Below are 71,844 nucleotides of genomic sequence, written 5' to 3'. Positions count from 1 at the left end.
ACCCTCTGCATAGAGTCCATGCTGTGTTATACAAGAAAATTAGATGTTTCTTTTTGAGAGTTTGGGGGTAGAATTTGTCCCAATTCTTTAAAATACAGCCTAGAGGTGAGTTTGCAGGAAGGATGGGGTTTGTCCCATGGTGGGACTAGAAAACACGCCGCTCGGGGCAATGTCAATCAGGGGCATGAACTGCACTTTTCTTGGGGGGCATCTCACTGAGATGAACAGAGGATTCCACTTGTATCCACAGAGGGACTCGGGTGCACTTTCCAAAAGGGGCATCCCATCTATGAGAAAAGACCTCTTGGCCCCTTGGGGGCCTCAGGTTGGATGGCCAGTCCAGGCACTCACTTATGCTGGGTGATCAGCCTAGGTATGAGGAAAAAGAAGGGTAAAGGAAGGTCTCTACCTGGTGCTGGCCCAGGAGACGGGGCGGGTAAGAGAAGACTCACTGTTCTGAGGCTGTCTGACATCACCTGGTTTAGCAAGGCCCAGAACAGGATGGCTGCCTGACTCCACAGGAGAATTTAGAGTGAGAAAGAGAGGGTTTGAGTTACCTAAAATGTGTGAATTTACCCCGAACAAGCTTCTGCTGTCAATTTTGTCACACACAGGGACGAGGGACTTGTGATCAGAGAAGATAGGAAAGAGCCTTTCTCCCGTGTGGCAGAGCAGGTAGCCCCATTCACCCTGGGCCTTCAAGCAACACTGGAGAGTGGCCCTGGCCAGTTACCTTCGATTGCCAGAGAGATACTAGAAGCTGGCTGCTGAAAGACTGAAAAAAGAAAAAACTCAGGTCCCTCACCCAAACCAGGCGATGGTGATCAGACGCTTCCACGTGGACCGACACCTTTCCGTCCCACTGGAGTGTAGCTCTGGCCAGAGACATGCAGTTATCTTTGTGCTTAGATGCTGTCCTTCGAGTGTCCCGAGTTGGAACAGGGAAAGGAGAGAGAGTCCCTGTGTGGAGAGGGAGAGTTCCCTGTATGGGCCGCCAAAATGTTGCAGGGGAGCAACAACTGTCTGGGCTGGTGGCCCAGGGGTAACAGAATTCACCAAGTCAGTTGTAGGTAGAGAAATGCAGATCTAACAGAGAAAGTAGAAAAACACATTTCCAGGGGACAATAGGCAGGCCAGCAGAAGAGCAGCTGACTGCAAGGAAACAAAGGCTTGCTGAGGATTTTGTAGGATGGCTCTTAGGCTGTAGAGTGTTGTGCGCAGTACTTACTGATGATGACAGGGTAGCAGGGAGGTAACTTGCATTTTTTTTTTGTCAGCTGGGATGTTTGATAAATTGAGGTGTTTGATGGTAAGCAGAAGTTTGTGAGTTAGGTGCATTATCTGAGCAGGAGGGCCATATGTCCTGAGCCATTTGCCTCATTCCTTTGATTTCCCCTGGTCCCACCAGCCTCACTCTTTTTTCCTAATTTTTACTCTGCAGTGAGTGCTGTCACACGCTGGGCATTGTGCTATGTGCTCCAAGTGGAGTAACTCACTCACTGCCCCCCGCCCCCAAGACCACCCTGTGACACGGGCATTCTTATCCTCATTTTGACTGACTAACTGGGCACAGAGAGGCTACGTTATGCAGCCCAATTGCAGAGCTAGGCAGCGGCAAACCCACTTTCACATGGTGCCAGCTGCCTGGCTCTGGGATCAGCCTGCGATCACTCTCCATTCTGCTCCCTGGGACCTGCTTCTCCCGGGAAGACTCTCACAGAGGCAGAATTTTGTCTTAGCAACCTGCTTCAAGTTTATGAAATCTTTTATACAGATGACCTCATTCCAGTCTTGCAATAATAGCTTCTGTGAGGTATTATTATTCATAGCTTTTAAAAAGCCAGTTGAAGGAAATCCAGTGATTTGTCAAAGGTCAGAAGTTAGGTGGCCACGCTCCTACTCAGACTTACGTTTTCTTGGAGTCCAGTGCTTCAGTCTCACGTTATCCATCAGCTGACCCTGCGGCCAGCCTCATACTCAACACATCACAGGGTTTGAAGGCCAGGCCACCTGCCACTACTACTCAGCTGCCTTCTCTCTAGGAAAATGCTTTTCTGGATTGAGGGAGACAGTCATAGACAAATGTGTTGTTGGCATCAATTTCCTATGGTTGGGCAATGGCTTCCGCCATCTGGACCAGGTGACGTCAGCTGTCTGGACTTCTGCCAGCATTCTCCAGCCCAGGAAAGAGACTTCCGGCTGTCTGGGCTCTGAGCCATCTTCAGCCTCCTGGGTGAGTGGGTCTCATAATTTGCAAAGTGAGGAACTAAAAAATCAGCTATAAGGGAAGATTTCACTGAATAAAGTCAGGTAAAAATGGGGAAGAGGCATTCAGGGGACACGGGGTCAGAGAGACAGGGAGCCCTTCTATCTGAGTCTAGGCCTTTCCCAGATGAGAGGGGAGGATCTAGTGATCAGACAGGGAGGTTGAAGATCTTTGTGACTAAGACTCAAGTTAATTGGGGGTGGATGAGGAGTAAGGTAAGCAAAGCTAAAAAAATCTGGGGAAAGATACACATAAAGATACAAACACGGAAGGTCAAATATTGGCCAAGGATAGAATGTTGATCCCAAAGCTCACACACTTTTCTGTGGACACTAAGACTTGAACAAATCAATAACTTGAGAATATAAGCAGCCCACCGTGTCTATATTTTGTTGAGTTATAAAAGTATAACAGTTGGGGAAACCTAAACAATAGGTAAATATATTAAGGTAGAAAGTTAAATCGTCCCTCCACCCCTCCCTCTCCCATTCCCAACCCTGCTCTCCAGGACAGGCTCATAAATGTTGTTACTCATTTTAGCCATTCCTTCAGCCAACATTCATCTCCTTCATCCTCACAATCACTCTATGAGGTAAGAGCTATTATTATGCCTTTATTTTTAAAATTGTAGTAAAATAAAAATTTTAACCATTTTTAAACACACAGTTCAGTGGCATTAAGTACATTCACATTATTATTATTATTATTATTTTGAGATGGAGTTTCACGCTTGTTGCCTAGGCTGGAGTACAATGGCATGATCTCAGCTCACTGCAACCTCTGCCTCCTGGGTTGAAGAGATTCTTCTGCCTCAACCTCCTGAGTAGCTGGGATTACAGACATAAGCCACCATGCCTGGTTAATTTTTTTTTTTTTTTTTTTGAGACGGAGTTTCGCTCCTGTTACCCAGGCTGGAGTGCAATGCCGCGATCTCGGCTCACCGCAACCTCCACCTCCTGGGTTCAGGCAATTCTCCTGCCTCAGCCTCCCTAGTAGCTGGGACTACAGGCGTGCGCCACCATGCCCAGCTAATTTTTGTATTTTTTAGTAGAGACGGGGTTTCACCTTGTTGACCAAGATGGTCTCAATCTCTTGACCTCGTGATCCACCCACCTCGGCCTCCCAAAGTGCTGGGATTACAGGCGTGAGCCACCGCGCCCGGCCCACGCCTGGTTAATTTTTATATTTTTATTTATTTTTATTTTTTGAGATGGAATCTCACTCTGTCACCCAGGCTTGAGTGCAATGGCGCGGGTCTTGGCTCATTACAACCTCCGCCCCTGTCACTACAACCTCAAGTGATTCTCCTGCCTCAGCCTCCCAAGTAGCTGGGATTATAGGCGTGCACCACCACACCCGGCTAATTTTTGTAATTTTACTAGAGATAGGGTTTAACTATGTTGGCCAGGCTTGTCTCAAACTGCTGACCCCGTGATCCGCCTGCCTTGGCCTCCCAAAGTGCGGGATTACAGGAGTGAACCACCATGGCTGGCCAATTTTTGTGTTTTTAGTAGAGACAGGGTCTCTCCATGTTGGTCAGGCTGATCTCGAACTCCCAACCTCAGGTGATCCACCCACCTTGGCCTCCCAAAGTGCTGGATTAACAGGCGTGAACCACCACACCCAGCCAAATACACCCACATTACTGTTCAACCATTACCATCAGCCACATTCAGAACTTTTTCATTTTCCTCCACTGAAACTCTACTCAGTAAACAATATCTTCCTATTTCCCCCTTTCCTGAGCCCTGGCAACCACCATTCTACCTTCTGTATAGTATAACCACTTTAGGTGCCTTTTATCATAGGCTGGGCATGGTAGCTCAGGCCTGTAATCCCAGCACTTTTGGAGGCTGAGTCCGGCGGATCACTTGAGGTCAGGAGTTCGAGACCAGTCTGTCCAATGTGGCAAAACCCCATCTCTACTAAAAACACAAAAATTAGCTGGACATGGTGGCATGTGCCTGTATTCTCAGTTATTCAGGAGGCTGAGGCACAAGAATCGCTTGAACTCAGGAGGCAGAGGTGCAGTGAGCACCACTGCACTCCAGCAAGACTCTATCTTAAAAAAAGTGGAATCATAAAAGATTTTTCCTCTTGTGATTGGCTTTTATTTCACTTAGCATAATGTCTTCAAGGTATATCCACATTATAGCTCATATCAGAATTTTCTTTCTTAAAAAATATTCCATTATATGTATATACCACTTTTTTTTTTTTTTTTTTTTCGTGGAGACAGAGTCTCCCTGTTGCCCAGGCTGGAATGTAGTAGTGCGATCTCAGCCCACTGCAGCCTCAGTCTCCCTGGCTCAAGCTATCCTCCCACCACCTTAGCCTCCTGAGTAGCCAGGACTACTGGTATACACCACCATGCCTGGCTAATTTTTGTATTTTTGGTAGAGATGAGGTCCCACCAAGTTGCCCAGGCTGGTCTCAAACTCCTAGGCTCAAGCAAACCTCCCACCTCAGCCTCCCAAAGTGCTGGGATTACAGGTGTGAGCTACCACGCCCAGCTACATTTTGCTTATTCATTCATCTATTGATGGACACTTGGATGGCTTCTACCTTTTGGCTATTGTGAATGATGCTGCTATGAATGTGGGTATACAAATATCTGCTCAAGTTATGCCTTTATTTTTAATAACAGCTATATTAAGCTATATATAATTCACATACTATATAATTCGCCCTGTGAGAGGTGGAGGTTGCAGTGCTGTGAGCTGAGATTGTGCACTTCAGCCTGGGGGACAGAGTGAGACACCATCTCAAAAAAAAAAAAAAAAAATTCACCCTTTAAAAATGTACAATGAAATGGTTTTTAGTATATTCACAGAGTTATGCAACCATTACCACAATTTTAGAACATTTTCATCACACTCAAAAGACACGCCATGCTCATTAGCAGTCATTTCCGGTTTTACCCCCAATCTCTCCCCTTCCCAGTCTTAGGCAACCGCTAATCTACTTTTTATCTCTATAGATTTGCCTATTCTGAACATTTCTGATCATACGATATGTGGCATTTTGTGTCTGGCTTCTTTCACTCAGCATAGTGTTTTCGATGTTGTAGAATGTATCAGTACTTTCTTTTTATTGTTGGGTACTATTTCATTCTGTGGATATACCACATTTTATTTATACATTCGTCAGTTGATGGACATTTATACTGTTTCCAAATTTTAGCTGTTATGAGTAATGCTAGTGTGAACATCCATGTGTAAGATTTTGTATGGACATCCGTTTTCTCTTTGGTATACACTTAGAAGTGGAATTTCGAGGTCATATAGTAATTTTATGTTCAACTTTTGAGAACTGTTTTCCAATGCTGCTGAGCCACTGGACATTTGCACCAGCAGTGTATGAAGGTTCCAGTTTCTCCACTCTGTCTTTTTGACTCTAGCCATCTTAGTGGGTATGAAGTGATATTTCATGGTGATTTAGATTTGCATTTTTGCAAACATCTTTTTTTTTTTTTGAGACAGAGTCTCGCTCTGTCACCCTAGCTAGAATGCAATGGCGTCCTATCAGCTCACTGCAACCTCTGCCTCCTGGGTTCAAGTGATTCTCCTGCCTCAGCCTCCTGAGTAGCTGGGATCACAGGCGTGCACCACCACACCTGGTTAATTTTTTTGTCTTTTTAGTAGAGATGGGTTTCAGCATGTTGACCAGGCTGTCTCAAACTCCTGACCTCAAGCGATTCGCCCACCTCGGCCTCCCAAAGAGCTGGGATTACAGGCGTGAGTCACCATGCCCAGACTGAACATCTTTTCATGTGCTTGTTGCCCATTTGTATACTTTTGGAGAAATGTTTATTCAGATCCTTGGCCTATTTTTATATTGGGTTGTCTTTTTATTGTTGAGTTGTAAGAGTTTGTTACAAATTCTAAATATAAGTCTTTTAACTGATACATGATTTACAAATATTTTATTCCATCCTGTGGGTCTTCGGGTCTTCCTTACTTTCTTTCTTCTTCTTTTTTTTTTTTTTTTTGAGACAGAGTCTCGATCTTGTCCCACAGGCTGGAGTGCTGTGGTGTGATCTTGGCTCACTGCAACCTCTGCCGCCCAGGTTCAAGCAATTCTTCTGCCTCAGCCTCCCCAGTAGTTGGGATTACAGGTGCCTGCCACTGCACCTGGCTAATTTTTGTAGTTTTAGTAGAGACAAGGTTTCACCGTCTTGGCCAGGCTGGTCTTGAACTCTTGACCTTGTGATCCACCTTCCTTGGCCTCCCAAAGTGCTAGGATTACAGGGGTGAGCCACTGCACCTGGCCTTTTTTATTTTATTTATTTTTATTTTTATTTATTTATTTTTTTAAAGATGGGGTTTCACCATGTTGGTCCGGCTGGTCTTGAACTCCTGATGTCAGGTGATCCACCTGCCTTGGCCTCCCAAGTGCTTGGATTACAGGTGTGAGCCACTACACCCGGCCTTTTTTTTTTTTTTTTTTTTAAATAGAGATGGGGTCTCGCTTTGTTGCCTAGGCTGATCTTGAACTCTTGGGCTCAAGCAATCCTCCTGGCTCAGACTCCCAGAGTGCTAGGATTACAGGCATGGGCCACCATGCCCAACCTATTTTTTTTTAAGGTCCTTTGAACCCCTAAAGTTTAAAATTTTGAAGTCCAGTTTATCTAATTTTTTTTTCTGCTTGTGCACTGTGTCATAGCTAAGAAACCACTCCCTAATCTAGGGTCACAAAGATTTACATCTATGTTTTCTTCTAAGAACTTAATAGTTTTATCTCTTATATATAGGATTTTGATCCATTTTGAGTAAAGTTTTGTCTATGGTGTGAGATAAGGGTCCAACTTCATCCTTTTGCATGTGCATATCCAGTTGTCTCAGCTTTAGTATGGCTTGTTACAGATGAATAAATTTTCAACTCCATTGAAAAAAGGGCCATGGGCCTGGCAAGGTTGCTTATGCCTGTAATCCCAGTACTTTGGGAGGCCAAGGTGAGAGGATCACTTGAGCCCTGGAGTTCGAGACCAGCCTGGGCATTAGAGTGACACCCTGTCTCTACTTAGAAAAGGAAAGAAAAGAAAAAGGACTGTGCCTGGTTTTGCTCACCATCATCTTCCCAGGATTATCTTAGCCCCATGCAAGACACATGCAAGATCCTCAATAAATCCAGCCTTTGTGAATGAGCATATGAGTGACCGAGACTCAGAGTAGTTAAGTCACTTGCATAGGTCAGTCAGTTAGAAAGTGGCCAGACATGGCTCAAACCCAAATCTTCTTATCTAATTCTAATTAAGAGTTTTTGTAGGCCGGGCATGGTGGCTCACGCCTGTAATCCCAGCACTTTGGGAGGCTGAGGTGGGTGGATCACCTGAGATCAGGAGTTTGAGACCAGCCTGGCCAACATGGCAAAACCCCCTCTCTACTAAAAATACAAAAATTAGCTGGGTGTGGTGGTGGGCTTCTATAACCCCAGCTACTGGGGAGGCTGAGACAGGAGAACAGCTTGAACCCGGGAGGCCGAGGTTGCAGTGAGCCGAGATAGCACCACTGCACTGCAGCCTGGGCAACAAGAGTGAGACTCCATCTCAAAAAAAAAAAAGAGTTATTTGTATAATACTTCAAAGTTTCTGAAACGTTCCTAAGTTACCAAAAGCTCTTTGCCACAAGGAACCATATTTCTCAGGCCGGGGGTGGTCGCTCACACCTATAATCCTAGCACTTTGGGTGGTTGAGGTGGGTGGATTATCTGAAGGTGGGAGTTTGAGACCAGCCTGGCCAACATGGCAAAACTTCGTCTCTAGTATAAGTAAAAAAATTAGCCAGGTGTGGTGGTGGGCACCTGTAACCCCAGCTACTTGGAAGGCTGAGGCAAGGAATCCCTTGAACCTGGGGGCGGAGATTGCAGTGAGCTGAGATCATGCCACTTCACTCCAGCCTGGGTGAAAGAGCAAGACTCCGTCTCAAAATAAATAAAACTAAATAAAAATGAAAAATAAAAAGAAACCACATTTCTCTAAAGTTTCACTTGCTGCCTTTGCTGTATGATCCCAATCATTTCACTGTTTGTGAGAAGCAAAACTTCTCAAATCTAGGAAGACTCGTGACCCTTCTGCTTCTGACTCCTCCCTCACTCCAGCCACAGAGTCAAAGATTCCACTTCCTCCAAGGGTGGTTTTATAGTTGGAAAGTTCTTCTAAATCTCTGACCACAGGCTCCTGCTACACAATCATACCATAAATTCCCATGAGTGTTTGCTGTAACCGTTGATTATGGGACCTGGTTTGATGTGGGGAGGCAATCGGGGCATGTGGAAAGCTTTATGTGCTCTGCCCTATACAAAGGGCAGACTTGGTGCAACCGATGCCCTTGCTCTGGCCCTGACATGCTGCTCCCTTCTTGGGAGTGTGGTTTCTGATGCTGGGTACAGCTTACCATATCAGAGGAGAATGAAGGCAGGTGGCATGAACCCCAGAAAATTTTGATGAACTCACCTCTTGGAATGAAGACAAAGGAGAGTCTTGAAGCAGAAAAGAGCTATGCTCCATGAAGGGATCCAAAGTTAAAGCTAACGCTGGGGTGGAGTGGGTAGACTTGCCTCTTCCCTCTTTGTCAGTGTTGCATTTGGGCTTTTCCTATTGCATCCTTTGGAAATAATCCTTTAAACTACAAGAAAATTAGGACAGGTGGGGGCAAAGAAAAATATATATTGAGAGCTTGCTCCATGTATTTGTTAGGCATTTAATCTAGGTATCTCATTTTATCTTCAAAGTAATCCTGTGGGTTGGTTTTATCAATCCTATTTTGCAGATTTGGACGCTGAAACTTGCAGTCACACAAAGACTTGAACTCAGAGCTTTTCTAAAGTCTATACTCTTTCCAGTGCTCTGAGCCAGGGGAGCCAGCGGGCAGAAATGACGCATGAGGTCCCCCCTCTCCCTTCACTTCCATGGGATCATTTTGTCAAGACATCTTGGGTCCCAGGGAAGCTCCAGTGATTCCCCTGAACCAGTGCTGTGCTGAAGCCAGCTCGGACCTGCTAGTGAGAGTGTTAAATATTCAGGAAATTTGCAAGCTGGTTGTTAAACAGTTAGTGGTTGGAAATTGGTCATGGGAGGAAGTATCTACACCACGGAAACTGATAACTGCTACAAACCGGGATCTCCATCTCCTCCATAAGCTGGTTTACCAGCATATCATTGTCTTTTTTTTTTTTTTTTGAGATGGAATCTCACTCTGTCACCCAGGCTGGAGTATAGTGGCATGATCTCAGTTCACTGCAACTTCCGCCTCCCAGATTCGCTATTCTCCTGCCTTAGTTTCCTGAGTAGCTGGGACTACAGGTATGTGCCACCGCACCTGGCTAATTTTTGTATTTTTCGTATAGATGGGATTTCACGATGTTGGCCAAGCTGGTCCTGAACTCCTGACCTCAGGGTGATCTGCCGGACTTCACCTCCCAAAGTTCTGGGATTACAGATGTGAGCCACCACGCCCAGCACAGAGCACTAACCTTGAGACCCCCAGTGAGAGCTGAAGAGAACAGGACCTGCCCCAGTGGTCACAGACTTTCAGCTGCAGACTGAGGAAAGACAGATATTATCTATTGGAAAGTGAGAAAGTATGTGCACAAAGGAGACAGAAAAGAGTCTAGAGAATATCGATTATTCACACATGAACAAAGTACCAATGTTATTAATCCCAGGGATTTTGCAGGGAGGAGTTCTGGCTTGTTATTAGGGTCCTTTTCTTTCAGAGTAAGGAAAGGGAGATCTAATTCATGAAGAAACTAGAAAAGTGCCCTGGATTGTTGGGGGTGCAGTGGGGGGTGGAGCACTGCACAACACAGAAGAGGGGAACTTTGACTTTGAGCCTGAGGTCGTGGGCTGAAGAGCAGTTTGTGGACCAGATTCCTGAAATGACAATAGGAACCCCTTTGCCTGCCAGGTGGTGACCTTCCTCTGGCAAGGTCCCCAGATTCCTAAGGCTTAAGCAATCCTCCCACCTCAGCCTCCCAAGTAGATGGGACTACAGGTGCTCATCAACATGCCTGGCTATTTTTTTTTTTTTTTTGAGACAGAGTTTCACTCTTGTTACCCAGGCTGGAGTGCAGTGGTGTGATCTCGGCTCACCACAACCTCCGCCTCCTGGGTTCAGGCAATTCTCCTGCCTCAGCCTCCTGAGTAGCTGGGATTACAGGCATGCGCCACCATGCCCAGCTAATTTTTTTTATTTTTAGTAGAGACGGGGTTTCACCATGTTGACCAGGATGGTCTCGATCTCTTGACCTCGTGATCCACCCGCCTCGGCCTCCCAAAGTGCTGGGATTACAGGCGTGAGCCATCGCGTCCGGCCCAATTTTTATATTTTTTGTAGAGATGGGTTATGCCATGTGGCCTAGGCTGGGGTCTGTGAAGAGTGGAACAGCTCTAAGCCCCGAGGAAAAATCTGCATTGCTGAGTGTCATGCCACGTTGGAGCACCCCATCTGAGGCCTGGAATCAGAGAGGCCTTCCTCAGCTTGTGTAGATGCTGCAAAGAGGCCGAGCATGGTGGCTTATACCTGTAATCCCAGCACTGTGGGAGGCTGAGGCAGGTGGATTACTTGAGCCTAGGAGTTTGAGACCAGCCTGGTGTAACATAGTGTAACCCTATCTCTACAAAAAATCAAAAATTAGCCAGGCATGTTGGTTAGCACCTATAGTCCTGGCTACTTGAGAGGCTGAGGTGGGAGGATTGCTCTGGGGGTTTGAGGCTGCAGTGAGCCATGATCATGCCACTGTACTCCAGCTTGGGCAACAGAATGAGATCCTGCCTCAGTAAATAAATAAATAAATAAACCAAAAAGATGCTGCAAAGAACCAGCAGCCTCCTGTAATAAAACAAGTGGTACATCTTTTGTGATGGGAGCATCTCCCTGAGGAGTGGAAGCTGGATGTTGGAGCTCTGCCGTGTCCCAGAGATTTTTCTGTCCCTTTATGTCTACAAACAAGTACAGCTGAGCCGTCAGCACTGCAGACACCTGGAATGGTCTTGTTGAAACAGGACTTCCCTAAAGGTCAGGGGCTAAGAAAGGAGTGTGGAGGATTGGGCCGCAGGTAACTGGAATCCGAGTCATCGAAGGCAGCCGCAGGAATTGCTCCTTCCTGACTCCTGGCTTGCTGCCTTCCTCCCATGGTGACTCCCTGAGTCTGAGTAGAGAAGATTAGAGACGCATGGAGGTTCCCACCCCTCCTGTGAAAGCCTCCCCTTCTGAGTTCCAGGTCCCTATCTGATGACCCACCTCACTGATGCCTGCCTAATGCCTGAATGGCCATCTGTTACAGAGACCACCTCTATTCCCTGGTGTGTGGCCTCCTCCTATAGAGCACAGTGGGGTACAGTGGGAAAACCACCGTCTCCATGTAACCCCAACACAGGGAGGGGTGGAGCTGGGAATGTGGTCATTCGTTCCAGGTTTTGTTGACTCTCTTGAGGTTCAACCCAGGGCTAGAGATTGTGATTAAAGAGATACCTAAATTAGGTGTGCATGCCAAGGGCAAGAGCTTTGAGACCATGTGACATTTAGGATTAATTAGTCCCCTCCACAGGGCAGGCTGCCACTCGCTGGTACAGCTCCTGGGCTGAGACTGGCAGAGCTCATTAGCCAGGCGGATACTGGAATGTGTGTGCTTAAACTCAGAGGCTGCTGGCTCCTATCAAGAGTTAAAACTTTGTGGCACAGAAACTGATATCAGCTAAGTATTGGCTGGTCACCAACCCTGCACCATCTTCCCTAATCTTTGAGAAAGTCTGTTCCTACTGTTTATCACATCCATTCATTTAACAAATATTTATTAATTTTCTCTTATGTGCCAGGTGCTACACAAGGTACTGGCTACAGCAGCGAACAGGACAGCCTGTCTTGTCCCTATGGAGGTCACAGGACAATGAGAAGGAAGACTTTTTTTTTTTTTTGAGACGGAGTTTTGGTCTTGTTGCCCAGGCTGGAGTACATGGCATGATCTCAGCTCACTGCAACCTCTGCCTCCCGGGTTCAAGTGATTCTTCTGCCTCAGGCCTCCTGAGTAGCTGGGATTACAGGTGCTCCTCACTGTTCTGGGCTAATTTTTTGTATTTTTAGTATAGATGGAGTTTCATCATGTTGGTAGGCTGGTCTCAAACTCCTAACCTTAGGTGATCCACCCACCTCGGCCTCCCAAAGTGCAGGGATTACTGGTGTAAGCCACTGAGCCCGGCCTGAGAAGAAAGACATTGAACAAATAATTAAAGGGTGTCAGATGTTTTGAAAGAAAAACATGGGGTGTATAATGAGGTCATCTAATTTAGTCTGGGGTGACAAGGAATGCCTACTGAAGAAGGTATTGTTTAAGACATACCTGAGGATTAGCAGGAGTGAAAATAGAAGCTCCAGAAGGGCAGGGAACATGGCTGACATGTTTACCATGTCAGCATCTGGCATGGAGGAGGTACCAATTCCTGTGGTTGAAAGGATGAAGTAATCTAGCTGAATAAAGGGTGTGTGTTTGCGTGCACACATGTGTATTTGTAGTTAACCCTCCTTTAGCTCAGCTTAGGAAATAGCTTTTTAAAACTGCCTAACTAGTAGTAGATGAGAAAGAAATATGAATGAGACACACACCTTTAGAGACAACTTGCTAGCAGAATGAGTCTGACATAGATTCCTTCTCATTTGGATTTGAACCCTGAGTCCACCACTTACTAGCCGTGAGAAGGTGAACGAGTTGCCTCTCTTTTGTGTGCCTCTGTTTCTTGTAAATCCTATTTCCAAGCATTGTGAGGATAAAAGACAATGTATATACATTGTTTGGTATATTACAGTCAATACTTAGTAGCCACTATTGTTATTTATGTACACCAGACTTATATCCAAAGGGGACTTGGATAGTTACAGGAAAAGACATATGATGAATCTGGTATCATTAAACAAGAGTAAAATAATAAATCACGTAGGAATGGAGGGGAGGATATGCATGCAGCACTAGATAATATCTATATAGAGAGGGTGAGCTCTTGGAAGATGAGTCTGAAGGCTTTCCTGTTGGAGAGGGGCTTTATGCTTGGCATGCTGACTGCTTTTACCAACCCCATCCCCACATCTCATCTTACCCACAAGACAGCCTTGTTCTGGGGAGTTCAGAGTCTTTATTATTTATTTTTGAGATGGAGTCTCACTCTTGTCACCCAGGCTGGAGTTAAATGGCGTGATCTCAGCTCTCTGCAACCTCGCCTCCCAGGTTCAAGTGATTCTTCTGCCTCAGCCTCCAGAGTAGCTGAGATTACAGGCATGTGCCATCACACCTGGCTAATGTTTGTATTTTTAGTAGAGACAGGATTTCACCATGTTGGCCAGGCTGATCTTGAACTCCTGACCTTGTGATCCAACCACCTCAGCCTCCTAAAGTGTTGGAATTATAGGCATGAGACACCATGCCTGGCCCCAAAGTCTTTTTTTATTTTTTAGAGAGGGTCTCACTCTGTCACCTAGGCTGAGGTACAGTGGCATGATCTTGGCTCACTGCAGCCTTAACCTCCCAGGCTCAAGCAATCCTCCCACCTCAACCTCCTGAATAATTGGGACCACAGGCTCACACCACCACGCCCGGCTAGTTTAAAAAAAAAATTTTGTATAGAGGTCTTGCCATGTTGTCCAGGCTGGTCTTGAACTTCTGGGCTCAAGTGATTCTCCTGCCTCAGCCTCCCAAAGTGCTGGGATTACAGACATGAGCCACCATGCCCCGCCCAGAATCTTTCAACCCCTGAAATCCACTAGTGTGAGGTTAGATGAGGGATCCTGAAAGGAGGGGGAGGCTGCTGTGCAGTCATCCCATTGGCCTGCTTGTGGAAAGGGGTGCCGACCCTTTCTTGACCTCTACCAAAGGCACCAGAGAGCTTTGTAAATCTTCCAATTAGATGTTACATAAATACTTCCCCAGGTCTTCTGTCTCAATAATATTTACTTCGAGAGGCTGCTGCTTCCTGTTTGTATTCTCTTACCACAAGTTATTTGCCATTCCTACTTTCACTTAAGTTTTGTATCTTACTCTGAGAAATTTTTGAGGTGGCTGGAAACATTTCCTGAAATCATTTCTCCAGTCGTTTAAGACATATCTGCATTTAGGCTGGACTCATAGAGCTGAGCTATCGTTGAGATCAAAATGCCAGTCTTTACCCCAATTTACAATTCCTGAAAACTGCCACTTTCTTAGATCTCGTCACATTTTCATTACTTCTATTACCTGTGTAACCGAATGGTTTTTTTTTGGGAGCCAATTTTCACAAATAAACAAGGTTTTAAAAAAAGTTGTTTCCCATAGGTTTCTGCCTATGAGGCCACCCGCCAAGAAACACAGAGCTGCTTTGGGAAACTGGGTGGTCAGCTCTCATCCATACCTGCTCAACCATGCCCAGCCGGGCAGTGCCACTTGTGTCTGAGCCTCAGCAAAACTGCATGTCCCTGCATGTCAGGGGTCTTCACAGACAAGTGAAGCAACCAGAAATGTTGTATTTTCAGATGCACATGTTTATCGTACTGAATATCCGTAGCAAGGAGGCACAGCCAAGTAATAAAGCCATGGGCCCCATTATTGCTTCATTGATTCACTGAAATAATGTTAGATATGATTGTAGCTACAGAGTTAAGCCCCATTGTTAATTACATGGTTTGGTGGGGGAAGTAATTTTTGTTTTTTGGCTAGACTAGTATAAACACAGTTCAAATGTTGCTTCTTCACTGGGGATGGAAAAATCTACATGTGGCTCACAGCCGTAATCCTAGTACTTTGGAAGGCCAAGGCAGGCAGATTGCTTGAGTCCAGGAGTTTGAGACCAGCTTGGGCAAGATGGCAAAACCTTGTCTCTACTAAAAATGCAAAAAAAAAAAAAAAAAAAAAAAAAATTAAACTAAAAAAAAGCGGAGATGAGAGGATCACCTGAGCTTGGGAAGGTTAAGTCTGCCATGAGCCATGATTGCGCCATTGCACTCCACCCTGGATGACACAGTAAGACCCCATCTCAAAAAAAAAAAAAAAGAAAAATCCACATAATATAGTTCACACCTTTGCTTCCCATGTAAATTCCTCTTTTTTTTTTCCTGTCACTATCAGTATGTAAGTATTGAAACTCCAAGGTATGGCTTTTGTTGGGAAATGTTAGAGAAAAAACCAATTGCTCTATAATCATTCATTGCATTGTGACTTCTTGCAAATAAATGCACCCCACTTTCAGTCTCACTCATTTATTATAAAATTGTAAGAGGTGGAACAAGCCTTTGTTTCGAGATGTGATTCATGCATTGCTTCCCGGAGTTTCTGCAAAAAACGACCCAAGATAGTTGATGGCCAGATGAGCCACTGGGAAGGGAGCAATGGCTGGTCATGGCTCCTGCCAAAGACAAAGCTCTCATGGGAGAAGCTTGGCATCTTCTGGATGCCTTTTGCGAAGATGACAAATTCTTTTTTAAAAAATTTTTAATTAATTAATCTTTTTGAGACAGAGTTTTGCTCTTGTCACCCAGACTGGAGTGCAATGGCATAATCTCGACTCACTGCAACCTCCAGCTCCTGGGTTCAAGCAATTCTCCTGCCTCAGCCCCCCTAGCTGGGACTACAGGCGTGTACTACCACATCCAATTAATTTTTTTGTGTTTTTAGTAGAGATGGTGTTTCACCATGTTGGCCAGGATGGTCTCGATCTCTTTATCTCATGATCCTCCCGCCTCAGTCTCCCAAAGTGCTGGGATTACAGGCGTGAGCCACCACGCTCATCCTGACAAATTCTTTTAGATAGGCTGCTGCTTAAAGGTTAGATGGCAGAAACTTTGTTCATTGTATTGTGGAGGTCTTTGACCCCGTCCCCACAATGACCTCAGACCTTCCACATTAGACCTCTGGGCTGTCCCTCAGCATCTTTGCTGCACATTGCATGACACTTTAGTTATTACATATAACTTCCAGGTGTTTGAAATAGGAAATACACGTAAGAGACACATTCCTGAGATGTCGGAGCGAGGTTTCCTTTGAGAGAAGGAAATGAGGGTTGTTACCTATAGATTGTTGAGGGTAATAATGAGATGAGGCATAAAAAGGACCTAGCCTAGCACCAGGCATGTAGTCAGAACTCCGTAAGTATTACATTTGTTTAATTATTGTCTGCCTACCAGGTTCAGCCCTTGGCTTCATATGTCCAGTGATGATACTTCCTGACTTGCGCATTCCTGCCCTTCCTTGGGTCCTGCTGCTTATTCTGTTCTCTGAAATAAGAGTTCCTCCCTGTATTGTTTCTGATAAGGTTAGAGCTCAAAGCAGTTAGGGACCTTAAGAGGTCTCTAGTCTAGTTCCTGGTCTTCTATAGAGAAAATATTATCCCTTATTGCAGAAGTAGCAACTGAATCCAGGAAAGATTGAGTGATTTGAGAGACTACAGTAAGCTAAGTGGGGATACTGGCTGATTCTTAGATTTTCTGACTTAGGAGCATCTAGGTCGTGGACACAGAGTGACCCTTTTTACAAAGTGGGGTCCCACAGTGCATCGTTTGCAGTCATTCTAGCTGCTGGTGGTATTTGGAGGAGTATCCCAAACATTTCTCTTTCCAAATCACGGACCCAGTTGGGATCAGAAACATCAACTTACATCACATGAACAGAACTTGTTCATTTGGGGACATCCCCAATAATTCCAAAATCTATGCTCCATATGGGCAAGAGTATGAATTGGAACCACTTCTAGAGAACCTCTTGTCTGCATGTCATTCTGTTTTTAATTTATTATTTATTATTATTATTTTTGAGATGGAATCTTGCTCTGTTGTCAGGCTGTAGTGCAACGGCATGATTTCAGCTCACTGTAACCTCTGCCTCCCGGGTTCAAGGGATTCTCCTGTCTCAGCCTCCTGGGTAATTGGGACTACAGGCATGTGCCACCACACCTGGCTAATTTTTTATATTTTAGTAGAGATGGGGTTTCACCATGTTGGCCAGGATGGTCTTGATCTCCTGACCTCATGATCCACCCACCTCGACTTCCCAAAGTGCTGGGATTACAGGCGTGAGCCACCACGCCTGGCCTTATTTAGTATTTTTGAGACAGAGTGTTGCTCTGTTGCCCAGGCTGGAGGACAATGGTGTGATCTCAACTCACTGCAACTCCCGTCCTCCTGGTTCAAGGGATTCTCCTGCCTCATTCTCCCAAGTAGCTGGGACTACAGATATGTGCCACCATGCCCGGTTAATTTTTGTATTTTTAGTAGAGACAGATTTTTACCATGTTGGCCAGGCTGGCCTTGAACTCCTGACCTCAGGTGATCCACCCAACTCAGCCTCCCAAAGTGCTGGGATTATAGGCACTTTGGGAGGCTGAGTTGGGTGAGACACCCAACTCATTCTGGAAGACCTGCACCTCATTCTGGAAGGCTGAATCCTCTACTCTCCTGGTTCTCTCCTTTGTGCTGGTAGGAGGGGAGGCTGGGAGAAAATGGGAGAGGTCGTCATGATCAGTAAAGAGACAGTTGGAGGGAGATGATCCAACCCTGTGGTTCTAGACTCTGAAGTGGTCTTTACTGAAAACAGCAGAGATCCTAGACTCAGACCTGTGGCAAAATAGCTTGGAATTTAGGAGTCTTAGATTTTTTTCAGATTCTCCCAGGTTGGAGTGCAGTGGTGTGATCTCAGCTCTCTGCAGCCTCTGACTCGCAGGCTCAAGCGATCCTCCCACCTCAACCTCTTGAGTACCTGGGACTACAGGTGAATGTCACCACATCTAGCTAATTTTTGTAGAGACAGGATCTTCCTGTCTTGCCTAGGCTGGTCTTGAACTCCTGGGCCCAAGCAATCTGCCTGCTTCAGCCTCCCAAAATGCTGGGATTACAGGTGTGAGCCACTGCACCCAGCCTCATATTTTTTGTAATAACTTTAAATCAAGATTGAAGGCCAGGCATGGTGGCTCATACCTGTAGTCCCAAAGTTGGATTTGATAGTACAAAATTTGGGATTGTAATTTGTAATCCCAAAAGTAGAATTTGGGCATGGGCTGATTTGTTTTGGTAGAGATGGGTTTTACCACGTTGCCCAGGCTGGTTGGTCTCGAACTCCTGGGCTCAAGCGATTTACCTGCCTTGGTCTCACAAAGTGCTGAGATTACAGATGTGCCTCGCCTAACCTGGTTTTTGTTTTTTATGTCTCTTTTAATGCACAGGTTCTCTCTCTCTCTCATTTTTTCCCCCTCTTCCAATAGGTTTTGTTGGAGAAAATGGATATTTTTGTACTGTACAACTTTCCAGTCTGCGCTTTGCTGATTCTATCCTGGAGGTGCTATGTAAGACACTCCTCTGTTCACTGACTTCTTGTAAATTGCCAATTTCACCCAGAGGACTGATTAAAGTTCAGTGTTTTTGCAGTGCCCCTTCTCAGGGAATGTTGTGAATGTTCACCCAGAGGTACATGGAATCTGCTTGTGTCAATCTCTTTTGGTGATGTTTTAAGCCATTCGTGATCACTGACTAATCTATTATTTCATTAGGAGTTGAAAATGGTAATATTGGAATTCTATTATTCCTTTCTTCATTTATGTATTTATTCTTTTTTCTCCCCCACAACCCACTCTCCTGCCCCACTCACTCCTTTCTTCAGTTACGAGGTGGACGGCTGTGTAAGAGAACTTGCTTCATCAACTATGAGGTTCACTTATGGTTTCTATAAGAAAGGCAGAATAAAGGATTTCTCTTTATTATCATTTTTCAAATTGTTGAGTTGGCTACCTGGGGTCCTCCACAAGTGACCAATTATTTAAGACACCGTTATGAAATCATGGATTGAAACATATTTGTCATACTTCAGTTCACTATAGTCCATTAGAGTTATTAGTCTTATGAATGCTCAAATTGTCCCATCTTTGGCAAGTGGGAGTATTTTCACCTCTTTTTGACACAAAGAGACTTTGATAGCTTTTTGAGTTTCTGATTTGACTAGATATCCAAGCACATCTTGTACATTTCCATTCCCAGTCTGAGAGCCAAGCATGTCTTCAAGAAGATCTGATTCAGCTGAAGAGAAATGGCAGAGAGCCAGGGATGCTCATTGCTGCTGAGTTGGTCCTTGTTTCTAGGGCCTTTTAGTGGGAAGAAAATACAAACATATTTTAAAAATAAACTCATTTGCTGTTTATACAAATGCTTTATTTATTTTTATTTATTTGTTACCAGCTCCAGACTCAAGGAAAATGTTTATACTAATACTTTCAATTCAAATAGAGGCTCTCAGTGTTCTTATATAACTTCATATGTAAAGGGCTCTTTACATTTCTTTTTCTGTGAAGTGAGTGTTTGTTCATGTTTTAAAATTGAGTTGTTCATATCCAGTTTTTAAAGTGAGTTGTTTTTTTCTTCTACTTTTATTATTATTACATTTGAACACTTGCTATGGACTAGGGGATCCCTCTACTTTTAGATGCTCTTTATGTATTAGGGATCTTAACCATTTGTCTGTGATATGCTTGCCATTTGCCATTTTACCTTGCTTACAGTAATATTTCTTCCTTGCAAACTTCATATATCTTACATCTGTTTTTTTCTCTCAACCAAATATTCTAGTTTCCAAATCCACCACCGTTTGCTTTATCCCTCAGTACTTACACACACTCTTAAAATAACCACATCAATATTATCACCATTAATGTGATAATGCTTTTCCATGAAAGGGCCATACGTGCAAAGCGGCTCCTAAAGGACAAAGGAGCTGAGAACCCAAAGAACAAGGTAGACAATTCCAGTTTGTTGCTAAAGCAGGTTTTATTGGCGAACTTACAGATAGAAGCATGCCCATGGGCAGCTGCAAGACAGATAGATCTCGCACTGTTACCCTCAGGCCCAAGGGTTTCCCAATACCATAGGGAAAGAGTACGTGTGCTTAGTGCAAGACAAAGGCAACTGTCTGGAACAGGCTAGAATGCTATGTGCATCACGGCCTATAATTTGTGTGATAACATCAAGGTTGATACATTCTTCACTAGGGATAGTAGTAAATAAGGTAGGAATCAGGAAGCATTCCCGGAACTGGGGCCAATCAGATATCAGCATGGCTGATTAGCATCCAGATGGAGCCACTTTTGTCTCCACAATAAAACTATTCTAGTTTTTTTTTTTGTTGTTTTTCCTTAGGGTATATCTCACTAGGAATATATAATAAAATTGCAGTGGTCTAAAGTTGTTTGAGACAGTTTTTTTTTCTCTGTAATTATATCACTAACTCACTGCGCAGATAGTCTTATTTTTTTATTTTTAGAAATTTAAATATATACATATATATATCCTTAGATATAAAGTAGCATCCAGATTTCCCCACTTTTCTTTTTTTTAAATGAACATTGAGATACAATTTACATACAGTTTAACTTTTGTTTACTTAACAATAGGTGTCTACATGGCAATATGTAGAGATATTCTTTGTTCTTTTTTTAATGCTGCATAGTATTCATATTTAGTTCAACCAGCCCCTTGTTGTTAGACATTTGGGTTATTTCTAGTTTTTATTTATTTATTTTTAAAATTTGAAATACAGATGGAGTTTCACCATGTTGCCCAGGCTGCTCTTGAACTCCTGGGCTCAAGCAATCAGCCTGCCTTGGCCTCTCAAAGTGCTAGGATTATAGGGGTAAGCCACCATGCCTGGCCTATTTCTAGTCTTTTGCCATTACAAACAGAGCTGCAATAAATAGCCTATGCAAATGCTTTTTCATATTTTTACCAGTGCTATTTTGGAATAGTTTCCTAGAAGTGGTATTGCTGGAAATGCGTATGTAACTTTGCTAGATATGGCCAATCAAATTCCCTTCCATACAGGCTGCCTCATTTTGCATTCCTAGTCACAGTGTACTAGAATGCCTGTTTCCCTATATATAGCTTTGCCAACTAAGTGTATTGACAAATTTTTGGATTTTTGCTGATCTGATAGGTATAATATGCTACCTTAGGATAGTTGTTTTGTTTTTTGTTTTTGAGAAAGTGTCTTGCTCTTTTGCCCAGGCTGGAATGCACCTTGAATTCCTGAGCTCAAGTGATCTTTCTGCCTCAGCCTTCCAAGTAGCTGGAACTACAGACCTGTGCCACCATGCCTGGCTAATTTTTTTAATGGAGTCTCATGCTGTTGCCTGTGCTGGAGTGCAGTGGCACAATCTCGGCTCACTGCAACCTCTGCCTCCCGGCTTCAAATGATTTTCCTGCCTTGGCCTCCCAAGTAGCTGGGTTTACAGGTGCCTGCCACCACACCTAACTAATTTTTTGTCTTTTTAGTAGAGATGGGGTTTTACTATGTTGGCAAGACTGGTGTCAAACTCCTGACCTCATGATCTGCCCACCTTTGCCTCCCAAAGTACTGGGATTACAGACGTGAGCCACTGTGCCTGGCCTATTTTCACTTTTTTGGAGAGACAGGGTCTCACCATGTTGCCCAGGCTGGTCTTAAACTTTTGGCCTCACGCTATCCTCCTGCCTTGGCCTCCCCTTAGTATGATTTTGACTTGTGTTCTTCTTATCAGAAGCAAGGTTAAACATCTTTTTACATTTTATAGGGCCCTTTACATTTCTTTTTCTGTGAAGTGTTTGTTTATGTCTCTTATCCAGTTTTTAAATTGAGTTGGTTCTTTTCCTTCTACTTTTATCATTATTTTTTAACACTTGCTATGGACTAAGGGATCCCTCTACTTTTTTTTTTGTCAAATAATCCTTTATTAATATCTTCCTTTGTGCTTCTTAACTAGCTGACCATTCCACAGCACCACTGTTGATGTCATCTATGATGTCATGAGGGTGGCGACCCTCAGCATCACAGCCCACAGACTGGGCAGTCCCCAGGATCTCTTTAATCGTTCCAGAGAGTTCTCTGGCTAGCGATCGGTGCCACATCTGTCAAGCAATGTTGACGATCTCATCAGAAGTGATATTCCCACTGTGTTTAATGTTTTCTGTTTCGTCGCTTGGTGGTTCCTTGAGGGATTTGTTGATCAGGGTGGAGACAGAAGGCACCACCTCAATCTGGGCCTGTCTGTTCGGAATGGTCAGTTTCACTGTAATCCTCAAGCCTTTCCAGTCACCTGTTGCCTTGGCAATGTCATCACCAACTTTTTTTGGAGATAGACCCAGGGGGCCGATCTTGGGGGCCAGCACAGACGTGCCACCGACTTCACCCTCAGTCGTATACCTCAGGTATACGACTTTGATCTTGTTGGGGTCAAACTTTGGCGGCATGGTGGAGGTGGTTGGTGTCGTTTGAACCGGGATTCGGGACGATGAAAGAAACTTGCACTTTGGCCGCCTCCGAGCTGAAAGCTGAAAGCCAAAAGCAGAATCTCTCTACTTTTAGAAGCTCTTTATGTATTAGGGATCTTAAGCATTTGTCTGTGATATGTTTGCCCTTTGTCTTTTTACTTTGCTTATGGCAATATTTTTTCCTTGCAAAAGGTTTTGCTCTTACATTTGTATGTAGCTAAATCTGTCACTCTTTCTCTTCAATTGCAGCTGAAGATTTAGCCATAGTTATGCAAGTCTTTTCTACTCCCAGGAATTTATTTATTTCCCTTTAATATTGTATGTTTCTTTTTAAAAAAAAAAAAAAAAAAAACAAGTCTCATATGGAATTTATCTTTTTGTATGTATGCTATGATAAATGGATCCACTTTTATCTTTTTTCATATAGAGTCTCAAATTTGATATTACTGGCTCCTCTCTCCAACCCCCTCCCTTCAGATTGACTTTTCCTGGACATTTTATTATTTTCTTGGCCAAAGGTGGACATGGATCAAAATAAACATCTGTTCAGCTCCCTGGGTTTGGTTCCATTTCACTGTCTGTTTTTCTTTCCTGGACGCTTTGTGATTTCAGCACAGTGCTTTTCCAGCCATTCAAGGAGTTGTGACCTTTAGGGCTTGAGGAAGAGTGCATTAAAGGCCTGTCCAGAGAGTGATTCAAGCTGGAGTGGATCCTGCAGACGTCCAGGAAGGCTCAACTCTGTTTGGATTGGGGGCTTGGAGAGCTGCTTCTCAGGAGCAGGACGGCTGCTCACGTGTGTGGAACACTCAGGAGTCCAGTTTTTTGTTTTCTGTTTTTAAAAAATTTTTTTTTCCTTGAGATGGAGTCTCGCTCTTTTGCTTGGGCTAGAGTGCAGTGGTGTGATCTTGGCTCACTGCAACCTCCGTCTCTTGGATTCAAGCGATTCTCCTGCCTCAGCCTCCCCAGGAGATGGGATTACAGGCGTCTGCCACCGCACCTGGCTAATTTATGTATTTTCGGTAGAGATGGTGTTTCACCGTGTTGGCCAGGCTGGTCTTGAGCTCCTGACCTCAGGTGGTCTGTCCAGCAGCCTCCCAAGGTGCTGAGATTACAGGTGTGAGCCATGACACCCAGCCTGGAGCCCAGTGTTTGTTGATGACCCATGTTTCCTGTTTCCACCCCTCCCCTGCTCTTGATTTCCATCAGAGCAGGATTTCTACCTTTCTAACTGGAAAAGACTGGTGTCAGGGGGCGGAGAAGTGGCAGAGGAAGGGAGGAGTAGAATACAGACATTGAAACCTCTCTTCTGCTCATGTAACTCCTAGCGCACATCCATATCATTAATGCCAACTACCATTTAGTGGTTATTTTCTATTGCCAGGCACCAGGTACTGTGCTAAGTACTTTTACACGGAATAAATCATTTAATCCTGACCTGTTAGTTGGCTACAGTTATTACCTCCAGAAGGAGAAAGAGGCTCAGAGATAAGGTCACACAATTGGTAAGTAGTGGGATTTAGGTCTGTGTGACATCAGATTCCAGGCTTAAAACCTCTAAGTCTGTAGCCTACACACACACACACACACACACACACACACACACACACACACACAGGCTCATAACAGCCTGTATTTCTGTTTGCTTTTCCATCTAAAGACTAACCCTACTCCACTTCTGCCGAGCTCAGATGTGGGCAGCGTGCTTGGCTCTGACTGCAGGCATCACGCTGGGCACTGGGAACCCGCGGCTGGAGAGAGGCTCCGTCTTGCCCTCCATCTGTTCTGTTGCCAGCACAGTGCTTGACACACATGGGTTCTCATCACATATCTGTTGGATAATTAGATGAGAAAGGAAGAGGAATGTGTGCTGGAGATAAAGGGGCAGGAGTGGAGGAGGCTCAGGGAAAGACAATAGATTTAAGAGAAAACAGTAGGATGTGAGGGTGCTGGGCAGGCGGCTGGAAGGCACCTATGTTGCCATGTGTTCAGAGGCACAGAAAAAGGGTGACTTCCAGGTCAAAAGTGATTTCAGGCTGGGTGTGATGGTTCATGCCTGTAATCCCAGCACTTTGGGAGGCTGCTTGACGGATCACCTGAGGCCAGGAGTTCCAGACCAGCCTGGCCAACATGGCAAAACCTCATCTCTACTAAAAACACAAAAATTAGCTGGTGTGGTGGTGGGCGCCTGTAATCCTAGCTACTTGGGAGGCTGAGGCAGGAGAACGCTTGAACCCAGGAGGTGGAGGTTGCAGTGAGCCGAGGTCGTGCCACTGAACTCCAGCCTAGGCGGCCGGCAGAGCAAGACTCTGTCTCAAAAAAATATATATATACCAAAAAAAAAAAAAAGTGATATTAGTTTTTCCACAACTTGATGGCTGAGCAAGTGACCTAGACTGTGGTAATTTTCTGTTAACTGGTATCTGATCCAACTGAAAAGCAAAGCAAAACAAAAACCTGACTGCCTTTTATAAACAAGCCAACGTGAAGGTCTTCAGCTCACTCAGGTTGCAAAGGACAGAGAAACAGCCGAATTACCTCAGGAGATGCACTTTTCCTAAGGATACACAGGTGAGCAAGGAAAATAGGAAATGGCTTCTGTAGATCTCAAGAACTAGAGCACCATTCAGGATGCAACGGCCATGCACAGTGTGGCCTGGCAGAGAGGAGGGAACTGTTCATCATCAAGAATACAGCTCTAGGCCTGACGCGGTGGCTCACACTTGTAATTCCAGCACTTTGGGAGGCTGAGGTGGGTGGATCACCTGCAGTCAGGAGTTCAAGACTAGCCTGGCCAAAATGGTAAAATCCTGTTTCTACTAAAAATACAAAAGAAATTATTCAGGCATAGTGGTGCACACCTGTATTCCCACCTACTGAGGAGGCTGAGGCAGGGGAATCGCTTGAACCCAGGAGGCGGAGGTTGCAGTGGGTCAAGATTGTGCCATTGCACTCCAGCCTGGGCAACAGCAGCAAAACTCTGTCTCAAAAATAAAAATAAATTTAAAAAGAAAATACAGAAATTTGGCCAGGCACGGTGGCTCATGACTGTAATCCCTGCACTTTGGGAGGCTGAGGTAGGCGGGTCATTTGAGGTCAGGAGTTCTAGACCAGCCTGGCCAACATGGTGAAACCCCATCTCTACTAAAAACACACAAAATTAGCCAGTCATGGTGGCGGGTGCCTGTAATCCCAGCTACTCAGGAGGCTGAGGGAGGAGAACTGCTTGAACTTAGGAGGTGGAGGTTGCAGTGAGCCGAGATCACACCACTGTACTCCAGCTTGGGTAACAGAGCAAGATTCCATCTCAAAAATAAATAAATGCATACAGAAAAATAAAAAGAATACAGCTCTTCTAATTCCCAGTCCCTCTGGCGTTCTTGTATGAAAGAAAACATTTTTTAATGTGTCCTTTGATTGCATGAAATTAAGGCAGACTCTGATCAAAGAGATGCCCCATTGCTGAGACAACGAAGAGAAAGGGTGTCTCTCTTGAGCAGAGAGGTGGCGAGAAATTTCCAGAATAGGGCGCCTTGCATGGAGATCATTTTAGGAATGGTCATCTCTGGTATGGAATTCTACTTATCCCCTGTAGAATTCTGGACTGGCCTACCCATGTTTCAAGCCTCCACCGAAGCTATGTTGACCCCTAGCCCAGTGTCAGCTGGTAAAGAAAGGGAAGAGCTGAAGGAGCTGGACCTTCACAGGGAAGTGTTGAGAGGAAGGAGAAGCAAGAGGTGAAATTGACCAGGGAGATGGCGGCACTTCCTGAGCCAGGGCCCTGGACTTTCTGCAGTTGTAGAAAAGTGTGGGCCCGAGTTATTTAACTATCACAGAAAAAGTGATGCTCTGTGTGTAGGGAAAACAACACTCAACGTGCTTTTTCCTTCTCTCTCACAACAATCATCAACACAGAAGGCTTCTGTGACCAAATGTGAGGAGTTTTGTCTCTGCACACCAGCCAAGCAATTAAATCTGCAGCAGACACCAGCTGGATGTCTTCCAATTCAATTCTGACACTACCTACCTAGAGATAGCATCAGATCCCCCAGGTTGAGGGTTCAGTCCCCAAGACTGCCCCCCTACACTGGTCACAGGTTTGGCCTTGGGAACCCCTGACCCACTGGCTTCAGGTTGGGATTCCCACAACCCCCTCTTTGGGTTCGATTAAATAAACACTTATGTTTACTGGTTTATTACAAAGGCTAGAGATGAAGAGATGCATAGGGAGAAGGGGCATGGAGCTTCCATGCCCTCCTTGGGTGCAGCACCCTCTAGGAACCTCAATGTGTTCAGCTCTCCAGAAGCTCTCTGAACTCCGTCCTCTTGAGCGTTTAGGGAGACTTCACTACATAGGCATGACTTAAGCGTGGACAGCCATGTCAAAATGTGATTGGACAAAAAGGATATGATCTAATGCTAATAGACAGAGTCGGAAAACCCAGCAAGTCCTGTCCAGATTCTTCTTGGCCTCTCTGTGCAGCCTTTCTTCCTCCAGGGTATGGGACACCCTTTCTGAAATGGGAGTCTTATGACCTATAATCTGTCAAACAGATCAAAGATGGAAAGATGGGCAAAGATTCCTGCCTTGGAGAGATAAAGGAGCAGATGAAAGGAGGGCAGGAGAAGGTCAGAGAGATTCTGTTTATTGAGGCCTGCTTCTGAGGCCTGAAGCACCCAACATTGCAACAGACTGTAACGAGGGCGATGGGAGTTAAAAGCCAGGAACCATGGACAAAAACCTATATATAAATTACAATAGCACAGACTCCCAAAGGCTGAAAAACTTCTGGACTCCCTTTCACCATGTAGAGCCACTGCTCTCTCCACAGTGCCTGCATATTCCTGTCTTTCTTTTGAATGAATTTCTTTTTTTTTCTTTGAGACACTGTCTCACTCTGTTGCCCAGGCTGGAGTGCAGTGGTGTGATCTCAGCTCACTGCAACTTCCACCTCTTGGGTTCAAGAGATTATCCTGCCTCAGTCTCCCAAGTAGCTGGGATTATGGGCTCCTGCCACCATGTCTGGCTGGCTAATTTTTAGTAGAGAACGGTTTCATCATGTTGGCCAGGCTGGTCTTGAACTCCTGACCGCAAGTGATTCGCCCACCTTGGCCTCCCAAAGTGCTGGGATTACGGGCATGAGCCACCACACCCGGCTTGTTGAATGACTTTAAATCTCCACTCTCTACCTCTAGCAGCCTACTTCCTCCTATCTCTTCAAATCTCCTTTTTCTCACTTTCTTCTCTATCTTCCTGCCCTTTTAGGAGCAGAAAAGGGCATGACTTTTCTGTGATAACTTTCCTCTCCGTCATCAGTCTCGGCAACGGTTCTCTAACAAAAGACAGGTTAACAAGAGAAAAACATTCGTTGAATCAAAATTTTGTGTGACATGGTAGCCTTTAGAATGAAGACCCACAGGGACCAGGTGCGGTGGCTCACACCTGTAATCCCAGCACTTTGAGAGGCTGAGGCGGGCGGATCAGTTGAGGTCAGGAGTTCAAGACCAGCCTGGCCAACATGGTGAAATCCCATCTCTACTGAAAAAAAAAAAAAATACAAAGCTAGCTAGGTGTGGTGGCAGGTGCCTGTAGTCCCAGCTACTCAGGAGGCTGAGGCAGGAGAATTGCTTGAACACAGGAGGCAGAGGTTGCAGTGAGATCACACTACTGTGCTCTAGCCTAGACGTCAGAGCGAGATTCTGACTCAAAAAAAAAAAAGAAGACCCACAGGGAAAATTCTCCTTTTTTATGCTTAGAGTTAATGAAGGATGGACAGTCATGTGGAATTATGATGGGACAGAAAGGGTATGATCTAATTAATGTCAATGGGCTGAGCAGGGGGATCAGCAAGGCCTGTCTGTTCAGATTCTCCTTGGCCTCTATGTTGCAGCATTTCTTCCTGCCGGGTATGGGACAGGACGCCTCTGGAATGAGGGTTTTATGGCCCACCATCAGACAAGGGTAGGTCAGACAATTTCCTTATGATCATTTCTTAGACAGATGGCAGGAGTAGGAGAAATTCTAGTTTTTATGGCTGGCTTTGGGGAAAGGGGTTCTGGTTTCTATGACCTGTCTTAGGGAAGATGAATTCTGGTTTCTGTGGCTCACTTCAGGGGAGAATGAGGGCGACAGACAGGAGGGCAGGGCAAGGTCAGAGGGGTCTTGGTCCCGAGGCTGCTTCCGAGGCCTCCCAGTGTCCTTCAGTACTTTGGTACTCGGCATGAAAGTGCCACACTTTGGGGTATTGTTTTCTGAGCCCCAGTGTTTTCTTCCTCTCTTCTCCATTCTTTCCCAATCTCTTCTGCTTTATTTTATTTTCATTTTTATTAAGATGGAGTCTCACTCTGTCATTCAGGCTGGAGTGCAGTGGCACGATCTCTGCTCAGTGCAACCTCTACCTCCCTGATTCAAGTGATTCTCCTGCCTCAGCCTCCCGAGTAGCTGAGACTACAGGCATGCGCCACCATGTGCCACCATGCCCGGCTAATTTTTTGTATTTTTAGTAGAGACAGGGTTTTGCCATATTGGCCAGGCTGGTTTCGAACTCCTGACCTCAGGTGATCCACTGGATCAGGAGTTTTCTTTCCACTTGTTTTTTTCTTCTTTTTTCATCCCATCGCCTTGGGTCTCTTCTTGTCTATCTCTCCATCTTTCTTACTGTCAGCTGGCCCCTTGCTTTTCCCCTTCCTTTCTTTGCGACAGCTTCCTATCTCATTTGTTCAGCATACTAGAGGTGCAAACTGATGGCCTACTGCCTGAATATCTGCTCTGCAGAAACATGTAATTTGCTAAGAGAATGTTTATCCAAAATATTGTCTTCAGGGACTGGATGCAGTGGCTCATGCATTAGCTCCAGCACTTGGGAGGCCAAGTTGGGAGGATTGCTTGAGCCCCTGAGTTTGAGACCGGCCTGGGAAACATAGCAGGACCCTGTCTCTATAAAAAATACAAAAAATAGCCAGGCATGATGCTACACACTTGTAGTCCTAGCTACTGGGGAGGCTGACTTGGGAGGACTGCTTGAGCCCAGGAGGTCAAGGCTGCAGTACACTTTGACTGTGCTACTGCACTCCAGCCTGGGTGACAGAGCAAGATCCTGTCTCCAAAAAACAAAAACAAAAAGAAAGAAAAAAAGTAAAAAAGGTCTCCAATCTCAACAATTAAGAATTGGACATTTCTTTCCTTCTTTTTTTTTTTTTTGAGACAGAGCCTTGCTCTGTCACCCAGGCTGGAGTGCAGTGGTGCAATCTTGGCTCACAGCAACCTCTGCCTCCTGCCAAGATTTCACAAAAAAATCCAGATTTCAGGCTGGGCAATATGGGCAACACAGTGAGACCCTGTCTTTACAAAAAATAATAAAAATAATCTAGGTGTGGTGGTTCACGCCTACAATTTAATTTGAGAGGCTGAGGCGGGAGGATTTTTCCAGCCCAGGAGTTCGAAGCTGCAGTGTGTTATGATCGTGCCACTACACTCCAGACTGGGGTGAGACTGGTCTCTAAAAAGAAATCCCAGTTTTACAGCTTAAAAAAAAAAAATCTGGCTATCTGGCCTCATGGGTCCCACACTGATGGCTAGTAACAGTTGATGGAGCTGGGCGATGGCTGCCCCTCTCTGTTCGCTGGTGCCCACTCCATGCCTCCTGGCCTCCCTAATACTGAGGGAAAATGTCAACTGGCATTTATCATTTAGTTTGAGCAGTTGTTTTTTCCTCTAGCAGGAAAATTTTAGTTTCTACTTATATCTCTACTGAAAAGTGGGAAAACAAACAGAGCACAGGAGCCATGTCTTTCTTATCGCAAGCCTGCTTCCTCATTTGCATTTTCTGCTTTGCCCCTGCAGGTGGCTGAGTTTTCAACCTTTGCTATAGACAAAGGCTCAGGTCTCCCTTCCCCATTTCCCACCGTGACTGACTTCTCTCTTACTCTCTCCATATGTCCTTGTCTCCCTTTTTGTTCATATAAAGTTAATATTTAGGCTGGGCACAGTGGCTCACACCTGCAATTCCTGCACTTTAGGAGGGTGAGGCGGGCAGATCACTTGAGGTCAGGAGTTCAAGACCAGCCTGGCCAACGTGGTGAAACACTCTCTCTACTAAAAATACAAAAATATTAGCCAGGTGTGGTGGTGCATGCCTGTAATCCCAGCTACTCGGGAGGCTGAGGCAGGAGAATCACTTGAACCCGGGAGACGAAGTTTGCAGCCAGCAACAGACAGAGTGAGACTCCATCTTTAAAAAAAGTTAATATTTAATGCATTGATGTAAGGCTAAATAACTTCAGGATGACTTTTGAAACTTTTTTCAAACTGTTTTGAAATCTTCAATCTTCAGAAAAAGTCTGTGAAAAATCATTTTATTTTCACAATAGTGTGTGTATGTATGTGTGCGCACATAGATGAGAGCAGTTACTCTATGAAGGATCTATTACTTGTCTTGCTATTTGTTTTGTTTGACTAATAGCCTATTTATATGGATGAGATCTGAGAACTGGATACTCGGCCCTATGGAAGAGGAGTCTTCTTTAAGGTCATTATCAGTACAGGCCTGGCATTCACTTAACCAGTAATAGAAATCTGAAAAACAGTGGCCTTTAAAAATGGGAGTATAATTTTTCTGCATTCAGAATAAATCTAGAGGTGAGAACAGGGGTCCTAATAGCATAGCAAAATTGGCAAGAACGTAGTGTATTAATCATGTTTTCTAGTTTCTGAATTCTGATGTTTCCACATCTTGGGGTCTTGCTGAGCCTGGAGTGACTGCCCTTCCCAGGGTGAGCTAATTCCTAGAAGCAAATAACTCTCTTGTCATATGTAGGTCAACCAGTCTAGACCCATCCTCCCAACCGCCTCCTTCATCGGGCTCTGCCACTCCTAACTGCAATTCCCCTAGTCACCCCAGGACCAGTACTAGACAGCTAGGGACAGTCCCTACCCCCCAGAGGCTGCTGAAATTAGTCAGACTAGCCAAGCCTAAACTTGCTTACCTGCCTGCACACTCCTGCCTGTGAAACCACAAAAAGGGCTCTTGCCCACATTTTCCTTTCACCCCGCTGCCTCCTGACTGACTCGGGTGCTTCCCCCAGGGGCACCCCCTGCATGCCATGCCATGCCTCCTGCATGTTTCTAGGGAACTGTGAGTAAACTTCTTCCTCCATGAAAGTGATTCCTGTGTCTGCATGTCTTACCACACCTGATTAAAACAAATCCTGGCTACCTTTACAACCCCTAGGTCCATCCAGCCTTCTGAGCCACCACCCTGACTCCATCTAGCATCAAGAATCTCATTTTCTGGGCCAGGTGCAGGGGCTCATGATTGTAATCCCAGCACTTTGGAAGACCGAGGCTGGAGGATCATTTGAGGTCAGGAGTTTGAGACTAGCTTGGTCAACATAGTGAAATCCTGTCACTACTAAAAATAAAAATAAAAATAAAAATAAAAATAATTAGCTGGGTGTGGTGACACATTTCTGTAACCCCAGCTACTGGGGAGGCTGGGGCATGAGGATCACTTGAACCTAGACGGGGAGGCTGCATTGAGCCAATGATGTGCCACTGCACTCCAGCCTGGGTGACAGAGTGAGACTCTGTCTCATAATAACATAAAATAAAAAGAATCTCATTTCTGATGGCATGATGGCTCACACCTATAATCCCAGCTCCTTGTGAGGCTGGGATAGGTGAATCACTTGAGGCCAGGAGCTTGAGACCAGCCTGAGGAATGTAGCAAGACTCTGTCTATAAAAAAAAAATTTTTTTTAATTAGCCAGATATACCGGTATACACCTGTAGTCCCAGCTACTCAGGAGGCTGAGGCAGGAAGATCACTTGAGTCCAGGTGTTTGAGGCTACAGTGAGCTGTGATCACACCACTGCACTCCAGTGTGGGCAACAGAATGAGACAGAGTGAGAGTGTCCCTAAAGATAGTAAGAATAAGAATCTCATTTTAATTTTTTAATTTTTTGGTGCTGTGACTCGGATGAATCTCATTTCTTAATTTATTTTCCTCCTAACACTTACCATATTCTGGCATACTATTTATTTTGTTTACTTGTAATTTGTCTCCTTTCACTAGACTGTAAGCTCCTTGAAGGCAGAGATTTTTATCTGTTTTCTTCATGCTAAGTTCCTAGAACTGAAAACAGTGCCTGGCATGTATTTGCTGAATAAATGATTAAGTGCTCTCAAGTTGAGGGCTGGAGTTCAGGGCATCACGGTTTTGTTTCAGGCTGGAAGAAGTGGGAGAATAAAAGGCAAAGGAGGTCCTTGCCAGCTGAGTCAGTCTTAGAACAGAACTTTTCTGAAAGTCCCTTTTATGTGACTTAGGCTGACATCTCACTGGCCAGCTCTAGGCCACATTACCACTCCTACCTGCAAGGCAGTTTGAGGCAAAAAAAATTTTAAGCGTAGAACTTTGCTAAACAAAATAAAATTGGGGTTCTGCTAGAAAAAGGAATGGGACCATGAATACTGAGTCTCTGCAAGGTGGCTGTTGGTTGCACTCCAAATGCCCACAGCATTATACACGGAAAATAATACATGGAGCTCTTTACTCTGGCCTGTGTTTTTCTCCCTATTTACTCTTTTTTTTTTGAAATAGAATCTCACTCTGTCACCCAGGCTGGAATGCAGTGATGAGATCTTGGATCACTGCAACCTCTGTCTCCTGGGTCAAGAGATTCTCCTGCCTCAGCCTCCCATGTAGCTGGGATTACAGGTGTCCGCCACCACGCCTGACTAATTTTTGTATTTTTAGTAGAGATAGGGTTTCACTATGTTGGCCAGGCTGGTCTTGAACTCCCAACCTCAATCGATCTGCTCCCCTAGGCCTCCCAAAGTGCTGGGAATACAGGTGTGAGCCACCGTGCCCAGCCTCCTCTCTATTTACTCTTGTGAGTAACATCAGCTTCTTTGAACTTTACCAAACTTTGATTCCTTAATTGCATACTTAACTGTTTATTTGTTGAGTTTCCAAGATGTAATTGCATATAATTCCGGGAACTATAAGAATTCCCTTAACCTACCAGCTGTCCTATTTTTAGATACTATTATTCCTACTGAAACATTCAGTGGCTTAAGCTCTGCCCAACAGGCTCCTGACCCTGTGTGCCTGTGTGGTGTGCGTGTGTGGTCTGTGTGTGTGTGGTGTGTTGTGTGATGTGTGTGTATGTTGTGTGTATGTGGTGTGTGTGTATGTGTATGTGTTGTGTGTGTGTCGTGTGTATGTGTTGTGTGTGTGTCGTGTGTATGTGTGTGTCATGTGTATGTGTGTGTATGTGGTGTGTGTGTATGTGGTGTGTGTGTGTATGTGTTGTGTGTGTTGTATGTGTGTGTTGTGTGTATGAGTGTGTTGTATGTTGTGAATGTATGTGTGTGTTGTGTGTATGTGTGTGTTGTGTGTATATATGTGTTGTGTGTATGTGTGTGTTGTGTGTGTGTGGTATGTGTGTTGTGTTGTGTGTGTGTTGTGTGTATATGTGTGTTGTGTGTATGTGGTGCATATATAGTGTGTGTGTGGTGTGTATGTGCACATGGGGATGTGCACGCTCACACCACAGATAAGGGGAAGATAGAGGGAGACTCCCGTGGCCCTTCCTCCTTTTTTCCAAGGCTGATGTTGGCCCTTTCTGAAAATGCTTTGAGGTGTAGAAAGCAGCCGGCAGATAAGCTCTCCCTGTGATAAAGGAGCCACAGCCCGAGCAGAGCCCCTCCCACCTCAGCCTCCTAAGCAGCTGAGACTACATGTGTACCACCATGTTTAGCTAAGTTAAAAACAAGTTCTGTAGAGATAGGGGTCTCACTGTATTTCCCAGGCCGATCTCAAATGCTTGGCCTCCAGTGTTCTTCCCACCTTGGCCTCTCAAACACTTTGATTACAGATATGAGCCACCACAGCTGGCTGAGAATTTTATGGCCATCACCTAGACAAAAATGCAGGGAGAGGTTAGAGTAATAATTCCAGTTTTTATGGCTTTTGCTTTGGAGAAAAATGGTTCTAGTTTCTAGGACCTGCCTTGGGGAAGAGGATTCTGGTTTCTGTGACTCACTTCAGGGAAGAACGAAGAACAAGAGAGACAGAGGGCAGGAGCAGGTCAGAGGGACCTTGGTTCTGAGGCTGCTTCTGAGGCCTCCCAATGTCCTTTATTTTCATTTATTTGTTTGTTTATTTATTTTTGAGATGGAGTCTCACACTGTTGCTTGGGCTGGAGCACGATGGCACGACCTTGGCCCACTGCAGCCTCCGCCTCCCAGGTTCAAGCGATTCTCCTGCCTCAGCCTCCTGAGTAGCTGGGATTACAGGTGCATGCCACCACCCTGGCTACTTTTTTGTATTTTTAGTAGAGATGGGATTTCACTATGTTGGCCAGGCTGATCTCAAACTCCTGACCTTGTGATCTGCCTGCCTCGGCCTCCCAAAGTGCTGGGATTACAGGTGTGAGCCACCGTGCCCAACCTCCAATGTCCTTTAGTTAAGTACTCAGTGCCATACTTTGGGGTATTGCGTTCTGAACCCCAACAGAAACAACCCACTCTCTTGGCATCAGCCTCGTGCCTACACCTGCAGAAACAGGAGCACAAGCCACTGCAGGTGTGGGCTCCTTGGACAGAGCAAGTCCAGTGTCACCTGCTCCTCACCTGTACCCAGTGGCCTTTCTTGGCAGCCTCCCCATCTTCTTCAAAGTGCCCCTTTGAAGCACTGACTTCCCCAGACTCCCTTGAATCCAGCGTGGCCACATGACTATTTGGATAATGAGTCATCAGTAGAAGTCAGCTTGGTGGGGCTTTCAGGGAAACAACCGCTTTCCTGTTATTGTTTATTTGTTTTGCTTCTTCTTTTTTTTAAATTTGCTCCTGCCGCCCCTCCCCGTGTGTGTTTGTTTTTAAGATGGATTTGATTAGAACACATCTTTTGCTCCTTCTTCCTCCTTTCTGCCTGGAATGTTGATGTGGTGTCTGAAGGCAGAGCAGCCATCTTGCACACGTGACATAGAGAGGTAGATGTGAAGACATCCAGCAGGAGATTGCATCCCTGGTGATTGTTTGGAGCAGCTGTATGGCCCTGGACTGCCTCCTCCAGTCTTCTTGATAACTGGGAAAAGTAAACACCTATGTAGTTAGGCCATTGTATTGAGTTGTTGTTACTCAAGAACCAAACCCAATCTTTATTGATTGATTGATTGAGATGGAGATTTGCTCTTGTCACCCAGGCTGGAGTGCAATGGCAAGACCTCGGCTCACTGTAGTCTCCACCTCCCAGTTTCAAGTGATTCTTCTGCCTCAGCCTCTCAAGTAGCTGGGATTACAGGTGCCTGCCACCACTCCTGGCTAATATTTTGTATTTTTAGTAGAAACGGGGTTTCACCATGTTGGCCAGGCTGGTCTTGAACTCCTGACCTCATGATCCACCTGCCTCCACCTCCCAAAGTGCTGAGATTACAGGTGTGAGCCATGGAACTCAACCTTTTTTTTTTTTGAGACAGAGTCTCACTCTGTTTCCCAGGCTGGAGTACAGTGTGGTGTGATCTCAGCTCACTGCAACCTCTGCCTCCTGGGTTCAAGCAATTCTCCTGCCTCAGCCTCCCGAGTAGCTGGGATTACAGGTGCACACCACCACACCTGGCTAATTTTTGTATTTTTAGTAGAGACGGGGTTTCACCATGTTGGCCAGGCTGATCTCAAGCTCCTGACCTCAGGTGATCCATCTGCCTTGGCCTCCCAAATTGCTGGGATTACAGGTGTGAGCCACTGTGCCTGGCCTTTATGTGGTTTTGTTTGGAGCTGAAGTAAATAGTGTCTCATCTGTTCCTTCCTTAAAAGCTATTTCTCCATATTGCTTCCCAGGCACAAAATTCATAAAAGTATGCAAGCCATATCCATGTTACCCACTCCCTAAGGCCCTTCCAAGGCCTTGAGAAACTAGACTCAGCCCCTGTGTCTCAACGTAGGGGGACTGCATATAGCATCTTTGAGCTTCAGTTTCTCTTGCTGTAAAATGGGGAATCTTGACTACTTAGCAGGCATCATGTGTTAAAACTCTAACCTCATTAGCAATTCTAACTATTATCAACATCCCATACTCCTTGGACTTTTTAGGGTTTTCCCAAAGCAAATGGGAAGATTTGCTGCCAAAGCTCACTTTGGGAGGTCACCAGGCCCAGAACATTCTTGTCCTCACAAATTTTCACTTCCTTCATTTAAGAACAAGGACTAGAGCGTTCTGAATTACAACTGGGATAGGTGGGAGGGAGTTACCTATGTGGGCAACATTAGGAAAACTTTTTTTTTTGAGACAGGGTCTTGCTCTGTTGCCCAGGCTGGAGTGGTGATGCGATCATGGCTCGCTGCAGCCTCGACTTCCTGGGCTCAAGCAATCCTCCTGTTTTAGCCTCCTGAGTGGCTGGGACTACAGGCGCACACTAACACACTCCATTCATTTCGCATTTCTTATAGAGATGGGGTTTTGCCACGTTTCCCAGGTTGGTCTCAAGTGATCCTTAGAGAACCATTCTACCAAACCAGAAGTGACAGATCAACTCCCAGCAAGCCTTTAGTGGGCATTGTCCTTTTCAGGGAGCTGAATACAAGAGGGATCTCAGAGCCGTAACACCTGTGCTGCCCATAATGGTGGAAAAGGGAAATCTAAAAAGGGTTTGGGTCTGAGCTGGGGCCTAGGAAAAGTTAATGGGGCAGTGATTTGACCTTTTCTACCTACCTCCTTGTAATAATATTATTTTAACAATCTGGTTGGGTGCGTGGCTCACATCTATAATCCCAGCACTTTGGGAGGCCAAGCTGAGTGAATCACCTGAGGTCAGGAGTTTGAGACCAGCCTGGCCAACATAGTGAAACTCTGTCTCTACTAAAAATACAAAAATTAGCCAGGTGAGGTAACGTGTACCTGTAATCTCAGCTACTCGGGAGGCTGAGGCAGGACGATCTCTTGAACCTGGGAGACGGAGGTTGCTGTGAGCTGAGACTGCGCCATTACCCTCCAGCCTGGGTGACAGAGGGAGACTCCTTCTTCAGAAAAACCAAACCAAAACAACCAAAACAAAAAAACCAATCTTTCCCCCATGACCTTGCCTCTCTCCAACCTCCCGGGGTATTTCCGTAGTCTCAGTAGACCTTAGCCATCAGAAAATGTCCTTACCATGACTCTTTGTTTATTGTGCAATTATCTGAAGATAGTCTTCTGATGGCATTCTTTCCTCTCCTTTCCTTGTGTGTCATCATCATTTCTTGCTTCTTCCTGTCTCGTGCTCGCTCTCTGAAATCTGATCTATCCTTTAGTCCTATCTCAGATGTCCTTATGAAGCAAGACCGGATGGAGACACTTTCCTTCTCTGGAGCCCACGGCACTTAGCTGCTATGGCGTTTGTGCTCATCAGCAAACGGGAATGCGCTTGCACTAGACTTATCCTCTCACCATTCTTTAGGTTCCTTAAAGCAGGGACTGTTGTTTACTTAGCCCTGCTCATGGCACGTTGTATTTGCTTGATAATTATTCCTTGAATTTAACCAGAAATTCCAATTTGGAAAGAGAGGACATATATACACCTAGCACGGTATATTTAAATAAACTAGAGATAATTTTCCTTGAGAAATACCTCCTATTTACACCTTTGCCACACAGGTATAGACCTGGAAATAAAAGGTGTGGCTAAAAGCTACCTGCTCAGAGAACTCTTTACTTCAGATTTTCTTTACGGATTCTTCAAGCTGTAAAATAAACCAATACCATCGCTCATCACCTATAATTAGGAAGTTATGAATAACTCTTTCCTGGGGACCCACTGAGTCAGAGTTTCACACCTGGTTGGGCAAGTAGTGGGTGTGATCGGTGATGAATATGTTTTTGGTTTCAGCACCAGCATCAGCTATTTACATATCAGTGATGCAAATCTCCATATGCAGAGTCCTCGATATTGTTCAGAGTGCTTTCATACCCCTGCCCAAAGAGGACCGAGCGGGACTGGCTGCCGAGAAAAGGAACTCGATAAAGCAGGTTCAAAGGGTCCCTCCCTGATTTCTTACACTGGAAGAGTTAGCCTTCTTCAGGAAGGGTAACACAGTGGGAAAAGAGAAGTGGAATGTCACAGTTCTGACAGCCACAGCATGGAGATAGCCAATTAGATACGAGAGTTGGAAGCTTAGCAGAGAGGATAGCTGGAGAGTACATTTCAAAGTCATTGCCATAAAAACAAGAATGAAACCCTGACAGTGGGTGGGATCACCTGGGAGGGTACGGAGGAAGAGGAGGATGGATTGAGAATGGAGTCCCAATGCTTGGGTGGTGCATGGAGGCCAGAACACCTGAACAGGCCCAGGAAGGTGTGGGTAGAGAGGCCAAGGAGAGAGAGAGGAGTTACTGTGGAAATTGACAACTTCAGTAAATGAGAGAGAGGTCAGCTGTAAGGTAAGAACCAAGAAGGGTCCACTGGATTTGGCGTGGAGCAAAGGGATGGAGTGAGTGGAGTAAAAGTGAAGATGGGGCCGGGCGTGGTGGCTCATGCCTGTAATCCCAGCACTTTGGGAGGCCGAGGTGGGTGGATCACGAGGTCAAGAGATCGAGACCATCCTGGTCAACATGGTGAAACCCCGTCTCTACTAAAAATACAACAAATTAGCCAGACATGGTGGCACATGCCTGTAATCCCAGGTACTTGGGAGGCTGAGACGGGAGAATTGCTTGAACCCAGGAGGCGGAGGTTGCGGTGAGCCGAGAATGCACATTGCACTCCAGCCTGGGCAACAAGAGTGAAACTCCATCTCAAAAAAAATATTAAAAAAAAAAGTGAAGATGGAAGGTGGATTTCCATGGTGCCAGAGAGGAATGGAAGTAAGGAGAGCGTAGTGGACATGGAGATGTGCTGCTCAGATCTCCCCCAAGGAAAGACTCGTTGCCCAGCTATGGAAGAGCAGTCAGCAGACAGCCTCCAGCTACCAGCATCTTCACTTCAGGGTCCACTGGCTGCAGAGAGCTGCCTGGTCCCTCTCCCTGGTCACAGCCTTTCTCTGGGCAGCCCCATGTGGTGACTGAGCAGGGCTGGTTATAAATGCCTGGCTCTTTCAGTCCAACTTGCTTTGCTTTGATGGACAATACCACCCCCAGCTCTCTGAAGAGTTATGAGAGGTGTGGTTGGGCCTACAGCTCAGTTTAACTTCTCCCTCTGCTCACTCCTGCTTCCTCACCCTTATTCATAGGTGTTAATTCCTAATTAACATCTTGCACCCCAACTTTATCTTAGCATGTTTCCAGAGAACATGGTCTCCAACAGAGTGGTGGAAATAAGTCTTTTGAAGAGTTTGATTGAGAGCAGGGGTTGGGGGGCAGGAAGGAAGGAGTAAGGAAAATTAGTGGGGCGTGGTGACGCGTTTATAGTCCTAACTATTGGGAGGCTGAGGTGAAAGGATCGCTTGAACCTAGGGGTTCAATGCTGCAGTGAGCTATGATTTTGCCACTGTACTCCAGTGTGGGTGACAGAGCGAGACCCTGTCTCAAAAAAAAAAAAAAAATGTGTGTGGACTGTCAAGATGGCTTTTGTGCACTGATTCTGGAATTCAATGGGCTTGCTATTTCTTCAAACTATGCCATATATATGCCAAGTATAGCCTCTATATAATGTACAAGACATGATAAAAGTATTGGACAGAGCAGGATTGAGGTGAGAACCCTCTAGCACCTTAAGATACTATAATTTAATCAGTTCCAATTTCTCCTAACTGTACCATTACCTATTCCGTAATTCTCCATTTATTCCAGAAGTATATACTTTGGAATGTCATGAAATGGCTTAATCAAAGGGAGACCCCTGGCCTATCAAGCTGCCTGGTTCTGTCTGTCTAGTAACCCTGATAAGGGAGCATGGAATGAGGAGAGCCTGCCGTGACCTGCCCTTGCAGAGCCCCCAGGGGCCTGGTGACCACACTCAGTTCTTCTCAGGGCTCACAAAACACTTTACAAAACACCTTTCTGTATGTCATATGAGGGTTTTTGCCTGCAGTCATCACCAAGGCCACTGATCTGTAGTTTTCTCTTTTTTATTTTTGAGACAGTCTTGCTTTGTCACCTAGGCTGGAGTGTAGTGGCGCCATCTTGGCTTACTGCGAGCCTTGACTTCTTCGGCTCAAATGATTCTCTTGCCTCTGTCCCCCAAGTAGCTGGGACTACAGGTGCGCACCACTACACCTGGCTAATTTTTGTATTTTTCGTAGAGATGGGGTTTTGCCCAGGCTGGTCTTGAACTCCCAAACTCAAGTGATCCACCTGCTTCAGCCTCCCAAAGTGCTAGGATTACAGGCATGAGCCACCACACCTGCCTGATCTGTAGTTTTCAACATTCATTTTTTTCAACTGTCATTTTTTTTCCATCTTTGGGAGTCAGAGCCACACAGTCTCCAAATTCTAATACTTCTCTGACTCTTTGTGATTCCTCAGAGATTATTTATAGTGACTTGGAGATACTCTCAGTTAATTTTCATTTTGGTACTTGGGAATGTAATCCATTCAGAACAGGAGGTTTGAACACATTTGGAACAGCTACAGTTGCTATGATTTTTTTTTTTCCGGGTATTATGGTGATTACTACTCAGCAATGGCTGTTCCGCTGTTTCCTAGTCAAATGCCATGCTGCTTACTGAGAAGCCAGGGGCACTTCGAGCCTTCTGCTTTTGCTCTATCATCTGGAAACATTATTCTATTCCTTTGGACATGGGTAAGGGACCTGTCCCTAACTTGTCCTTCTTTTTCCTTTGGTCTTAACCACTTTCACTTATACCAAGACCAAACTTCCTTACCTTTCCATGTAGGAAACCAGACACCCTCAAGATCAGTGCCCTGCCACTCCTTATGTAGCGAGTGATAAATGCTCATGGAAGCCAGGTGTGGTAGCTCACGCCTGTAATCCCAGCACTTTGGGAGGCTGAGGTGGGTAGATCATGAGGTCAGGAGTTTGAGACCAGCCTTGCCAACACGGTGAAACCCCGTCTCTACTAAAAATACAAAAATTAGCCAGGCGTGGTGGCGGTGCCTGTAAGCCCAGCTACTCAGGAGGCTGAGACAGGAGAATCGCTTGAAACTGGGAGGTGGAGTTTGCAGGGAGCCAAGATTGTGCCACTGCACTCCGGCCTGGGCAACAGAGCAAGACTCCATCTCAAAAAAAAAGTAAAAGAAAAAGGAAAATGCTCGTGGAAAATTAGGAGAAAACTAAGGGGTGAAAGGGAATAACTCTAAAAAGAACACGTTCACGCTTTCTGACAGTATAGTTGCATGTTTTCAATTTATCTTGGCCACCAGATGGCATAACTGGGTTCGTTGAGATAAAGAGGCCACTACCCTGAAAAAACAAAACCCCCAGATAATTAATGGTGAAAATGCCCCTGAGAAAGCTCATTTCTAATTCTTACTCCCAACTGGCTTTTTATACATAGGCAGGGAGCACTCAGCTTTGGAATTTTAAGGTTCAAAAAGGAATCTGTCTGTACCGGATGGCCAGAAAACTGCATCAAAATTGTCAACTGGCACTTAGAACTGTCTGTTCTAAGAATTAGAAATGAACTTGTGCCTATCTGCTTCTTCTTCTTTTTTTCTTTTTTTTACATAAATTAACCCATTTATTATAGGCCAGTGATGTCTCAAAATGTAGAGGAGCATCTACTGGTCTTTCAGTTCCTTCAGTCTTCTGGTGGCGGACTTTACCGTGACAGCAGAAGTGGTATTGTACGTCCAGCCACCGCCAGCCAGTCTTCATGCAGGAACCACAGTGCCAGATCCCCACAGCTCGTCTCTCCATCTTGGTTTTGTCACAGAAAGAGCAAATGTACTTGGCATGCTGGCTGACTTCAATTTTCTTCACCATTTTCCGGAGGGAGGCCCCATAGCGGGTCCCGTATTTACCGACGATCCCAACTTCCTTGGTACGTTTGGCCATGTAGCTGGTCCGAGCCCAGAGAGACGTCTATCTGCTTCTAACACACACCTTCCTTTGAAGTAAACTGCTTTCTGTTGAGCCGTTGCATCTCGGAGCAGATGAAGAGGGTGGTGAGGAATTGTTGCTGATACCAGCATTGTTGGTCTAAAACATACATCACATTTTGTCAGGAGAAGTGCTGACTGCCCTGTGGAATCTGAGGCTGAGTGGCATTGGCCCCTAAGGATTAGTTTGTTCCTTTTGGTTTCATTTGAGTATGATTTGGAACTTGTGGGATTTGGGTTACAGCAAGAAGGGAACTGAGAAAGTAAAAATGGTCGGTGCTTGTTTTGTGCTTCTGCATATTTTGGACCCTGAGGGATTTTAAAGGTCTATTTCTAATATTTGTTTTAGGTGGACAGATTTGTTTATTCAACAAGCATTCCAGGCACCATATAGGGGCTGGGGATAAATAGTAAAGACGGCAGAGTTCCAACTTTCAAGGCGTTTTCTAATTTTGGTTTACAGTCCCACAGGGACAAGATGGAAACCCGACAAGAGGCTCTTTGAGTGCGGCCCCAGGGAACACTCAGTGCCCAGATGTGTGAAGGGGGATGCACCTCCTGGTGAAAGCAGAAGCCCTTTAAAACTTTATTGACTGGCTGGGCGTGGTGGCTTACACCTGTAATCCCAGCACTTTGGGAGGCTGAGGTGGGCAAATCGTGAGGTCAAGAGATTGAGACCATCTTGGCCAACATGGTGAAACCCCATCTCTACTAAAAATACAAAAATCAGCTGGGCATGGTGGCATGCGCCTATAGTCCCAGCTACTTGGGAGGCCGAGGCAGGAGAATTGCTTGAACCTGGGAGGCGGAGGTTGCAGTGAGCCAAGATCGCGCCACTGCACTACACAGCCTGGGTGACAGAGTAAGACTCCATCATAAAAAAAAAAAAAAGAATAAACCAAAATGGCAAAGCTTCTTGATAACATCCCAGCCTTTTTTTTTTTTAATTTTTTTGTTTTTTTGAGACGGAGTCTTGCTCCGTCGCCCAGGGTGGAGTGCAGTGATGTGATCTCATCTTACTGCCATCTCTACCTCCCAGGTTCAAGCAATTCTCCTATCCCGAGTAGCTGGAATTACAGGTGCACGCCACCACACCTGGCTAATTTTTGTATTTTTAGTAGAGATGTGGCTTCACCATATTGGTCAGGCTGGTCTCGAACACTTGACCTCGTGATCCACCCACCTCCCCTATAAGCCACTGCACCTGCCGTCCCAGCCCATTTCTTGTACAAAGAAACATCAAGGGTTTGCTAAAGAAAGAGGGAGATAGTAGAATAATGGGAACCACGTTGCAAAAATATAAATCACTCACTGGTGATTGCTAGCATCCTGATGATCTAATAAAATGACTGGTATATGAGATGGAGCCAATGCACCCTTTTGTGATCAGCCAGAGGTTTCAGCAGCAGTGGAAGATGCATACCAGAAGTCAGTGCAGAGGGTGGATTAGAATCAAAATTGGTGTCAGGAGCTGGGTGTGGTGGCTCACATCTGTTATCCTAGCACTTTGGGAGGCTAACATGGGAGAATTGCTTGAGCCAGGAGTTTGAGACTAGCCTAGGCAACATAGGGAGACCTCATCTCCACAAAAGTTTTAAACAATTAGCGGGATGTGGTGACGCATGCCTGTAGTCGTAGCTACTCAGGAGGCTGAGGTGGGAGGATCGCTTGAGCCCAGGAGGTGGAGGCTGCAGTGACCCATAATCGTGCCATTGCACACCAGCCTGGGCAACAGAGCAAGATCCTGTCTCAAAAAAGAAAAAAAAAACTGGTGCCAGGAAAAATAGTTGGGAAGCTATGGAAATTGCTCCAGTGAGAGGTGATGAACGTCTGAATTAGTGGCAGAAATCTCTCTGAGCCTATTCTGTTTCGTGGGATTACTTGATTAAAAAAAAAAAAAAAAGACAACTTAGTTGGGCCTGGTGGTGGGCACCTGTAATCCCAGCTACTTGGGAGACTGAGGCAGAAGAATTGCTTGAACCCGGGAGTTGGAAGTTGCAGTGAGCCAAGATTGCACCATTACACTCCATCCCGGGAGACAGTGAGAGACTCTGTCTCAAAAAAAAAAAAAAAAATGACAATGGTTAAGGGACAGAGTGGGGACAGATGGGAGATGGATTTCAGGGTAGGAGGGGTGGACATAAGAGTGAAGGAGAGGAAGGATGACTGGGGAGAACACCAGCTCCAGTGGCCTGCCCCTAAGGCCCGTGTGATTTCTCGCATATTGTGTTGCCTTGTCATAAAACGAGGATTCCACTTTAGTCCAACTCTTCCATTTTACAGTGAAAGGAGGAAATCCCAGGAAACAGAAACCCTCATTTATGGTCAAGCTGCAAGTTGGTGGAGAAGCAAGAGTAGAAGCCAAGTCTCCCTTCCCTGATCCGACCCTCTTCTGCAGGTTCATGGCAGGGTGCACATTAGAACCACCTGCGGAGCCTTCCAAACCGCAGGTGCCTGGCCCATCCCCAGATCCAGTGAACCAGAATCCCTGGGCTGGACCACTGGCTCACCCCAGACAGTGCACAAGCATCTCTTCCTGGTGCAAGCTTCATGGCACGTTCTGCCTGGACCACTTTCTCTTTCTCTGTTTTATAATTGCACATTACATACAACCCTTGATAACTGAAAAGGCTCGCAGTGTTTGGATAAGGAACCATATGCAAAAAAACTCCACAATTCTTCCTTATAGGCCCACTTAACTAATTTGCAAACATCTCACTGAAACCTCAGGGGAGAGAGGCTTTAGAGGGCTGCTCTCCAGTAAGGAAAGGTTAATGGAAGTAACTGTAAGTAAGCAGTATTGCCAGTCTAAGTTTTATAAAATTGGTATTCTCTTTATGAGTGTATTTTAGTAAAAATAGGGAATAGCTTTTTTTTTTTTTTTTTTTTTTTTTAGTATAGAGTCTCTCTCTGCTGCCCAGGCAGGAATGCAATGGCATGATTTCAGCTCACTGCAACCTCCGCCTCCTGGGTTCAAGCTATTCTCCTGCCTCAGCCTCCCAGGTAGCTGGGATTACAGTGCCTGCCACCATGCCTGGCTAATTTTTGTATTTTTAGTAGAGATGGGGTTTCACCATGTTGAGCAGGCTGCTCTTCAACTCCCGACCTCAGGTGATCTGCCCGCTTCGGCCTCCCAGAGTGCTGGGATTACAGGTGTGAGCCACCATGCCTGGCCAGGAATAGTGTTAAAACATAAAAAACACAAAACTTTTTAAAAACATAGGTTTTCTAAAGCTTTTGGTCTCCCTACTCCTAATGTTTCATAAAGTCCTGAGTTTCTTGATCACAATGTTTTCATCCAGGAGGCTTTTAGGAACAGGACCCCAGGGTTAGGGAATACTCTATTGTTATTTTAACAGTCTTTATCAATTAGAAAGGCAAAAAATAAATTTAGTTTTTTTCATTATTAATGAAGTTGAATTGTTTGTGATAATTGTTATGGTATCTCTGTTATGAATTGCCTATGTCTGAGTTTCTTACACAGCACAATATAAAATACAAATAGCTGTGGGGTACTTTCTAGGTGCTAGTTACTGTTCTAAGAGCTTTAAATGGAGTAATTCAGTTAATCCTGCCCCACGGTACAATGATTAGTCTCTTATGATGGAAGAAACAGAAGCACAGAGAGATGAAACAACTACTTGCCCAAACTCATGCCCAGGAAGGCTGGATTCAGAGCTTGTTGCCAACATTTTTCTTATTTATTTGTATTCATTTATTCTATTAAATAGAAAAAATAGCTGGTGTGGTGGCTCATGCCTGTAATCCCAGCATTTTGGGAGGTTGAGGTGGGCAGATCACCTGAGGTCAGGATTCAACACCAGTCTGCCTAACATGGAGAAACCCTGTCTCTACTGAAAATACAAAAATTAGCCAGACATGGTGGCCTGTGCCTGTAGTTCGAGCTACTTGAGAGGCTGAGACAGGAGAATCACTTGAACCCGGGAGGTGGAGGTTGCAGTGAGCCAAGATTGTGCCATTGTACTCTAGCCTGGTCGACAGAGCAAGACTGTCTCAAAAGAAAAAAAAATTAAAAAACTTTTTGTAATTAAATCTATGCATATATTCCTTTCTTTAGTTGGCCTATTGTTTTAGTTAATTTGTTTTTTTTACTTTTTCCCACCTTTTACTTATTACCTTCATATTTCTTGTATATTTATCTAAAAATCTAGTTTTCTTTTCCTTTTTTTTTTTTTTTTGAGATGGAGTTTCACTCTTGTTGCCCGGGCTGGAGTGCAATGGTACAATCTCAGCTCATCATAACCTCAGCCTCCAGGGTTGAAACGATTCTCCTGCCTCAGGCTCCTGGGTAGCTGGAATTACAGGCATGCGCCACCACGCCTGGCTAATTTTGTATTTTTAGTAGAGACTGGATTTCTCCATGTTGGTCAGGCTGATTTCAAATTCCTGACTTCAGGTGATCTGCCTCAGCCTCCCAAACTACTGGGATTACAAGTGTGAGCCACCACACCCAGCCTAGTTTTATTTTTCTTTAAGAGATTGGGAGTCTTGCTATGTTTCCCAGGTGTGTCTCCAATTTCTAGGCACAAGTGATCTTCCTGCCTCGGCCTCTCAAGTAGCTGGGATTACAGCACCACCACACCAGGCTTCTTTCAGCTAGTTTAGAACATCCTCCCATTTTCAGAGATTAAAAAATAGATTTGTTTGAAGTATGCTAGATGAAGTCAGGATTTACATCTATTATATGTATTTTCCTAAATATTAATAATCATTTCTCCTGAACCATTTATTGCATAATATTTTTCTGTTCCATTGTTATATGACCACTCGTTTCTGCCTGGTTTTAATCTCAGAGTGGCTTAATTTTTTGTTTTTTTGAGATGGAGTTTCACTCTTGTTGCCCAGGCTGGAGTGTAGTGGCACGATCTCGGCTCACTGCAACCTCTGCTTCCTGGGTTCAAGTGATTCTCCTGCCTCAGCCTTCTGAGTAACTGGAATTATAGGCACCCACCACCACGCCTGGCTAATTTTTTGTATTTTTAGTAGAGACGAGGGTTCACCATGTTGGCCAGGCTGGTCTCGAACTCCTGACTTCAGGTGATCCACCCACCTCGGCCTTCCAAAGTGCTGGGATTACAGGTGTGAGCCACCGTGCCCGGCCTAGTGGCTAGATTTTTAAGTGAACATTATGTGTTGAACTGCCTCTTTGAGGATACTGGAGTCTCTTTCCAATTGTTCTATTCTTTTCCTGTCACCTGGCATGCATCTCTCTCAAGTGTTGATGTTGCTGGCTGCCTTTCTCAGTGTTAGTTTTTGTGTGTTTTGGAATTTCAGCTTCCAGCTTTATTCCAGGTTTTCTCTAACTCCCTTCTCTGGCTCGTCACTCCTCCCTGCTAGCGGCCGTGCAGTTGCCCTTCCCAGGGGCCCGTGTCTGGGACTAGGTCTTATATGGCAGCGGGGTGTCTGCCCTGGGATAACCCTGGGGATGACTCATGTCCAGCCCCATGGCTGTGGGAGGCTCAGTTAAGCCCAGGTGTGGTGCTGTTTGGTAACCAAGGGCCTCCCTAGGCCACAGTCCCAGGCAAAGTTAGTAGCAAGTTATTTCAGTCTTCTTGAAGAGGGTGGAAGTGTGGGCAAGAGGAGAATCCCAGTCCCTAATATTTTAGCAGTGACCATGACCCTGGTCCCCCATCTCAGTGGACAATTTAATTCTATCTCATCACTCAATACTCAGCAGGACTTCACCTCCCAGCTGCCCTTGGCTGTACGAGAGTCAGAACCCAACAGGCCACAGCTGTAGCCTGTTCATCATTCGCATTTATATTCAGTTTCTGGGACTATCTTTGGGGATAGTCTCCCTTTGTTGAGCAGCGCTTTTTAATTTTCTCTAATACTATATCTATCATGGCTCTGTATTGAAAGCCCCTGGGCTAACCTGTTTCACTTGTGTCTATTTTTGTACAAGCATTTACTATAGCTTTATACTACATATTTGGACATCACTAACAATTTTTTCCAATCATATTCTAATTGCCTTCTCAAGGCTGGATCAGGTGGGCAGCTGTGTAGCAGTAACCTGAAATTGAGAATTGAGGAAGTGGTGCTGCCCCTCCCCCAACCTGGGTACACATGAGAGGAGCCCTGGGGTGGCATCCCTAGGATGGGATGCAGGTGGGGGGTGGGTGGCAAGGGGGACAGGGGTTTTCTGCTTTTAAGGGAGTTTCTGCTCCATGCCAGCACTTCATCAGGGGTCTTGAGCCGGGGTGGACTCCAGCTCCAGGGAGCATATGAGGGCAAACAATGGAAGCTTGATATGATTCCTGGATGAAGATCTGGAAGTTTCATAGGTGATGGGCTCTCTCCAGAAAATAATGGTGCACATCACAGCTAGGAGGCACCCAGAACATTGTGTTGCTGTGTTTTTAGAACCCAGTGAGTAAACTTCCAGTGCTCCACACCATTCTGACTTGGGTCGACAGATGGAGGCAGGGCACACTCTTGGCTCTAGCTCGGTCCCCTTATCTGCTGCCACAGGACATTTCTCAGCAGCATAGGCAAGGTGCTCTGGGCAGGGGATTGCACAGGAAGTGGTGCCTTCTTTGCAATATACACAGAACAAGGCTTCCTGCTGGAGTGCCCTCTTGGCTAATTCAGGGGCATGAGAGGCAGCACCCTCACCCAGGGGCCCTGGCTCCCCTTTGCTATGTGGATGGCCTGTGATCAGGCCCAGTGGAGCAAATGTGGACAGTCTTCCCCTCTACACATCGGCTGATCCGCAGGCCCAGACTATCTCCTGGGGTGCCTGTGCAAATTGGTCCCAGAATCCAGTTCTTCCTGGTGTCATTTCAGGACAGGGAATGCCAGGAGTCATAACTTGGCCCTGAAGCAAACGAAAGTTTTCCAATCCTGCATGAGATAGCAGATTGTTTTGCTTGGGCCTTGGCTTGGTCTGGGGCTTGCTGTTCCATGGGGGGACCTCTGGCAATCCCACCAGGGGGAGCCCTTTCCCCATCTTGGGGCTGCGGATCTCAGCTTTCCAGAATGTTTGTGTGCGTGTGAGTGCGCACATCTGAATTTTTATATGAATCATGACTCAGCTTTCCCAGTTGATGTAGTCAACTTAACCTACTGCCGTGGTTCAGGTTCCATCATGCTTCAAATATAGTTTATGACTGTAGTTATGTGGTGTGGCAGCAGCACAGGGCAACTTGGGGCTGGAGAGAAGTGAGCGTGTCTTCCCCTTCCCAAATGGAGTCATTTAGCGTCTTCCTCTTCTGTATCCCAGCGAGGGGGATCAAGATTCAGACCTAAGGACACCCTACCCCGACCTTAGCAAGGAGATCTTTACAGTGGAGGTCTGGTCCAGCCTCCCGCTGGCCCCAGGCCTCAGCTGTCCACCTTTTACAAATGCCACGTGGTAAGCAGTCAACTGACCTACCTTCCAGGGAGCTGGACTGGTCCCCTGGCTCTGCCTCACTCTCCTCAGCCCCTCTGCAGCCCCCACTCACTCCCTTCTCCTCTACCTCCTCTCCTGCTCACCTGTACCCTCCTCCCTTAGATGTGGCCACACTCTGCCCCCCCAGGCAGTGTCCTCACTGGGTAGTTTTTGAACCATGCACCACCCATAGCCCTATCCATGTTCTCTAGGGCACTGGCAAGAGGAGGAAGGGGAATTTGCTGATAGCCACAGCTCTGCATCCTACTGGAGGTGCCTTCCAGAGGGCAACGTAGTTAATCTAGGCACCCAGCATTCTCAGTCCACCTCCCCGGCCTTCTCCTCCCATTGCCTGGGTCTTAAAAGCCCAGGACAATCTCATGACCTTAGTTGGACCGAGCGGTATCCGGGGAGGGAGGCTGTGTTTTGGATAGAAAAGAGACTGAGCTATCTTTAATGAATAGACACTATTCAAACCTCCTTCCCAGCAGTAGTAGGGATTGTTAGCGGCAGCAAATCTGTAGGGGTCTGCAGCAACCGCGATCCTTGCCTCTTCTGAAGAAAGAATTTGACTGAGGGGCATAAGGCAAAAAGAGAATGCAGCAAGTTTTAGAGCAGGAGTGAAAGTTTCCTAGAAAGCTTTAGAGCAGGAAGGAAAGTACACTGGGAAGAGGGCTAAGGGGGCAACTTGAAAGACAAGTGTGCAGTCTGACTTGGGGTTTTATATGTTGGCATGATTCCGGGGTCTTGCATTCCTTCTCCCCTGATTCTTCCCTTGGGGTGGGCTGTCCACATGCTCCGTGTTCCGCTAGCGCTTGGGAGGAGAGGATGCTTTACTGGAGTGTTTACCAGAGTTGTACGCATGCTCCCTTGAGGCATTCTTCCCTTACCAGTCAGATGTCCCTGGGAGGTCATATACCAGTTACACTGCCATTTTGCCTCTTAATGCACATGCTTGCACCCACTGGCCCAGCTCCTGAGACCTTATTGGGAAACTGCTGAGCACCAGTTTCAGGTGTTTTCCTTTGGGAGCCTGCTTTTCTCTGGCACCGGCTGTGACCAATAATTTTAGAGAGTCAGTTAACAACCGCCTGACCCTCACCTGATGGTTGCCTGACATTCCTGCAGGTGTGTGTCTGGGGCGCCCTCTTCTGCCCTGCTCATGTCTGACTAGCTACCTACTAGCTAGTAGTAGGATGAGAAGACATAGAAGATAGAGGCTACTTAAAAAAAAATCTCAGAGGGTAGTGTGCAAACTTTCACCTCCACTATAAACACCTCCTTGCCAGGGGTAGAGAGCCTTTAGTCTGAACCTTGAGCTCCATCGCTGGGATGCAGGGCTCTGAAGAGGAAGATGCTAATGATGGCATTGAATTGACTCCACAGCATCTCAATTCTTTTTCTAAGTCATCTGCATTTAGTATCCGCAGACCAAGCAGGCAGGAAATGTAATTGAAGTTTTGTTAGGGACTCCCCTACCTCTTCTTCTGTGGGGTTCAGTGACTATCCCAGGGGTCTGGCCCAGCCTAGAACATTCAGAGTCTGGGCCTCTGACCTTCAGGCACAGCTGATATGAATGGGAGTCTTTCTTTGTGGTTCCCAAGGCCAAGGTTCTTAGCTTGTTTCCTTTGGAATCCCTGACCTCCCCCCATCCCCACTGTTGTGTGTGTGGGGTTCTATGTGGGAGCAGGGCTTCTCACTACTCCAAGGACCTCCAAGCCACGTCCCTTCCGCAGCATCTCGGAGTCTCCCCTTCCATTCCCTTGAGGAGCTTTTGCCTCCTTCACTCCAGCGTGCTCACCTCTCTCCCCTGGCAGAGAACCCAGGTGGGGGTGGGGGTATCCTCTGGGTGCCGTGCCAACTTCTCTCTTTTTTTTTTTTCCCCTAACTTCTTCTCCTGGCGAGGCTACACAAAAGCCTCCGGGGCTAGGATGTGGAAATGCTTCCTGGAATGGGGTAAGAACAGTGACAAAACAGGAAGAACAAAAAGCACATGTTAATTGTAAGACCGGTTGCCTCGCCGGGAGCACGGACGCACACTCCCCCTCTTTTTTTCAAAAGCTCTGGCTTCTTCCATGCTCTCATAGCCAAGTCTTAACAGCCAATAACAGCCAAGTCTTAACAGCCAATAACAGCCAAGTCTTAACAGCCAATAACAGCCAAGTCTTAACAGCCAACAACAGCCAAGTCTTAACAGCCAATAACAGCCAAATATTAACAGCCAATAGCATTCCCGCTCTCCCCTCCCTATAAAACCCCCACGTCTGAGAGGAGTCCGTGGGACTTCTCTGGCCCCTCCTGTCGGACTGCAGAACCTCGCCCAGGAGCCTGAATAAATCCTTCTCGTTGGATTTTCCTGTGCTGGCCTCAGTTTCTTTACTTTAAACGCGGCAAGAACCTTACATTAGTATCTCAGAAGGTATCCAGCCACCCTAATGAAGGGGCTTCCAGGCTCTGAGGGAAGACAACCGAGCTGGGGGGCTTTGCACTCTATCCCAGGGACCATAATGTACGCCCAGAAGAAGCGGGACATTTGGAGCCTCAGACAAACCGATGACACAGCCTGAGACGCTGCGGAGCGGGATGCCTGTCTGTGTGTTTGTTACAGTATGAGAAGCCCTGCTGGGAACAAGGGCATCCCTAACCATCAGTGTCCGTGGCCCAGGAGAGATGGCAGAAGTGGCTCGGTCCAAATCCTCTCCGTTGTAAATGTGGAGGGATAACATTTTGAAATATTCTCTGGCCAGGTGTGGTGGCTCATGCATGTAATATTAACTACTTGGGAGGCTGAGGCGGGAGGCTTGAGCCCAGGAGTTCCAGGCTGCAGTGACCTGTGATTTTGCCACTGTACTCCAACCTGGGTGACAGAGCGAGACCTCATCTCTAGAAAAAACCCTTCCGATTTATTTCGTCAGTATCTCTCCCTCCTCCCGTCCCACTCTCCAGCCCTTCTAGCAGTCGGGGTAGGGGGTGGGCAGTCAGTAGAAAGAGCCAAGCAGCATCTTCTGCCTCCTAAATTTCAAACATGCGACCTCATGGGAACTGAAAGGATTTATGACATAGGCCAGGTATGCAGGAGAAATGGTGACTAACAGCAACCTTCCCCCACCTTCCAACAGAAAGGGATTCCCTTGGGCTGGTGGGGACAGATGTGCACATTGGTGGGTATTAGAGAAAGGGGTCTCTGGGCTGAGCCCTGGGGAGGTGGCAGAAGTGGCAGAAAGGTTTGTGGGGTCAGACAGAAAACTGTCTTGCAGCTTCTTTGAGCCACAGGGGACCTGGCGCCCCTGAGCGGGTGCACAGTGTAGTGCCCAGTCAGGCTCTCCGTGGTGTCCTGAGTGGCACTCATTGAGGGGCAGGAGGAGCAGAGCTGCTCCCAACAGAGAAGCACTGCAGTCCACACTGCCTAGAGTGGGAATGACCCAAACAGCCTTCAGCAGGAGAATGGGGGAGCAGAAATTGTGGCCTCTGCATGCAGTGGAATACTTCTCAGCACTGAGAGTGAATCTTCCTATAACTGCCTGTGATAACACAGGCGAATCTGCAGACATACAGTCGAGTGAAAGAAGCCAGATGCAAAAGAACACATTGTATGATCCCATTTATATAAAGCCCAAGTCCAGGCAAAATGATAGTAGTCAGGAGAAAGGCTGTGCTTTGGGGAGGGTAGTAACTAGAAGGGCCAGGAGGGGGCCCCTGGCATCCTGGGAACGCTCTCTTTCTTAATCTAAGCATGCATGTGCTGTTCGTGAAAGTTGATTGAGCTGTACACTTAAAATTAATGCACTTTTCTGTACGTATGTTTTATTCATATAAAACATTTTTTTTTTTTGAGACGGAGTTTTGCTCTTATTGCCCAGGCTGGAGTGCAATTCTCCTGCCTCAGCCTTCTGAGTAGCTGGGATTACAGGCATGTGCCACCATGCCTGGCTAATTTTGTATTTTTAATAGACACAGGGTTTCTCCATATTGGTCCAGCTGGTCTCGAACTCCTGACCTCAAGTGATCCACCCACTTCAGCCTCCCAAAGTGCTGAGATTACAGGTGTGAGCCACGGTGCCCGGCCTATAAAACATTTTTTTTAAAAAGAGGGAAGCAGCTGGGTGTGGTAGCTCATGGCTGTAATCTCAGCACTTTGGGAGGCCGAGGTGGGCAGATCACCTGAGGTCGGGAGTTCAAGACCAACCTGACCAACATGGAGAAACCCTTTCTCTACTAAAAATACAAAAAATTAGCTGGGTGTGTTGGTGCATGCCTGTAATCCCAGCTACTCGGGAGGCTGAGGCAGGAGAAGCGCTTGAACCGGGAGGTGGAGGTTGCCGTGAGCCGAGAATTCACCATTGCACTCCAGCCTGGGCAACAAGAGCGAAACTCTGTCTCAAAAAAAAAAAAGGAAGTGTGAAAAATGAAGCTGCAGAATGGAGTAAGGAGGTGGGAATGGCCTTTTATTATCTCACTGCTCATCATGCTCTGTGCTCTCAACATTAGATCTCTGCTGTCATTTCATCAAGGGGCAAGGAGTGGGGGGTTAGTGATGGCGCAGAATTTAAATCATGAGGGACTTTCTGCTCTTTCCTTGTTGACACCTTCCTTGACCCCATCTTCTTTTTGATCACCTTTTTATGGCTTCCTGAATTGATCTCATGCATTTTTATCTCCTGCAAAAATGGAAATGAAAATGGATTAGATGATGTGATTTTTTAGGGTATAATTAGATGGTTAACTTTATGTGTCAACTTGATTGTGTTGCACCACAGGGTGCTCAGATTAAATAACATTTCTGGATGTGTCTCTGAGGGTGTTTCTGGGTGAGATTAGCATTGTGGACTCAGTAGATTGACTCAGTGTGGTGGGCATCATCTAATCTGCTGAGGGCCTGAACAGAACAAAAAGAGGAAGGAGAAATTCACTACTGTTTCTTCCTGCCTATGTGCTGGAACTGGAATATCAGTCTTCTTCTGTCCTTGGACTGAGATTTGTACCATTAGCTCCCCTGGTTTCTCTGGTCCACAAGCTTGTGGATTTAAGCTGGAATTATATCACTGGCTTTCCTGGGTCTCAGTTTGCAGATGGCACTGTGGGACTTCACTACAGCCTCCATAATCAAGTGAGCCAATTCCTCTATCTATCTATCTATCTATCTATCTATCTATCTAATCTATCTATCTAATCTATTTATCTTCTATCTATTAATCATCTATCATCTGTCTATCTATATCTATCAATCAATCAATCTATCTAATCTATTATCTACTGATTTATCTAGAGCTGGAGTGCAGTGGCACGATCCTAACTTATTCATTCCAGCCTAGACCTCCTAGGCTCAAGCAATCCTCCAGCTTCATCCTCCTGAGTAGCTAGGACTACAGGTGCACACCATCATGCCCAGCTAATTTTTAAAATTTTTGTGCAAATGAGGTCTCACTGTGTTGCGCAGGCTGGTCTCTAACTCCTGGGCTCAAGCGATCCTCTCACCTTGGCCTCCCAAAGTGCTAGGATTACAGGCATGAGCCACCTCACCTGGCCCTGAGTTCTCCTATTGTGTCTGTTTCCCTGGAGAACCCTATGTGAGTTTGTGTTATTGAGAACCCCATTTGCTGCCTCCTTCATAAGATGCTAGCTGAACTCTTGAGCATGGGCATTAGCATTGGCAAATCTGTCAGTAAGGCCTGTGGCTGCTCACATCAGCCAGGCAGACAGTGTTGATCAAGTTCCAAATCTTGTCCATGTCGTCCTCAGAGCAACTAAGTTTCATATACACCATTGTTGAAGCCAGCCCCAACTCACCAAGCAATCAGCTGGAGGAAGGGGACTACTTCTACTCACTGCAGATTAAAAAGTTGGCCACGTATCCTTTGCTACTTCTCTCATTGGGGGGTGAGGACCCCTTGAATCTGGGTGGCTGTGTGGCTGCTTGAGCGACACAAATAGTGATGCTAAGCCAGCTTCCAGCACAGGATTCAATGGCACCTTTCACCTCCTGTCTCCTGGAGCATTCTCTGGGAGCCTGTGCTGTCACTATGTAAAAAGTTCAAATTCAGGCTAAGCACAGTGGTGCACCTCTGTAATCCTAGCACTTTGGGAGGCTGAGGCAGGAGGATCACTTGAGGTCAGAAGTTCACACCAGCCTGGTCAACATAGTGAGATTCTGTAACTACGAAAAAGAAAAGATTAGCCGGGAATGGTGGCTTGTGCCCGTAGTCCCAGCTACTCAAGAGGCAGATTAAAAAGCGGATTAAAAGGACAGATTAAAAAGCAGGAGGATCGCTTGAGCCCTTTAGGGTTGCAGTGAGCTGTGATCATGCCACTGCACACCAGCCTAGGCAACAGAGCGAGACCCTGTCCCCCCAATCCTCCCAAAGAAGAAGTTCAAATCCCCTGCCGCTGTCTGCTGGAGTGGCCATGTACAGCACTCTGGCCAGCCTCTAGCAGAGCCCAGCTGTCCCCACAAAGGTGACACAAATGTGAAGGAAGCTGTCTGGAACACTCTAGACCAGCCACCTGCCTAAGATGTCATCGAGTGACTCCGGTTAACATCAAGCAGAGTAGAATTGCTGAACTGATGACACAATTCCTCATGTAAGGAAGTGGTTGTTGTTTGAAGCCACTAGGTTTGGGATGGTGGCTGCCCAGTGACAGGTAACTGAAACAGCTGTATCTGTTCTTGGACCAGAGCCTTCATGCCCAGGGTGAGTAGCTTCTTGGCTCTGTAAGGCTCATCTCCTTCAACTCACTTTGCCGGGTGTGGCTATAGTATTAGCCAGCTCTTCATTTCATTAGAATTCATCTGAGCTCCCATGCCAGGCTTGTGTCAGGGTAATTTACTGTGGAATTATTGTTTGTTTTGTTCTTGTTGCTCTGTGTATACTCCCCTCATCAAGAAAGTTACTGGGCTTTTTGTTCCCAATTCTGAGCTTCTTTCTTGAGTGTGGAGAAGGTGGGTGGTGATGGCATTTGGATTATGTGCAAACACCTAAGAGAGGCAGAAGTGGGCTGTGGGTGTGTCCTAAGCAGAGGTTGAGATTCGCTAGGGTCTGGAAATTTGGTGCTTTCTCCCCATAAGTGGTGGAGACTCAGGCCCCCACTTCTGCCCAGAGCACTCCCAGGCTGAAGGATTGCCGGAGAATGCCCAGAGAAGCCATGCTTTCTCCCAGCTAGGGGCACAGAGGCCAGGGTCCCCAGAGAGATTCTACTATTGGTGATGTGGACATCATTGATGTGATGGGAAGTGCTGGGCCTGACCCAGAGGACATCACTTCAGGACTTGACTGTAGCCCTGAAAGTAGAGGGAGCTACAGAAACAATAGCTGCTTCTATGGGCTGTTTCTGTCCCCCCATAATTAATATGTTGAAAACCCAACCCCCAGTGTGATGATATTTGGAGGTGGAGCCTTTGGAGGTAATTAGGTTTAGCTGAGGTCATAAGGGTGTGATCAGTGCCCTTATAAGAAGAGGTGGAGGCCAGGCATGGTGGCTCATGCCTGTAATCCCAGAACTTTGGGAGGCTGAGGCCAGTGGATCACCTGAGGTCAGCAGTTCTAGAATAGCCTGGGCAACATGGTGAAACCCCATCTCTACTAAAAATAGAAAAATTAGCAGGGTGTGGTGGCAGGCGCCTGTAATCCCAGCTACTTGGGAGGCTGAGGCAGGAGAATCGCTTGAACCTGGGAGGCGGAGGTTGTTGTAGCGAGCACAGATTGCACCATTGCACTCCAGCCTGGGCAACAAGTCATCTAAAAAAAAAAAAAAAAAAAAAAGAGGTAGCGACCAGAGCTCTCTATCCCAGCCATAGGTAGTGAGAAGGCTGCAGTCTGAGAACCAGGAAGAGAGCCCTCGGCAGACACCAAGAGGCTGAAGTAGGAGGATCACCTGAGCCTGGAAGGTCAAGGATGCAGTGAGGTGAGATTGCAACACTGCCCTCCAGCCTGGGCAATACAGTGAGACCCTGTCTCAAAAAAAAAAAAATACTTATGTGTCATTTAAGTCACCTAGTCTCTGGTGTTCTGTCACAGCAGCCAGAGCCAACTAACACGGCTGTCTTGTGTAGTAAGGACCTGGCCTTGCCCCCAGCTTTTCTGGTACTGCATAAGCCCTTGGCATTTTATAATGTGTTTGAGGGAGGAGACAGCCCCATTAATGACTAGGGTTGCATTTCCTCCCAGTCATCTAGGCTGGGATGCAGAGCAGATTACATTTGATTGAGTAAAAGTAAGGAATGTGATATTTCATGCATATTATAGCCCCAAATGACAAAGAGAACATGCTTCTCAAGCTACCTCTGCAACATTTTATGGCTTTCTCGTTTTTTTTTTTTTGCATTGTAGGTTCTTGTGTCTATCAATTTATCAGCATTTTTCTTGGCAAGGATTCCCTGAAATGTCTTCAAGTTTGGAAAATTTGTTTTTATGAAAAGTAGGGCATGGGAACAGAGGAAGGACTTGCTCTGTATGTCTTTGATATGGATTTTTAAAATTCTACATATGGTTTTTGAGACAGGGTTTTGCTGTGTCACCCAGGCTGAAGTGCAGTGGCATGATTATGCTCACTGAAGCCTTAAACTCCTGGGCTCAAGCAATCCTCCCAACTCAGTCTCACGAGTGGCTGGGACTACAGGTGTGTGCCACCAGGCTTGGCTAATTGGTAAAACTTTTTAAGTAGCTACAGAGTCTTGCTATGTGGCCAGGCTTGTCTTGAACTTCTGAGCTCCAGCCCTCCCACCTTGGCCTCCTAAAGTGCTGGGATTACTAAGTGTGACCCACCACACCTGGGCCTCATTTTTAAAATAATATTTCATTTATGTAGTTCAAATAAAAATGACATCAACAAGTACATGAGAAATATCACTCCTACCCCATCCCTGCCCTCTCTCTTTCCCCTCACACTGCCCCTGTAAGCAACCATTTTTACCATAATAAGTGCCTTTTTTATTCTTTCAGTGTTTCTTTATGCAAACATAAATAAAACACTTTTATTTCCTCTTTTACTACACAAAAAAGCATATTATCTACATCTTGCTCCTTCTTTTTAAACTTTTAACTACATATTCTGGGTATCCTTCCCTATTACCACGTAAAACTCTTCCTTATACCTTTTTCATTTTGACAGCTATATAGTATTCCATTGGTGGATCTACCAGAGCTGTATGTTCCACCAGTCTCCTGTTGCTGGGCTATTGAGCTGTTTCTGATTCGTTGTTATTAGAAATAATACCACAATAAATAATCTTATACCTAAGTAACTTTACCTTTGTGTAGGTGAATCTAGAAGACGGATTCCCAGAGGGAGGATCTGGGTCAAAGGGTTTGTGTATGTATAGTTCTGGTAGATACTGCAGGTCTGCTCCACAGAATTGTGCCATCTGCACTGCTGCCAGCCATTCAGGGGACAGTCTGTTTCTCCTCAGCCTCCTTCACACGCTGTGATGTCATATTCTGGACACTTGCCAACCAAGGAAAGATTTATGTAGAAGTTCAACACGGAGGCACTTAGGCTAATTCTCCTTCCTGCATTTCCTTCAGAGCATCCTCAGTCTTCTTCTCATTAATTAGCTCGCATTTTTCATGACACAGGTTGGCCATGTTTAGATTTCCTTCATGAGCATCAAGGTTATGAAAGATTTCTTCTGGGGTTGGTAGGTCCGGTAACTGTGGTCCAGTATTGGTTATTGCAATCAAACCAACAACTACACGTGGCTTAGATTGTTTTAGATGGAATTGGTCTCAAATTTAAAAGGTCACTTTGTCATTCTCTGTATCATTGTTATTCATTTCTGTATCTTTTAAAAATGTATTTATTTAATATTTAATAAGACAAATAAAATGAAAAAAATGATTTTGTCCCTGGAAAGCCCAAGCCTTCCTGAACAGAAGTTGAAATATTCAAAGGATGAGAAAAGGCCTCTGGCACAATCTGGTCTTTGTCAGTTTCCCCCGACGCCCAGGAGGCTGCCGACTGTGATGTGTGAGATGCAAATTATCCCTTCTTTTTTTTTTTTTTTTTTGAGACAGAGTTTCGCTGTTGTTACCCAGACTGGAGTGCCATGGCGTGATCTCGGCTCACCGCAACCTCCGCCTCCTGGGTTCAAGCAATTCTCCTGCCTCAGCCTCCTGAGTAGCTGGGATTACAGGCGCGCACCACCATGCCCAGCTAATTTTTGTATTTTTAGTAGAGACGGGGTTTCACCTTATTGACCAGGATGGTCTTGATCTCTTGACCTCGTGATCCACCCGCCTCGGCCTCCCAAAGTGCTGGGATTATAGGCGTGAGCCACCGTGCCCGGCCAATTATCCCTTCTTATGCTGGGGAATCTTCTAGGCATGGCAGGGGCAGTGGAAAGGCTACTTCCTCTTTTTTTTTTCCCACTTCTCTAGCTAGTGCCAAAACTTGTTCAACTTTTTCTTATGGATGGTTTTGCAGAACACATACACAGAAACTGTCCATAAATTCCAGCCCGCCAATGATGCTGTCAGACTGGGACCTTCATGGAAAGCCTGCCTGAAACAAAAAATTGAAAACAAAGTGGCTTAAACAAAGTAGATATTTATTTCTCTGCTTTGTCCACAAGGTCTGAGATGAAACGTCCAGGACAGGTGTGGAGGCTCCTGTCTTCTGTTCCCATCATCTTAGTGTGCTTCCTTCTACCCTTGGGGTGGCCTCATGGTCCAAGATGGCTTCAGGATTCTCCACTTCAGGCCCTTTGGAGTCCATGATGTGTTTTTTTGTGATGGAATTTCTCTCATATTACCCAGTCTGGAGAACAGTGGTGTGATCTTGGCTCACTGCAACCTCTGCCTCCCAGGTTCAAGTGATCCTCCTGCCTCAGCCGCTCGAGTAGCTGGGGTTGCAGGCGCCTGCCACCATACTTGGCTAATTTTTGTATTTTAGTAGAGATGGTTTTACCATGTTGGTCAGGCTGGTCTTGAACTCCTGATCTCAAGTGATCCACCTGCCTCAGCCTCCGAAAGTGCTGGGATTACAGGAGTGACCCACTGCGCCTGTCCATGATGTTCTCATTGTCAACATCCTGAGGTCTCCTGAAAACAAGGCTCTTTTGCTTGCCCACTGGTTTGGGTACAGAGATATTTGTGGACTTCGGAGTCCAAGTGTCAGGGTACAGCTTCCTGAGGTGTCCCAGGCAGCTGGTCTCCTCTGAGGCCTTGACAGCCCTTGACATGCCTGGGGCTGTGGAGCTGGGGAGGTCCACCCCAGACGGATCCACCTACCTCAGCTGTTGGCTATCCGGTCCAGGGACTCTGTCTTCTTGGCTGCCCTCAAGGCATTGGGCTCCTTTAGACACTCCCTTACCACACCCTTAATCCTCTCAGGGAACTCCAGTCTCCAGCAAACAAAAGCCTGTAAAGTGTCTGAAGGGAAATTCGGAGTTCAGGTTTCTGAGGTGAAGGAGCACAAAGTCCTTTCTCCTGGCCTGGAAGTGCAGGGTGGTGCGAAGAGTGGGAGGGAGGCAGGATTGGGTGAGGAAAAAACAGAAGACACAAATTAATTTCACAACTTAAAAATCACAACTTTAAGCTGGGCAGATGATGGCTCTTGCCTGTAATCCCTGCGCTTTGGTAGGTGGAGGTGGGAGGACTGATTGAGGCTAAGAGTTCAAGACCAGCCTGGGCAACATAGTGAGACCCTTTATTTACAAAAATAAATAAAATAAAATAAAAATTCGCTAGGTGTGCTGGCACATGCCTGTAGTCCTAGCTACTTAGGAGGATGAGGTGGATCCCAGTAGTCTGAGGCTGCAGGGAGCTATTCACTACAGCCTGGGCGACAGAGTGAGACCCTATCTCTTTTAAAAAAGAAAAAAAAAGAAGGAAAAGAAAAGAAAAATCATAAATTTGTAAAGGAGGGCTTTATTTCTTTTAAAGGGTTATAGCTGGCTGGGCACTGTGGCTCACACCTTCAGTCCCAGCACTTCGAGAGGTCGAGGTGGGTGGATCGCTTGAGCTCCAGAGCTGGAGACCAGCCTGGCAATACTGATGGAGAACTTTGCTCCTTAGTTCAGCTAAAACTGGGTTTTGTCACATGATCAGGAAAAGTTAGGCAGGCAGACCCATTGAAGGGTGAGGGGAATGGACTTTATTGGGTGAAAAAGGAAAAGAAGAAGAAAAAAAAGCCTCTCAGCAAAGCAAGAGGGGTTCCTACCTGCCAACAGGCCCCCACCCCACAGATTGATTCCAGGCCACACACAGGAACCGAAGAGGCCAGGCTCCTCCCCCACCGCTGCATAAGAACTTCTGGTGGCTCCACGTGGGAGATTCTCCAGGGACCCTCCCCTTTATCTGCCTCCTGTGTCTATCATTATCAATTTTATTTTATACATTTAACCCACTATTCTGCTGGGCGTGGTGACCTGCACCAGCTACTCAGGAAGCTGAGGCAGCAGGATCTCCTGAACCCAGGAAGTGGAGGCTGCAGTGAGCTATGATCATAACAATGCACTCCACCCTGGTCAACACAGCAAAACCTTGTCTCAAAACAAAACAAACAACCAAACCCCACCATTACTCTGAGAAGTTCAGCAGCTTTCACCAATTGCTAAAGGGGTCTGTTTTAGGTTAGTTTCCTTCAGAAGCAGGTCTGGAGACAAAGATTTGAAGCAAGGAGGTTATTAGAGAGGAGATCCCTGGCATCACTGACAGAGTCAAGTAGACAGGAAAGGGCAGAAGCCAGCACCGGGTGCATCAGTGAGTGATGAACTCAGTGAACTCCTGGGCTCAATCCCACCGGGACCTTCAAGAGGCTGCTGTTTAGAGCATGCCTCCGAGTCAGCCTACCCTTGATGAAGCTGGGCTATTTCTCCACCAAATCCTGGCTGACTCGAGGGCTGCCCCCAGGGCATGGACATTTCTAGCCTGCCCTTCCCATGGGTGGTGCTTCTGTGGCCAGGGTAAGTCCTCAACAGTGTCAGGGGCTTACAGGCGAGCCATCTGAATGGCAACCCTAGGGACACGCACGTGAGTGGAGCACAAAGCTTTTTTCCAAAGCCTGCAGCACTAAAAGGTTAGGAACGCCCCAGAGCTGCCGCTTTTAGGATGGACCCACTCAGCTCCCTGGTTCCCACTCCCTGACATCTGCTTTCTCTCTCCTGCTCAGTGTCTCCAGTGGATTTACGAAACAACTGCTTTTCTCCCTTTCCACCTCAGTTCATTACCAAGAACAACCCTGGGCTTTCCCACCTTAATCAGGCTGCTCCCGGCCTCTGCCCACAGCCCTCCTGATGTCTGGTTCATGTGCGCCCTTGCCACCCTTAACCTCCACCAGCAGGGGGTGTCAGCTTTCTTTCAGGGAAGAACACAGACTCCTTATGAGAGACTGTGATGAAATAATTTTGTAAACTAAAAATAAAATCGCAAGCCTCCCAATTGACTGAATGGACCCCCTCTTGGCCAAGGGGACCCAGAGAAACCTTAAACACTGAATTCCCAGCCAGGAGGGGACGGGAGGTCAGACACACCTCATCATACCTCCTACCCTTTGTGGTTTAGACAACCACTGACCAGCATTAATGAACCGAAGATCATAAGACTGATGAAACAAAGTTTTTGAGCCAATAAAATACCAAACTATAAACAAGATCTAAGGCCGTGGCAGGTCAGGGTTAAGTCACACACCCCTGCACTTAAAGAAAAAACTCTGTTCTGCCACAAGGTTTTAATTTTTCTCTAGCAGCCAAACAAACACTGGCCTTGAGATAAGCAAGATTAAAACAATTTGCAGATCATCCATCAGCCAAAACTACAGCTTGGATTGAACATGAGACTGATTTCAGTAACCTTTTCCTGATAAGAAGACTACTGGCCGTGGACTGGTTCTGTCTGGTTTACAGATGCTGCATACTTGAGTTCTGTTGTGTCCTGAAAAGACCTTTTGATGTATAAGATCCAATTGTAATACATTTAAATGCTGTCTCCACCCTAAGGTGCACATGGGTCATATGCAACATACTAGTTTATTCAGTATAACTGCTTCAGGACCACTTCATGAATATTCATAGCTCTTTCTGTAACCTGTTAAATATGTATACTTGGCCAACCCAGTCAGCTTAAATTCCTGTCTTATCCCTCTCCCTCCCTCAAAGTTCCTTCTCTGGGCTCTGCCAGAGGCTATATTGCCCACTAGTCAGAATGGTACATTGTAGGCTGCAAGATTTTATTTTTATTTTATTTTTAAATTTATTTTTGAGACGCAGTCTTACTCTGTCACCCAGGCTGGAGTGCAGTGGTGCAATCACAGCTCACTGCAGCCTCGACCTCCCAGGCTCAGGTGATTCTCCAACTTCAGCCTTCCAAGTAGCTGGGACTACATCCGTGCATCAGGAAGCCCAGCTAACTTTCATAATTTTTGTGGAGACAGAGTTTCACCATATGGTTAGATTCAGGGGGTAGTTAAGCGGGAGGGTCCCCGGAGAATCTCCGACCTGCCTGTGCGCTTGGGAGAAGGAGGTGGAGCCACAGCAAGTTCACGTCCTGTGCAGTGGGGGAGGAGCCTGGCCTCTTCAGTTTTGTGTATGGCCTGGAATCAATCTGTGGGCGGGGCTGTTGGCAGGAACTCCTCTTGCTTTGCTGAGAGGTGTTTTATTCTTCTTTTCCTTTTTCACCCAATAAATTCCGTCCCCTTCACCCTTCAGTGTGTCTGTAATCCTAGCTTTTCCTGGTCGTGTGACAAGAACCTGGTTTTAGCTAAACTAAGGAACAAAGTTCTGTATCAATAAGATTCAAAAGACATCATTCTATTGAAATATGATTCTAGGCACAGACCAGTTGGGGGTCTCTGAGCCCCAGATCCCACAGCTCTGCTGAGATGCCTGCCCACAGGCTCAGGGAGCATGTCTAGGAGTCCACGGAGGTAAGCGGAGGCAGGAAGAGGAGACCAGATTTCTGCCAGAGGCCGCCGGTGGTGAGCCTAAAGAAACTCTTTATCAAAGCCTAGAAAAGCCAAAGGTGGGCCCGAGAGGGAAGAAAGAGGCAAAGAGATGGGAAGAAGATGGCAGTAGGACACTTGGAGTGGGAGGAAAAAAGAGCCAGAGCAAGTGGAGAGGGAGCAGCAGTGCTCCGGGAAGGAAGAGTTGAAGGGGTGGGGTGCGTCTGGAAGCCCCTTGAGGAAGGATTATTTGAGGAAGGCTGGTTTTCTAGTGCCTCGGGCTGGGCCCATGCGGCTTACCTTCCTACCCAGCTACTTTCCTAGCTGTGCTGCCCACGGAGCTCCTTCTGCCAGTCCCCAGCTCCTGCCCTTCTCCCTTGTATGCTTGGAGTGTGTGGAATGCTGCTCACCACTCTGGGGCAGCTGGAGACTCAGATAACTCCCTCCCTGGAATGTAGGGAATCTGGTGTGCTGGAAAGAGAGAGAGAGAGGGAGAGAGAATGCACCTTGCGGCAGCACAGCCGGGTTCTGGCGGGGCTCCATCTATGAAAGAGAGGGACGAGAGGGTTGGGGAAGGGATGGCTGCCAGTCTTAGTGAAGGGTCCCTGAGGCACTAGCATGTCCTCACATTTGCTTTGCCTGCTTCACAGAAGACTCAGCACTTGGGGGAAGTGGTGCCAAGGGCACACCCACCCTCCACACTGTGGAGGGGGGCACCTGGGGCAGGACATTCAGTAGTCAGCCTGGGGACCTCCAAAGATGCTTTCCCGTCCCTTAGCCTGTCAGCCTTGGTGGGGACATCACTTTCCTCCTTATCCTTCAATGGGGAGATTCAAGACAACATCCCTGAGCTGTAGGAAGCCCAGCCTCACCTCCTCCTTCCACCCCTCAGCTCCTAAGCTCCCCATCAGCAGTGTCTGGGGTGTGGAACATGGGGAGGCAAGGAAGATACCCACCATGTTGGGTGGCCCCAGTTTCTAATGACTTGCATTTGCATATCAAAGGTTGCTGGCCCGGGTCTAAGAGCCAGGGCTTTCATGCTAGACAAGAGCTGTGAAAAATTTTCCAAGGACCCCTTTTTCCTCTCTATCTGCCTAAAATAATTTCTGAATAACTCCTACCTCACTGTCGCGCAAGCTGGAGTGCAGTGCAGAGTGATCTCGGCTCACTGTAACCTCCGCCTCTTGGGTCCAAGCAATTCTACTGCCTTAGCCCCGAGAATAACTGGGACTACAGGCGCCCGCCACCACACCAGGTGAGTTTTTTGTATTTTAGTAGAGAGAAGTCTCACCATGTTGGCCAGGCTGGTCTTGAACTCCTGAGTTCAAACCAGCCGACTGCCTCAGCCTCCGAAAGTGCTGGGATTACAGGGATGAGCTGCTATGCCTGGCCTTTCATAGGAGATTGATGGCTGATTTTACCCACCAACCTGGCAATCATAAACCAGCCATCTATAACCTTGTTGATCTAACTCAACCCAATATATCAAACTGCTCTTGGATTGTATGGAATGCTACACACTTACAATTAAAGATATTTAGAGCTGGGCATGGTGGGTCACACGTGTAATACTAGTACTTTGGGAGGCTGAGGAGGGAGAATAGTTTGAACCCGGGAGTTCCAGACCAGCCTGGGCAACAAAGCAGGAATACATTTCTATTAAAAAAAAAAAAAAAAAAAAGCTGGGTATGGTGGTTCATGCCTGTAATCCCAGCACTTTGGGAGGCCGAGGCAGGTGGATCACCTGAGGTTAGGAGTTCGAGCCCAGCCTGGCCAACATGGTGAAATCCTGTCTCCAGTGTTTTGTATTTTTTTGTTAAAAATACAAAAAATTAGCCAGATGTGGTGGCGCGTGCCTGCAATGCCAGCTACCAGGGAGGCTGAGACAAGAAAATTGCTTGAACTCAGGAGGTAAAGGTGAGCCGATATAGCGCCACTGTACTCCAGGCTGGGTGACAGAGCAAGACTCTGTCTCAAAAAAAAAAAAAAGTAAAATTTCCACTTCAATTCAGAGATTTTTAAGCAACGTAGATTTGATTTTGTGGCAGTGATCACTACTGTCCAATAGTTACTCAAACCCAGGAGGCAGAGGTTGCAGTGGGTTGAGATAGCTCCACCGCATTCCAGTCTGGATGACAGAGCGAGACTCCGTCTCAAAAAAAAAGTTACTTACTCATTTGTTCTGCAGAATGCATTTATTGCTGTGTTCATGGTAAAGGAAGCATCAAGATGGCAAAGCTCTTTGATGAAAAGCCAGGTGTACGCAGGCATGCGTATACATACACACATACAGCTGAGAAAGTTCTGGAAGTCGGAGAAAATATCCTTAAGGCATATAGGCCAAACTTACATTAATATTGTGAGTGTTTACCAAAACAGGGATAATCTAGTAAAATCTGAGAGACAAAGAGAGAAGAGAGAATTGGTAAGTAAAAAATTGTTAAGAATGTATATTGGCTGGGCGCGGTGGCTCATGCCGGTAGTATTGGCACTTTGGGAGACTGAGGCAGGCAGATCGCTTGAGCTCAGGAGTTTGAGACCAGCCTGCGTAACCCTCTCAGTACTGAAAATACAGAAAAAAAAAAAAAAAAAAAAATGCTGGGCGTGCTGGAGCATGCCTGTGGTCCCAGTTACTCTGGAGGCTGGCTTGAGTCCAGAGGGTGGGGGTGGGAGTCGGGGGGCAGAGGTTGCAGTGAGCCTGGATGGACTTTGTCTCAAAAAAAAAAAGTGTATCAAAAGATCTAGGCATTTGTTTCTCCAGGTCCTGCCCTCCCTCATCTCCAACCTTTATGAAATCACCAAACGGAGAGACATCACAGCAAGGCCCTGACAAGGAAATGACAGAAATGTAGGTGGATAAGGGACTGGAATACTGGGGCACAACTTTAACACTAGCCACAGGTTTCCGGGGACAGTCCCTGTGAGATTGCCCTCACTTCCGCTGCCACAAGTGTGGGGGTCCCCAGGCTACTTGCTCCTCTGACCGACTGGCTACAACTCTGGGAGGTTTCCACAAACCCCTCAGGTTTGATAATTTGCTAGAACAACTCACCAAACTCAGGAGAATGTTATACTTGCAATTACAGGTTTATTACAAAGGATACAAATCAAAAGGACTAGACACATGTAGGGTGAGGTCTGGGCGGGTCTCACATGCAGAGCTTCTGTGTCTGCTCTCTGTGAATCAGGCTGTGTTACCTTCCTGGCACATGGATGTGTTCACCAACCAGGAAGTGCCACCAAACTTTGGTGTCCAGAGTTTTCTTTCTCTCTTTTTTTTTTTTTGAGACAGAGTCTTGCCCTGTTGCCCAAGCTGGAGTGCAGTGGTGTGATCTCAGCTTGCTGCAAGCTCTGCCTCCCGGGTTCAAGCAATTCTCCTGCCTCAGTCTCCCGAGTAGCTGGGACTACAGGTGTGTGCCACCATGCCCAGTCAATTTTTGTATTTTTATTAGAGATGGGGTTTCAGCATGTTGGCCAGGAGGGTCTCTATCTCTTGACCTCGTGATCCGCCTGCCTTGGTCTCCCAAAGTGCTGGGATTATAGGCGTGAGCCACCATGCCTGGCCAGAGTTTTCATTACACAGGCAAAATTGGTTGACTCATTTGCCACCAATTGAACACAGTCTCTAGTCCTCCTACTCTCCATGGAGGTTGTGCTGGCTCTAAGCCCGAATCCTTTTATCATATGGCTGATCTTTCTGAGGACCAACCTCCCATCCTGTGTTCTCTCTTAGCATAAACCCAGGTGTGATCCAAGGGGCTCATGAATAAAAAAGATACTAAATTCCAAGGATTTCATTTCCCTCATAGGAACCAGTGACAAAGGGCAGTCAAATTCTTTATTGTATCACAGAGACACAATAATATAATATGATACAACAGAAGAGAGGTGTGGAATGTTGCCATGCCTTGAGAAGCCTATCACAAGAGCTTTTAGGAATTCACAATTAAATGTTAGTAGGTACATTATGAAAGAAGTCAGCCAAGTACAGTCTCTTCTTACTATGGAATCTGGTTACCGCAGGAATTGAAAAATGGATGTAATAAAGCCTAGAATGCAGTAAAGGAATTGGCATTCAAGTAGATGAGAGAGGTTGGGGAGTATGTCAGATGCAAACAGGAAAGAGCTGTCGCGGTTTACTTACTGTTTGCAATCTCTGAGGATGGAACAGGATCAAAGACGAAGCCGGGAAGCATATAGTAGTTTTCTTTCTCTCCAATCCCTTATTTTCATTTTGCACTTTAAAAAATCTCCACATTTATATTCATATGGAATCGATTTTGAGTATATAGAGAGAATTCTAACCTTGATTGTTTTTCAAATGGTTAGCCAGTTGAACCAATACCATTTATCGTAATCAAGATAATCATATGATTTATCTTTTTTGGCCTACAGATATGATGAATTTGAATATATTTTAAAATATAAAGCTATGTTTAAAATTTGAGTGTAGCTGGGTGCGGTGGCTCAAGCCTGTAATCCCAGCACTTTGGGAGGCCGAGGCGGGTGGATCACGAGGTCAAGAGATCGAGACCATCCTGGTCAACATGGTGAAACTCCGTCTCTACTAAAAATACAAAAAATTAGCTGGGCATGGTGGCGCGTGCCTGTAATCCCAGCTACTCAGGAGGCTGAGGCAGGAGAATTGCCTGAACCCAGGAGGCAGAGGTTGCAGTGAGCCGAGATCGTGCCATTGCAGCAGCCTGGGTAACGAGAGCGAAACTCCGTCTCAAAAAAAAAAAAAAAAAATTTGAGTGTATTTTCATATGATAAATTTGAATATATTTTAAAATATAAAGTTATCTTTGTACCCTTAGTCATGGTACCTTATTCTTTTAATACTTCATATTAAATTTTTACTTTCTGGATTAAGACTCTAGAATTCTTAAAGATTCTTTCAGAAATTCTTCCTATATTCAATACGCTACCAGAAAACCTCTTAGAACTATCCTTATGGAAGATATTTTTTTCTATGTACTTTGTTCAATATCAAAGGAAACCTCCAAGTTCCAAGTAGATAAGTCTACTAATACCCACAAATGAATTCTGATGAAATCATTACACAGTATAAACAATCACTGTTGCTTATTACGTGCTTACTCCATACTCGGCAGGACTAAGATAAGTATTATTTAAGTTTTAAGATTATTCTTAATTTCTTATCGAAAGTATACTGGTTTGCAAAGTGATGAATCAAAGAAATCTTAAACAATACCCCTCTAATAAAGACAATGGTGAATTTCTTTTGTCTGTTTTAAAAAACTCTGCATATGATGACAATTTCAAACATACACAAAAGTCTTGAGAAGAATATAATGAGTCTTACTGCCTCCATCACAAAGCTTGAAAAACTGTCAAAAGTTGACCATACTCACTTAATCTACTCCTACCACTTTTTCAGCTGGAGATCTTTTAAAGCAAATTCTACACATTGTACCATTTCATCCATAAGTTATTTTGCATTACATCCCATTCTTATTGAGTCCCTGCAAGCTAAGAGCAGAGTGCCGAAGCGCAATTCACTGTAAGAGATTCTATGAAGGGTTAAAACAAAGAGTCCAAATTCACAGTGCTGCAAATGTCTGTAACTGCATAATCTGCAAAGTATATTCTTTAAGAAATCTTCTGGGCCGGGCTCGGTGGCTCACACCTGTAATCCCAGCACTTTAGGAGGCCGAGGCGGATGGATCACGAGGTCAAGAGATCGAGACCATCTTGGTCAACATGGTGAAACCCCGTCTCTACTAAAAATACAAAAAATTAGCTGGGCATGGTGGCACGGGCCTGTAATCCCAGCTACTCAGGAGGCTGAGGCAGGAGAATTACCTGAACCCAGGAGGCGGAGGTTGCGGTGAGCTGAGATTGCGCCATTGCACTCCAGCCTGGGTAACAAGAGTGAAACTCCGTCTCAAAAAAAAAAAAAAAAAAAGAAATCTGTGCACTTGGTTTCCCTTAACTGAGTTTTTCTTTTCTTCTTCAGACCAATTAACTGATAAGAACTGATGGGCAGAGGAGAGAGGAGATGTTTAAGGTTATATATTTTGGCAAAAAATTAAGAGTGTAAATTATGCTTGTTTCTGATTAAGAGAGATCCATTAATCAGAAAGTAGACTTAACATCCTCGTAGAAAAATCACAGCTTAACAAGAATTCATGACACCAAATTGCAGCAGAGGCAGGTAGCATGAGTTCTTGGTAGGATTCTTTCAGCTGAGCTGTTTTCCATTAGAATGGTGTCTGATATGGTTTAGCTGTGTCCCCACCCAAATCTCATCCTGAATTGTAGTTCCCATAATCCCTAAGTGTCATGGGAGGGACCTAGAGGGAGGTAACTGAGTCATGGGGGGTGGGTTTTTCCCATGCTATTCTTGTGATAGTGAAAAGTCTCATGTGATCTTATGGTTTCATACAGGGCCGTTCTCCTGCACATGCTCTTGCCTGCTGCCATGCAAGACATGTCTTTCCTCCTCCTTCGTCTTCTGCCATGATTTTGAGGGCCTCCCCAGGCATGTGGAACTGTGAATCCATTAAACTTCTTTTTCTTTATTAATTACCCAGTGTCAGGTATTTCTTCATAGCAGTATAAAAATGGACTAATATAACCAGGTGCAGTAGCTCATGCCTGTAATCCCAGCACTTTGGGAGGCAGAGGCAGGCAGATCATTTGAGGCCAGGAGTTCAAGATCACCCTGGCCAACGTGGTGAAACTCTGTCTATACTAAAAATAAAAAAAAAAAAATTAATCATGTGTGATGGCGGGTGCCTATAATCCCAGATACTTGGTTGGGAGGCTGAGACAGGAGAATTGCTTGAACCTGGGAGATGAAGGTTGCCGTGAACAGAGATCGTGCCACTGTACTCCAGCCTGGGTGACAGAGCAAGACTCTGTCTCAAAAAAAAAAAAAAGAAAAGAAAATAAACGAATAAAGTAAATTGGTACCAGTAAAGTAGGGTGCTGCTATAAAGCTACTTTGAAAATGTGGAACTTGGTAACAGGCAGAGGTTAGAAGTTTGGAAGGTTCAGGAGGTGACAAAAAAAAATGTGAGAAAGTTTGGAGCTTCCTAGAGGCTTGAAGGGCTCAGAAGACAGAAAATTGTGGAAAA

At 45.9% G+C, this 71,844-nt stretch overlaps 2 pseudogenes; both read right to left on the bottom strand.

Annotated features, from left to right (window-relative positions):
- Positions 1–21,987: 21,987 nt before the first annotated feature.
- On the bottom strand, positions 21,988–23,954 carry LOC105704575 (large ribosomal subunit protein uL11-like; annotated as a pseudogene).
- Positions 23,955–42,153: 18,199 nt separating this feature from the next.
- Positions 42,154–42,458, bottom strand: LOC105704574 (large ribosomal subunit protein eL43-like; annotated as a pseudogene).
- Positions 42,459–71,844: the final 29,386 nt, after the last annotated feature.

The sequence above is a fragment of the Aotus nancymaae genome, unplaced genomic scaffold (assembly GCF_030222135.1).
Source record: "Aotus nancymaae isolate 86718 unplaced genomic scaffold, 86718_ANA_hifiasm-v0.15.2.pri h1tg000027l, whole genome shotgun sequence".
Lineage (NCBI taxonomy): Eukaryota > Metazoa > Chordata > Mammalia > Primates > Aotidae > Aotus > Aotus nancymaae.
Note: the sequence above shows the minus strand (reverse complement) of the source record. Positions and strands in the feature narration are given on the sequence as shown.